Source organism: Dendropsophus ebraccatus, chromosome 1 (assembly GCF_027789765.1).
Source record: "Dendropsophus ebraccatus isolate aDenEbr1 chromosome 1, aDenEbr1.pat, whole genome shotgun sequence".
NCBI lineage: Eukaryota > Metazoa > Chordata > Amphibia > Anura > Hylidae > Dendropsophus > Dendropsophus ebraccatus.
This window is the reverse complement of record NC_091454.1, coordinates 197929058-197990005: the sequence shown is the minus strand read 5'-3', so window position 1 is coordinate 197990005 and position 60948 is coordinate 197929058. Positions and strand designations below refer to the sequence as shown.

At 43.9% G+C, this 60948-nt stretch overlaps 2 protein-coding genes across 4 annotated transcripts; one reads left to right on the top strand and one right to left on the bottom strand.

Annotated features, from left to right (window-relative positions):
* Positions 1-248: 248 nt before the first annotated feature.
* On the bottom strand, positions 249-24791 carry GCK (glucokinase). Of its 3 annotated transcripts, none has more exons than XM_069960439.1 (10): positions 24764-24791; positions 10104-10266; positions 6916-7070; positions 5260-5379; positions 5043-5138; positions 4207-4306; positions 3818-4001; positions 2974-3129; positions 2199-2432; positions 249-2122 (listed from the first exon to the last, which is right to left on the bottom strand). In XM_069960439.1, exons 1-10 carry the CDS (start codon positions 24785-24787, stop codon positions 1978-1980), a joined length of 1377 nt encoding a protein of 458 aa, XP_069816540.1. In that variant the 5' UTR covers positions 24788-24791; the 3' UTR covers positions 249-1977. The 3 variants fall into 3 exon arrangements, with proteins under 3 accessions (XP_069816540.1, XP_069816469.1, XP_069816610.1); XM_069960368.1 differs by lacking the exon at positions 24764-24791 and adding an exon at positions 13331-13757; XM_069960509.1 differs by lacking the exons at positions 4207-4306; positions 5260-5379; positions 6916-7070; positions 10104-10266; positions 24764-24791 and having other exon boundaries at positions 5043-5116.
* An 11831-nt stretch (positions 24792-36622) lies between these two features.
* YKT6 (YKT6 v-SNARE homolog) lies at positions 36623-51165 on the top strand. The gene is made up of 8 exons (XM_069944173.1): positions 36623-36754; positions 36835-36949; positions 40149-40231; positions 41098-41198; positions 42611-42715; positions 48112-48177; positions 48581-48682; positions 50969-51165. The coding sequence occupies exons 2-8, from the start codon at positions 36846-36848 to the stop codon at positions 51002-51004; spliced, it is 597 nt and encodes a 198-aa protein (XP_069800274.1). The 5' UTR covers positions 36623-36754; positions 36835-36845; the 3' UTR covers positions 51005-51165.
* The last annotated feature ends 9783 nt before the right edge of the window (positions 51166-60948 follow it).

Here is a 60948-nt window from a genome sequence, read left to right as displayed (position 1 = left end):
GACATCAATCATAGGGAACATTCGGCTCTCCAGCTGTTAGAAAACTACAACTCCCATCATGCCTGGACAGCTAAAGCTAAGCCACTAATGTAATACCATGGCTAGACTTGACCAGTCAGAGTGTGAGCTGCCCTCTTTTAGTGGTAGCCACTCACGGTAATTTGGCGGCCCCTGATGTGATATCCAAATGCCATAAAGGGCTTCTTGAAATAACCACTTCACGACTTTAGTTTTTTAATGTCATTCAACTTTATGAATATTTACGTGTATATATACTGTATACATCAGGAAAAAAAATGCATATGTATCACAGAAACATATTTCACACAAGTACAGGTGTCCGTATTTCTGGTTATATACCTTACATAAAAGGGGTTATCCAGGATTAGGAAAAGCAGTTGCTTTCTTGCCAAAACAGCACTACCCCTGTCCTCAGGTTGTGTATGGTATTACAATTCACCTTCATACACTTTAATGGAACTGAGGCACACAACTACACCCAAACTGAGGACAAAAGAGGTGCTGTTTCTAAAAGAGAGTAGCCATGTTTCTTGAAACCTGGATAATCCCTTTAAGCAGCATAATCTAAAAGAGGTATAGCATGAAGTCTATAAATAATAACTGGACCCCATCCTGTATTATTCAAAGGGACAATCATTAGTAGCCTGTGATATCCTAAGCTTTGTAGTAGTTTGCCCTAAAGAAAAAAAATCTATGTATTTTGGACTAAATAAATTGATGACCTATCTTCAGGATCAACCCTTAAACATAGTAGTTTTCTATTACAATAGAGCAAAAGTAGCTGTACATGTCCTTAACCTTAGAAAATTGAGGCGAATCCCAGTTGTACTGGCCTCCAACCAGCTGTTACTTCACCATCTTCTAATATCATTGCCTACATTGTAGAAATAGAATTCCTGAGAAATAGTAATAAGTAACCACGAATAAAGTTGATTTCAATTAACATTTTATAAAAGAAGCTCCTAATGATGCTATAAAACTTGAGCATTTAGATGTCCAGCTTTGGTTGACCTCATCTCGATTCCTCGTGGGTGTGGTTATCCTCAGTGAAGAGCATGGGAGGGACAGCCAGCCCTTCTTTCCTAATATGGAAGAGCAGACTCGGAGCCTTGAATACTGCTGCTTTTGGATGAGTTGGGGTGTCGTGTTGATGTTTTAGAGCTACTTGTACACTTTTTTTTTCCAAATGTCTACATGCCATAGATTTTTCTAAGTAAAATCTTATTTATATCCTATAATTTAATGCATTTTCTAACATTAACAACTACTATTAACCACATACCTATGTACGTATAAGACACTAATAACACAAAATATTTAGAACATTATACAAATTGTAAGAACTTTAGAGAACACTGAACTCTTTACATTTGCCATGTAGTGTAGATATACACCTTAAGTTCTAAATAAGACCAGACCGAGGCGCCATTTTTCTCTCTCGAAGTCAAATGGTGACCATTGGTTTGGCTGGGCTGTCATAGTGTCATAGTCTCTCTGTTTATGTCCACACATAGCATATTACCTGAGAATTCATGTGCAAGTCTACAACCTAAGAGCATGAGCATGTAACATCACCAGGGAATGACCATCTTGAAACCTCTTCCCTTGTCATTGCTTGGTGGCTAGCTTCTTAGAGCACTGCCTTAGGCACACTTTAATACAGAGAAGCAGCAACAAATGTACTGAGTTGGGAATGTCACTTAAGATACCCAACAATGCACACGTCTTTTTGGATACCTTTCTAGAAGGACCACATACTCAATATTCTGCAGAATGGACGCTGGAGCTTCGGCAAGATGTCATCAACCTCCTACATATCAAGATGGAGCCGTATAATGGTCCATTATTGTGATGGGGCTCTGCAGGTTGCTTGGACTTTAGTATGGGTCTTCAGAAACTCTGCAGATCTCACAAGGTAGGAAAAATATATTTCCAAGGAGTATATTGCATCAATTGCTAGTGACCAATAAGACAAGCCATCTTGTATGCTACGGCTGAGATCAGGGCAGCCCCTCGCCCACTGCCTTCTTCTGATTGGATGAAAGTGATGTCACTTCCTGGTGCCAGCTTGCGGACTGTGGCATGGAATTTGTCCTTGAAGCTGGAAGTGGAAGGAAATGATGTTATAATGTTATAGTATTATCACTTTTCACTGTAGTATTAAAAACTTTACTTACTAAGGGTGGAGTTTGTAGACAGATCCGTCCACTCCAACCGTGATCTTGAGGATATCATCTCCCCGATTCTTATGCATACGGTTGAGGACGGCAGCAAGGCCAGCACCACACATGCCAGCGGCTCGTGTAGACACACTTTCACATGCCATACGCACTGCATGACAGTCCCCCAATGTGGGCTGCAGACCCAGTGTCCGCAGAATATTGTAGGTTTGCTTAAAATCCGAGGAGTCTCTGGAAATGAGAATCGGGGCTACAATTAGAAATTTGATGGAGATATCAGTACAAAAAGTATTACTAAAGACATTGATTCAGTTGAGTTTCTCATACAGGATTACCATCAATTAATCATAAAGTGTCTCTCTCGACAGGATCCTGACTGTACGTGCATTTTATTGATTTTATTGGGCACCACTCAATGCTTAATTTCTCCTGTAGTTGGACTGTAGGGAAATTAAAGGGGTTACCGATTTAAAATTAGAGTATAAAGTATGAGATCGTGGTGGGTCCGACATCCTTGCCTCCAGGGATCTCTAGACTGGTGCCCCAACTCCTTTGTTATGAATGGAGCCACAGGTCGGCATGTGACCCGCAGCTCCATTCATTCTCTCATTCTCTATGGAGTTGCCAGAAAGAGCTGAGTGCTGTACTTGTCTCTCTCTGGCGGCTTCATAGAAAATGAATGGAGCTGCGGGTCTTTTAATTTTTAAAAAGATGTATCCTTCTTTAAGAGTGAGGCTTCATTAGTAGAGATATCAGGTTTTTCTTTATTTACCCTTCTATTTGTGACACAAATTGTGTTTCGAAACTCCCTCTTATCTTCAGCTTTTCGGAAGCTTCTCCTCCAAATACTAAATCCTCATTCACCATCTTCATCAGGACCAGTCTGACAAGTTCCCCCATGTACTTTCCTCCGATCATCTTCTCGTAGCTTTTCCATGGAAGAAGTAGACAAGCATTAAAATCGGATCTCATGGCTAAGGATGGCAAAACATCTAAGCTTAAGTGTGCCTGTTGTTATAACTTTCAAAATCTAAACCAAAAGTAGATGTGATATAAAGCAAGTTTGCAATTTACATTCTTTTTTTTTTTAGTTATCATAGAGGACACGTCACTTCCTGTTTTTTTTCCCTCAAACAGAAAACAGGAAGTCCTGTGTATCCCAGGCCATCTGAGCGCCCACAGACTGACGGACACATTGAGCTGTGACTAGTCTGTTTTTTTCAACCAGCACAAGTCAGAAAATCTGCCTTACTCGACTGGATCTGGATTTCTGGTAAGTTCAGCTTTGTTTTACAGCATGATAACAACAACAAAAATAATGAATGTATATCACAAACTTGCTTTATTTCACATCTACTGTTGATTTAGATTTTGAAAGTTATAACGACAGGTACATTTTAAATCCCATCTTTTTGGGTTGAATTTACTGATAATGAGCATTTATTACAATAAACTGCTAAAAATATGGTAATAAAGTATATACTCCAATTAAAATCTATTACGTTTCGCACAAATGATATATCAGTAGGAAATGTCATCAATGTCCAAGTCTTATGACCACTACCAACCACGACATGATCATTTTGACAGACTGGGATAATCCTGCTTGCCCTTACAGTTGTTGGCCAGGATTTAGGGAGCCCTCGTCCACTACTCGATCATACTCCAGACGGAAGTCTTCTAGTTCGCCTGTGTCCCCAAACGCACCCCACTCTGTGTTGACACACATACGACCTTCCTCTCCTTCCACCAGCTCCACATTGCACATCTCTTCCATGTAACAGGCATTGCATCCAGTGCCTGGGGGATAAAAGGAAAATAGATGACAGGTCAGTTTTATAAGGTTCTGTTCACATCTCCTTCCTTGCCTCTGTCATGGGTGCAGTATTTGTAAGTATATATTTCAGTCATTAACTCCCATTGTCAAACGAAGGAAAGTTTTAGGGAGCAAATATATTCATTCTAAAAAGGTGACTGGTCCATTGTCTTGTGAGTGCACACTTACCTACTATCATACCGACTTCACAGCGGTGGTCTTCATAGTAACAAGAGATCATTGTGGCAACAGTGTCATTTACCATAGCTACAACATCCATCTCAAAATCCTGGAGCGGACAGAGATAAAAATGACCATAAACTCGGGGGAGCGTAAAATAACATAAGAGAGCTAAAATATTGCACAGTTGCATAATTAAAAGGGTCATTCACAATTTTTTTTTTTCTTTCAAATCAACTGGTGTCAGAAAGTGCCAGAGATTTGTAATTTACTTCTATTAAAAAATCTCAAGTCTTGCAGTACTGATCAGCTGCTGTATGTTCTGCAGAAAGTAGTATTCTTTCCAGTCTGGAAAGCAAGAGAGTTTTTTTTTTATGGGGGTTTGCTGCTTCTCTGTACAGTTCCTGTCACAAACAGAGGTGGCAGCAGAGAGCACTGTGTCAGACTGGAGAGAATACACCCCTTCCTGCAAGACATACCACAGCTGATAAGTACTGGAAGATGAGTTTTTTTTAAATAGAAGTAAATTACAAATCTCTGGCACTATCTAGCACCAGTTGATTTGAAAGAAAAACATTTTGGGGAACAACTCCTTTAAATATGTGCCCGTTACCATATTCATCTTCCATATATGTTAGTGTGGATATGCATCTAGGTTGTAAAATCTTAGAGATATACCTTATGGCTTGAATTAGCATGTCATAGTATTAGGATTCTGATAGAAAGGGTGTCTGAAGATAAATACCCATCCTGACAGGGACCTTCACTGATCACAAAAACCTGAGTCACACGTACCCTTCGTTACTATCCCCCCCCCAAGTTCATTACAAGTACCAATAGCTCACCCCTCGTCTCTTGATGGCATCTCTAAGCAGTCCAACAATATTGTTCCCCTCAGCTCCAGAAGCTTTGAAACCTTTGGTCCAGTTCAAGAGGATCCCCTATAGAGATAATATAGCTATCTATAGACATTCACTATTAGCCATTCTATCGACATCATATATGCTAGTGATGTCCTTAGGGACCATATGCCCACATCTCATGCACAGTTATATGCTTCACCTTATCAATGTCCTCATGTCGGACTGGGAAGGAGAAGGTAAATCCAAGGGGCAGTTTCTTGTGTTTCATGTTCTGCTGGTCCAGATAATCCGAGATACATTCAGCAATGTAGTCAAATAGCTAGAAAGGAGGCAACCGGAAAATGACATAAAAAACCTCCACATATAAAATCACTAGCGTTCAAACCAATGATATCAATCAAACCAATTATATCCATCAATCAATTAAGATGCCTCATCTATCTGTCAGGAGTATGGATGAGGGATTGTTTCTGTGGTGTGTAAGGCTAGATGGTATTTGCCTGTCAGCTCAGCCAGATATGCTAATGTTGTGATGCTAGTGCTTGTCCAGCACACAGGTGTGTTGTTGGTACCTGCTTTGTTTATGTCGCTGGCTGTATTCCCCAATGGTCGGTGACCTGCCGGCTTGTGATGCAGTGTAGCAATGTACTCTGCCGGAACTTTGGAGAAATACTTAAGAATGAGAAGTTTACTTGTACCTGTGTTTAGACTATGACTGACCACCTTCTGCCCTACAATGTCGAGTTACCCATTCTAATAGGGTGATACAAGCCCCAGTGGTGGTTATCTGGGTGTAGCTAAGCTTCCGGGCCTTCCTAGTTACCTGCTTTGCGGGATAGAATACGTACACCTCTTTTGGTAGCTTTGTCCTATCCAGACTAGTTCCTCTTGTGTTTCAGGATACTGCCCTGCACTTTCTAGATGTGTTCTTGGCGTGGGCTAGGGTGTTCCTGGACTCTTCTCCCTTTAAAGTGCTTAGCACTGCATAGTAGGTAAAGTAGAAGTAGTAGTAAAATAACTGGTTGTCTCTAGCTGCATCTGTACACACTTGCGTCTAGACTAGACTGAACTTTGTCCCTGTCAGGAGTTCTGGCAGCAGCCAGGCCCTGGCTTAACTACAGCAGGAACAGTAGGTTTTTGCTTCCTCTCTTTCTGAGAATCTGGTAAGAACCGACTGTGCACTTCCTCCACCAGTGTCTCCTCCTACAGGGGCCTAAATAGATCTTTCCTGTGAGTGGTGGGGATGAGAGTGTGAAAAAGAAAGAAGAAAAGAGATTGGTTAGAAGTAGTGAGCACCTCCTATTGGTTAATAACAACATACGGTATACATGAAACATTAACCCATGACACTTCAGCTGTGCAATACATAGAAATACATAGACATATAAGAAATACTGACATCTAGTGGTGAAACTCCAAAGTGCCCTTTATCACCTGAAGGAAGGAGCTTTTTGAGAGGTGCATAGGCCAGATAAAAAACACCCCTGGTGGGACACCACGTTTCCATAATGGTATTTGAGATTTTGACTTCTGCTCTATTTTTTTTTTTTTCTAGATATTCTGACTCTTATCTCTGACTGTGGTCAGATATAAGAGGGAAGCATTGATTTACTTAAGCTCTCTTCTTCTCTCTCTTGCTCTTGTCCCCACTTCTTGGAATTCCCTGACAACAGAGAATGGACAACAGATTGTACAGAAGAGAGACACTTAGTGGCCAAGACTTTAGAGCTATTTTCTTAAGGGAGTAAGGATTAATTTTTAGATAAAGAAGTGATTTACAAATATATTTGGATTCACATAAGCTATCAAAAGGAAGGAAGTTGTTTCAAATGACAGTGACTTTTTAATATCTCACCATCTCTGCAGTTCCTGTCATTGCATCCTCAGGAATTGAATACATCTTATGCTTGGTCTCAACTTTCCACTCTCCATCTAGATCCTCCCCTACTTTAACCAACATTACTCGGAAATTGGTGCCACCGAGATCCAAGGCCAAGAAATCTCCAACTTCTAGAGGGATCAGTTGAAAAGAAGATGTCAGAATTTGTTGAGGTTTGCAGAAGGCATAGTGTTGTGTTGGGTTTTATGTAGGTAAGCAATATATCAGCAGTATCTATCTATCTATCTATCTATCTATCTATCTATCTATCTATCTATCTATCTATCTATCTATCTCTCTATCTATCTATCTATCTATCTCCTATCTATCTATCTATCTATCTATCTTATAATTGATTTTAATCAATTGCCTAGGGCTAGGTAAAAACGAACTCCTCTGTATTATAAAACACTTCTATCCCTTGTATCTCAGCCTTTTACATCTCTACCGCAGTGACCAGGTGACTTTATATAACCTGACATGACTGGCCGCCCTCCTTCTGTATGGCTGTGCACTCTCAGTGTGAGTAAATAAAAGATTTGCTCAGAAGTAATGGACAGAGCGTGGTCCCTGATGCCGCTGTGCTGGGGTTGAAGGACACGGGCACAGCACCGAGCTGCTGTTTGTACAAGGACTATGTTTGCTTTCAGACTGGTGACATACCTGATGCCCAGTGTACAATATACACATCAGATCATCTCCTGGAAGCTAAAGTCCATGAAATGTGGTGACATAGCTGACAGCTGAGGACATTGCCACTGTATATACCCAGCAGGGGCCCCCAGGCATTATATAAGCTGCTTTCTAAAAGTATTATGGACGATACTATTTTACAGGATTGTATTAGGTCCTAAATATTCAGCTTCAGAGCTCTGACCGACTAAGCAAAGATATATTTTGTTTTATGTGCATCATGTTTCCCAGCCCTCTTTTACAGTCATAGGGGGACATTTATAAAGTCCAGAGTTTTTTACCGCACCCCCCATAACGCCCCCTCTCCGCCCCACTGGCGAAGGTGGTGCAGATGGGGCAGATGCAAAAAAATATTCGCAAAAATACCATTTGCGAATATTTTTACACCGATCTGCCCCATCTGCGTCTAAAAAAGGCATTTACTCCTTTTCATACATGTCCCCCATAATGTTTAAACTTCTAGAAGAGGTATCACCGCCAAGTCGTAGAAACAGGCGTCAAAGCTGAGAAATATTAATAAACGCTTCCAGATATTTAGTACATTTGCTTTAAGCAGTGCACATGGATAGAAAGGCGTGGGGAAGCCAGTTCGGCCATCCTTTTTTTGAACCACGGCCCGATTCCCGCATATGACGCTGCTCTATTCCCGGGCACCGGCTGAGGGTGAGGCACTGGAGGAGGGACGGCCTGCCCCCAGTGCTTCAAACCCAGCCAGTGCCTGGGAATAGAGCGGCGCTGTAAGGACCATGGCACCAACTTCCCTGTGCCGGCGTCTTTCTATCCATGTGCAATGCTTAAAGCGAATGTACTGATGGTGCACTCGTTTTAAGAAGTTGGAAAGTTAAGTATAAATCCCCTTACAAATCGGGTGCTGACTATAAATTACAGCTGACACCCGCTGTAAGCCCCCTGGTCTGCCATATACATGATGGCGACCATGGTAAGATACACTGCAGTATAGAGGTAAAGTAGTGTATTATAATTGAAGTGTACCTGTTGTTTCAAAAATTTTGATCTGCCCAGGTCTAAGTGTTCAGAACCTGAGTTATTGTGAGAATCAGCCAGAAGTCCGCTCCCCGCTCTGTGCTAGTAAGAGAAGACGGCCTGATAGACTTATCACGTGACACAACGCTGGGAGAGGACAGCGCTGAGCACAGACTACTCCCGTCTCGTTCTGGGTCAGGGTCAGAACACTCAAACACGGACCAATTTTTTTAAAAAACAACAGTGAAACCTAAGATAACCATAGTTGTCATTAAGATACCATAGTTAGATTACCATTACAATTTAATTACCATAAGTGAAAAAAAAGTTAAAAAAAAGTTCATTAAAAGTTAATATGCAGAATTATATATAGAATTAATAAAGTACAGCTCCATCACTATAAAAATAAAAAAATATGGGTATCAGAATTTGGTGATATAAAGCAGCCCTTTCACAATTTTTCTCTGCACAGCGACCCTCCTGGCAACCGACTGGGCAAGGAATACAACATTATTGCTACAATTGTACACCTAGCGTGCATCATCTAATTGACTAACAGCAAGTGATTGGACTGTAAGCTGGATCTGTGTAGCCCATTACTCTCTGAGCCAGTCTGACCCTAGGAAACCTCACAAAAATGGAAGAAAGAGCAGCCCAGGGTAACTCATCTAATAAGGGTGCATGCCCTCCAAGGTCTGATCCAAGGTCCTAAAACTTAGCACAATACAAGGCAGCACATTAAGGCAGTGACAAAAATTCTTCTTTAAGGCTATGTTCACACAACGTATCTTTTCATAAAAGTACGTTCATTGTTGCAATCGAAAAGATAAGTTGCCTAGTCTTCTATGGAATCCCGGTCGGAGAGTGTACACGTGGTATATGCTTCGGGCAGGATCTCTTGCGGCGAAATCAGTTTTCTGCGCCGCTATTTACTGAACCCTGTCAGTGCATACTATGGAGCGAGTGGCTCCGGCCACTCGCTCCATAGTGTGCAGTAGAGAGTTCCGATGCGGGCACGTATGGATGTGCCCGCATCAGAACCCTGCAGCTGCAAAGATCATCCGGCGGGTCACGGAATGGCCGGTCTCTTACGATGTGTGAACATAGCCTAACTGTGGATGTGCTGTCATGTACTCTTGTACTGACCCTAGGTAAAGGCCTAGTCAGCTCCAAATGGTGTTGTTTTCTGCTAGACCATAAGGGCTCGTAATTGTATTAGAGCCTTAGCCTACCTCTAGTGCTCTGGTGGGCTAGTCTGGCCCTGAATCTGGCCCCTCTAGCCGTTGCAAAACTACAATTCCCATCATGCCTGGATAAGCCAAAGCTTTTTTTGTGACAGCTAAGTATAAGGTATAAAGAGATCATTTAGTTCATTTATAAATCATGTGCCATGTGTTTGGAAAAGTGTTTATTAATGGTGCCTACCTTATCCATACTTCCTAGGTTGTTTGTGGCTATATTGTCTTACACTGTTCTATGCCTCTTACCAGAACCATCAGGTGTGGAGCGCACATAGGTCGGTAGCATTTTTACACTGGCTTCTTGATTCGTGTCCAGGTGAAGACCTCTTTCCATCTCCGCCTGCATTCTGCCCATAAGGACCTGCAAGTCTTCTTCATGAAGCCTGAATTCAGATAGCATCTGCTCCACCTGGCAAAGGAGAAGGTCAAATACCAATACTCAATAAAGGCCTATAAGCATGAGCACTGTCTGCAAAACTGACAGTCCATGATGAAGAATATATTTTGACTAGGAATCTTTACGTGGGACAGCAACATTTATGTTAGGAAGAAAGCTTTAGTTTATCTTCATTTTGTCTTTCTTTTTGTCATGTGGTAACTGGTGTTGGATAGTAGGGTATGAGCATGACGACGCTTGAGAGAGACAAGTCTTACCCATAACATGGCTTGAAGTCTCTGGGACCTAACGTAAAATTGCTAATAGATTATTTTGCCTTAGATTCTTGATGCTAGGGGATACACATCCACAATTCTAAAAAAAGTCCATAGGACCTACATTTAAACACCCTAAAACTTAATGTGAATCTGTCAGATAGAATTCAGACGGACACTGTTATATAGCTGTTAGGTCAGGGAGACACATTGTACCTTTTATATAACCACCTGTGCCTACAGATTGTACAAAAATGCTTTTATTGTCCAGTGCAGAGAGTCGAGGAGGCTTCTCCAAGCTCCTGAAGTGCAGCAAGCTGAAATGCCTCCTCACTTCTCCTCCCATCCCTATCCCTGCTTGATTGACAGTCAGCTGGAAGGTAGGTCCCAAACAGAGTCAGGTATGGGAGGGCAAAGAAGAGGTGTTACAGCCCTCAGCACTTCAGGAGCTTGGAAAAGCCTCTTTGACTCTTTGCCCTGAAAAATAGAAGTATTTTTGTATATTATTGAAGCACAGACAGTTATATGAAAGGTATCATGTGTTTCCTTTTCCTGACAGCTATTAACACTGTCTGCAGTTATAGTGAGTACACAGTGTATATATTCTACATTAGAAGAAGGGGGTAGCAGCAATCCATCCCCAACAACAACTCTGATGAGCCTGGATTCATAGTTCAAAAGCACTACCCGCTGCCCCTACCCCCCTCCCTCACTAAACACACACACCACCATGTTTCCTTCCAACAGTAACATCACCAGGGGTCAGTGACGAATGGCATAGAGAAGGGCACCAACAAGCTACACTGCCTTGGTCAGAGTATTCAGATGCAACGTTAGGGTGAAGTAAAATCTAGGTGTGACTACAGGGTGTTGAAAATAGGCTGGGGCATAGCTAACAGGGTGCAGAGGCAGAAGTTACACTCAACTCCTGGTGTCTATGGAAAGTGGGAGTTGATGCGTATATATATCGAGCTTACCATAGCCCAATGTAGCTAGGACTAGTAACAGTGACCTCTTCTCCTCATCTGACAACTTTACCCAACAACCCAATGCAAGGCTCCACTGTTGTCTTTGGAGGGTAAAATAGCCAGGGGAGAATTGGTAATGTCACCCAACAACCCAATGCTGAGCCCTATTGTTGTCTTTGGAATATAGAATTGACAACTTCACCCACGAACATCACTTATCATGGTTGTCTATGGAATTTAGAATTTACATCTTCATCCAAGAACACTGGGCTTAACCCCATTATTGTCTATGGAGTGTGAACTTGGTTCAGTAGAATTGACAACCCAATGCTAAGCCCCATTATTGGCTATGGTTAGTAGATTAAGCAGGGTAGAGCTGACAGCATCACCCAATGGTCCAACGTTGAGCCCCATTGTTGCCTATAAAGTGTAGAATTACTATGCAGAATTGACAATCTCACCCAAGAGCCCAGCGTTGAGCCCCATTGTTATCTACGGATAGTAGAATTGACAACTTCACCCTAAGAACCCAGTGCTGAGCTCCATTGTTGTCTGTGGAGGATAAGGGTCTTATTAGACAAAGCGATTTGTTAACAATTAGAATTTAATGATTAGCGTTTAGCGAGATTGTTTTTTTCGTTAACTTGAAGTCGTTCACCATATTACACAGAACAATAGTCGATAGTTACAATCGTTACAATGATCGTTACTATGATCGTTTACTCCAAGATTTGATATATTACACTGAACGATTGGTGAACGAATGCGGAATTACAGCCAATGAATCTGGAATTACAGCAAACAATTTGCAAACAATTAATAATTTTAGGGTCAGATCTAAATCAACGACACGCGATCGATTTATCAATCACTGCCAGCAATTACACAGAACGATTATCATTTAAATTGGAATGATATAACGATTTTCCGCACGATAATCGCCCTGTGTAATAGGGCCCAGTCAGAGTAGGATTGGCAATGTCACTCTTGAAGTCATCCGTGAACCCCATTACTGTATATGGAGGGTAGAATAGCCAGGGTAGGATTGACAATGTCACTCTTGAAGTCATCCGTGAACCCCATTACTGTATATGGAGGGTAGAATAGCCAGGGTAGGGTTGACAATGTCACTCTTAAAGTCATCCGTGAACCCCATTACTTAATATGGAGGGTAGAATAGCCAGGGTAGGGTTGACAATGTCACTCTTAAAGTCATCCGTGAACCCTATTACTGAATATGGAGGGTAGAATAGCCAGGGTAGGATTGACAATGTCACTCTTGAAGTCATCCCTGAACCCCATTACTGTATATGGAGGGTAGAATAGCCAGGGGAGGATTGACAATGTCACTCTTAAAGTCATCCTTGAACCCCATTACTTAATATGGAGGGTAGAATAGCCAGGGTAGGGTTGAAAATTTTATTAAATATAGACCTAGCTCAATGGCAGCATTGTATAGGGTGAAATAGACACCTTTACCTAAGTGCTAACTTAACCAATGAGCTCAGTCTTACACCCTGTTACTGCATATGGTAGGTAGAATAGCCAGACTGTTTCTTATGTAAGATCTATCATTGTTGGTTATGAATGGGGGGGAGGGGTGCATATTGACACATCTTATACAACATACCTGGTCACGGAGTGCAAAGCAATATTGTGAAACGTCTGTGATTAATCATTTGCTTCAGGTGATCGTGGACATACATACATAATACTATAGAATCGATAATAAGGCATACTAGTCACCCTACTAAATACTGATAATACATTCATTATATCTGTATGACATAAACATTGCTTATGTAACCCACCATTTACCATTTTCCCAGCACCCATTCATCCCTGTAGACTTACATCAGGATGCACAAACTGATCCATGTCCTCAGGCAGCAGATCTCACGACGTGGGAAGGTGAAGAAGGCTCCAGATACCTGTGCTGTCAGATTCCTCGATGTCTCTATTCCTGATTATGTCTGGTAACTTATAGAAGCTTGTGGGTATTTTGGTCTTACAAGCCCATTGGCTATTCCACTATATATTCTCCAAGACATATCCATTTAGTCCCCATGGTCTGCACTGACCAATGTACTGTGTGAAGGTTCCCTACTGCTACTACCTGCTAAGAGTCATGTCCAGCTTACAGTTCAGCCCGATCAGGGTTGTATGTATGATGTAACTTAAAGGGCAAAAGAGGAGGAGAGTAATGGGAAGGGGTTGTCACATTAAGAGAAGTGTAGACTAAAACATGATGGTGATCAGTAAGAGGGTTGGCCAGGAAAGGCCACTTATTGGCGATGCTTGCACCCTTCACATATGATCTTCATTGAAAGTTGCGGAGTGTGGCGGTGCAGAGGTTAATCAGTAACCCTCTCAGTTAATAGGAGATGTGTCCTTCTCTCTCCGAACTCATTGAGTACACAGTCCAGCCCACACACATACACATTTATGTAACTTGTCCCTCCCTAATGCACTCACATGTGAACTTGTCCCTAAGGATAATACTGACCATTAAGTTTTGTAAGTCTTTCTAGGTTATTTAACACTTAGGGCCCTATTACATGGGGCGATTATCGTGCAGAAAATCGTTATATCGTTCGAATTTACATGATGACAGTCCTGTATAATTGCAGGCAATGATCGAGAAATCGTTTGGGTCTCGTTGATCGTTGATTTAGATCTGATCCTAAAATCATTGTTAATCGTTTGCTAATCGTTCAGTGTAATTGCACACTGTTCCTTCTTTTTCTGGGATCAGATGGAGTAAAGGATCGTAGTAACGATCGTAGTAACGATTGTAATGAACGACTATCGTTCTGTGTAATATGGTGAACGATTTCAGGTTAAGAATAAACAATCTCGTTTGTGATCATTTATCGTTAGTCGTTAATAATCGTTTTGTCTAATAGGACCTTTAGTTTGGACTAAGCGCCGTATTACATGGCCCCATGAGCAGTGTAAGGGAGCACCGATCTGCTGTGTAATACTGAGCCTATTACACGGCTTGATAATCGTGCAGCAGATAATCATTTAGCTGTGTATTTATTGTTAGTGATGTCCGTGCATCCCTTGCCTTAAGTGTAAAATAATAAACTTTATACTTACCTGTCCACACTCCCCGGTGTTCTTCTTGCTTCTGCCCTCAGCCACGGCTGAAACTTCTGAGTCCGTCTCTGTAGAGACAGGCCTCTCAGCCAATCACTAGCTGCAGCTCTGTCCTGTCTCAGCCACAGGTTGGCTGAGCGGCCTGTCACTTTAGAGACTGGCTCAGTAGTTCCAGTGGCGGCCGAGGGCAGCAGACAGAAGCAAGAAGAACCCCCGGGAGCATGGACAGGTAAGTATAAAGTTATTTTTTTACACAGTCATCAGCCATCGGCCACGCATCGCTATTACATGTAGCAATGTGTACTCAATTGGCCGATGATTTTTAGGCAGGATTAAATGAAACGATCAGCCAATAAACGTTTTTTATCAGCTGAACATTGCCTTTATTGCTTGGAGTAATAATCTGCTGACCGATTATCGCTCAGTGTAATAGGGCCTGGTCTCCTTTGGAGAGGGAAGTGCTGCACATATTCCAACCACCTATATGCAGATGGGATAGTATGAACAAGGTGGGGCCTTCTCTGTCTAAGGGCTTCATAACTGTTTGAGGGCCCCTATCAGTGTCAGACTGGGGTCCCTGGGCCCACCAGGGAAATTGATTCTAGGGGCCCACCCTACATACATATACTGTACATAACCGATGACAAACCTTTCATGTTAGTACAGTGTACTATTTTTGTACATCTGATAGTACATTCGGAATAAGGAATAATCTGACATTGTACACATGCACACATACTGAGATACACACAGATAAACACCTTACATACATACATCTAATCATACAAACACTACACACACAGATACACACCTTACATACATACATCTAATCATACACACACAGACACACACTTCAAGGGGGCTACATACAGTCTATACGCTTATCTGTACAGTCTATATGCACTCTATGGAAAACTTCTAGAGAGCCGGCCATTTCTGTCTCTTTATAAACATCCATAGAACTACATTATATAATATACACTATATACATAATAGATGTGCACACACACACATATAGCCACACTACACAGACACACATATATAGCCACACTACACAGACACACACACACACACACACACACACAGATAGACACACTACACACACACACAAATAGCCACACTACACACACACACACACACACACACACAGATGGCCACACTACACAGCCACACTACACAGACACACACAGATAGCCACACTACACACAGACACACACAGATAGCCACACTACACAGACACACACAGATAGCCACACTACACAGCCACACTACACACACACACAGAAAGCCACACTACACAGACACACACAGATAGCCACACTACATACACACAGATAGCCACACTACACAGACACACACAGATAGCCACACTACACAGACACACAGATAGCCACACTACATACACACAGATAGCCACACTACACAGACACACTACACACAGACACACACAGATAACCACACTACACAGACACACACAGATAGCCACACTACATACACACAGATGACAAGGATACACAAATATACAGAAACTCACACTGACTATATGCAGGAAGCTCCAGGGCCTCCATTAGTCTCCATCTCCACCTTTTCTTCTGTGCAGCCTGCAGCCTCTCCCCCTTCTCCCTGGCACCGATAGTACACAGAGCAACAGGAATGGGGAGACATGACTGCAGGAGGGATGGAGGGGCCCTGCTGCTGCTTCCCTGTGCAGCTTTCTGCCTCTTCCTGCTGCCACATGTGAGGGTTTGTTTACAGTGAGGACAGAGGGAGCCTCTAGTGACAGGCAGGAAGAGAGCCAAACCGGGAGCAGATTAGGACCGAACCATACCACTTACAGTGCAGGGGGAGGGGGGGCCCATGACTTTACAGTAGTGGAGTGAAAGAAGGGGCCCTGCTGCCGTTCTTTTATCACTAGAGGACCATGGAAGGCAGCTGAGGGCCCCCTGATCTCCTGACTATAGGGAGAGGCTTTACAGGAGGCCCACCTCCAGCACAGGGCCCTTCAAAGGGGGGCGGGCCCACCGGGGGATCCCCCGGCCCCCCGGTGGTCCAGTCCGAGCCTGGCCCCTATAGATCATACATTCCAGCTTGAACTAAGTGTGTTGCATAACTTTAGTATATCTAACAGAAACCTCACTCCTTGTACAATTTATCTGATATATCTTAGCGCAGGAGCCAGAAGGGCCCATAAGGTCTCCCTGTCCTATAAAAGTAGAATGTTGCTATAAATGAAGAATCATAGTAGGGGGCCCTGCTACAGATTATGCATTGGGGCCCAACATCTTTAAATTCAGCCTCTGTATCTAAATATTCATAACTACATGCAAAGAAGCGAACAAGGGAAGTTATATCTGCTATACAATAAACAGTCTCTTCAGTATACACAGTCTCCTTTGGGTTCTGCAGGGCCCCCGTGAATAGGGCATAAGTTATTTCAGCTGAGAATACCCCTAAATGCTTTAAGGGAATCCGTCAGCTCCCGGGCACTACCTAAGGTGTTGACAGTGTGCTGTAGCTGGCAGTGAGCATGGTGGCTTTTTGGTAATTTTCCGTGCAGTGGATTATGTACAATCTTATGTCTCCTACTGTCACAGAGCTGTTGTTCGTGCCACACTTGTCATGCATCCTCCTCCCTCTTCATGAATAATCAATGCTGCCCGGCCTCCTGCTCGCTCAGCTGTCAGATTGCAGATCAGTCCTCTGTAGGCAGGTTATCTCTGAAAGAATCTCTCCTCCTTAATGTGTTGGAGCTGTGGTCTAGAGGTAACTCACCTGTCTAGAGACCTGCCAGAAGTTTATTCTCTGGTTCAAAACCCCTGATGGAAATTAAATAGATGTCTTTTTTTTTCTCATTATTGTATCATTTTTAAGGCTATGTTCACACACAGTATTTTTGCTCAGTATTTTGGTCAGTATTTTGCAACCAAAACCAGGAGTGGATTGAGAACACAGAAAGGCTATGTTCTCACACAGGTGAAATTGAGCAGATGGCCGTCATTTAATGGCAAATATCGGACGTTGTTTTAAAAAAACAGTAATTATTTGCCATTAAATGACAGCCATCCACTCAATTTCAACAGTGTGTGAACATAGCCTTTCAGTGTTTTCAATCCACTTCTGGTTTTGGTTGCAAAATACTGACCAAAATACTGAGCAAAAATACTTTATGTGTGAACATAGCCTTAAACATGATACAATAATGAGGAAAAAAAAAACATCTATTTAATTTCCATCAGGGGATTCAAACCAGAGAATGAACTGCTGGCAGGTCTCTAGACAGGTGAGTTACACCTAGACCACAGCTCCAACACATTACAGAGGAAAGATTCTTTCTGAGATAACCTGCCTACAGAGGACTGATCTGCAATCTAACAGCTGAGCGAGCAGGAGGCCGGGCAGCATTGATTATTCATGAAGAGGGAGGAGGATGCATGCCAGAGTGTGGCACGAACAACTGCTCTGTGACTCTTTAGTACAGTAGGAGACATAAGACTGTACATAATCCACTGCACGGAAAATTACCAAAAAGACACCATGCTCACTGGGGGCTGCCAGCTACAGCACACTGTCAACACCTTAGGTAGTGCCCGAGAGCTGACGGATTCCCTTTAACATAAGACCAGGGCCATATTTACCACTAGGCACCCGTGGTCCAGTGCCTAGGGCAGCACCTTGCAGGGGGCAGCACCAGGAAGCAGAGGGTAGAAAACAACTTTTATTTTGTAAAATTTTTCGTTAGTCTTCCACCTCCCGTTCAGACCTGCCAGTAAATATGGTGTCTTTTCAAGGGAAGGGTGTGTGTGTGTGTGTGTGTGTGTGAATGGTATTCCCTAGTAGTCATGTGCTGTTACCAGGATTATTGGCCATACGCCTATTGGTTACCGTATGAGTTTGGTTTCGGCTGCATGTGGTGACGTACAGTAAATGTGGGAACGTGGCGTAAGACTGATCAGATATAAATGTGATGTTCAGAAACTAGAAAATCCTGATGCTAATTGGTGAGTGAAGATGGGGCGTCTGCAGGTTTAGTGCCTAGGGCAGCAGCGGCTGGTAATACTGCCATGCATAAGACATAAGTGAATGTCTAACCTCCAACATATTAAAGAAAACCATTACAACTGGGAAGCTCTGCTGGAAAAATCTGGTTTATGGTGAACTTTACACAAATGCTTTGCTGTCTGCAAATATATATCTGCTTAGATTAAAGGACATATCTATCTCTAGAGAGTAGAGGTCACGTCAGATAAATTAGATTTTACTATAGCGGAACTAGGAGACAACGATCACAAATACATAAGTCTGTAGACAGAACAAGAGATTACTCATACGAAGTTATAAATCATATAATAATCGAAAATAACAGAAATGTAAAGAGATAGGGGAGGATTTATCAAGCATGGTGTAAAATCAGATTCCATCTTTCATTCCTCACAGATTCTTTGGAAAATGAAAGGTGGAATCTGACTGGTTGCTAGGGGCAACTGAGCCAGTTTCACTTTACACCATGTTTGATAAATCTCCCCCATTGTCTTATTGTAAAGAATCCATTTATCACATCGGCTGACAGTGTGATGAATATGGTGCATATGTTGTGGTAGGAATGCTTGCTCCTATCTGATGACATATAAAACCTTTAGGATGGGTTCACACTGAGGAATCCACACAGAGAAGTTCAGGCGGATTCCGTCGCTCGGCCCCGCTCGGGCCAAGCACATTTCTGCCTGTCCTATAGACCCCATTCTATGATCGGGCGAATTACGCCGTCCGTCTGTGCATGGAATGAAGTCTCTGGCACAGGCGGAGATGCATGCGGCCACAAGCGGGGTCGATCGATGGAATCTGCCGGAACTTCTCTGCGCGGATTCCTCAATGTGAGCCCACCCTTACAGAGTATCTAAACTAAAGGAGAATAGATTTCCATTGGGCTGGGTTCACACTGACAGCGTTTTTTTGGCCAAAATAATGTCTTGGAATTGGAGAATCCTGGTGGCGGAGTGGTTTGGCACACTGGGTCCTCCATATCCATGAAGCCTATAGATCTGTAAGATCCAGTGTCCCGATGTAAAGCTTGGAGTAGTGGATCCACTGGACCGTCACTAGCGATGGCACTAACCTCACCAGGGAGCGGAGTCTAAGGGGCCGCTGGTTTTCACCAGAGCCCGCCACAAGGCGGGATGGACTTGCTGCGGCAGGCGACCCCCAGGTCGCTACCCCTGGCTTGGTTGCTAGTGACGGCAGGCGAGGCGTGGCAGGAGCAGGAGATGGTGCTGTTACTATTTATTATTTACCTTTTGCACTTTTTTGCCTCTGTGGGTCGATTGATATACCATCAATGATTTAGTATATAGTAGTTATATTATTTATCCATTTGCTCTGCCCCGTATACCATCTGATGTATGTATTGTATGGGTTTCTGCTCCCTTTTTAATATGTGTTTTTAAACAACAAAAATTTCTTTGTATGTAATAAATAAAGTATTTTCTGATATATGTAGAATACTGTCCAGCATTGTTTATTTGTAGGTAGGAGATGGTGCTGGCAGAGGTCTGTAGGCGTAACCGCAGGTGACAGGCTGAACACAGGAGCAATAGTGTAACAGAGGAGCAGGAACCAGGAACGAGGACTAGGGACCAGGTAGCGGACAGGAATCAGGAACAAGGACTAGGGACCAGGTAGCGGACGGGAATCAGGAACAAGGACTAGGTACCAGGTAGCGGACAGGAATCAGGAACAAGGACTAGGTACCAGGTAGCGGACGGGAATCAGGAACAACAGGGAGCTGGGCCAAACACTAAGGGATGCATGTAGAGGCTCCAACACCTGGAAGGGGGCAGGGCTGGAACTTATAGGGGAGTGATTGACATACAGGCCAATTAGGAGCGCACTGCCCCTTTAAATCTGAGACAGCCGGCGCGCGCGCCCTAGGAGGCGGGGACGCGTGCGCCGGCCGGCACAGCGGGTGACAGGAGCTGGGCGAGGTAAGGCGCCCCCCCGAGGCTGAATTAGTAGCAGCGCCGGGTCCCTGCACATGGACCCCGGCGGTTGCATGGAGAGGTCGCGGCGGCAGTATGGAGCACGGGACGCCGCCGCGGCCGTGACACCCGAACCATTTCCCACCCATCAACTTCAAGAAAACATAGAAGATACTATCTGAAATTTATTGTTTGCCCCAACCTGTGGCTCGCCTGCTTTTGTAAATCTACAACTGCCATTATGTAGATTACTGGATTAGTTTTGGCAACAGTCATGGTCGCAGTTTGTCCTTTTGGGCTACCAGTGACAGGTCACCAACATCTTGGCTTTGTTAATCCAACAAACAGTATGAACGCTGCAAATGCTTTGTGTGTTTAATAGCATTCTTGTGGTCTGTGCATAATCCCGGGACTGTTACTAACTATATTGAATCCAGTTTCTAGGAGTCCATCAATACTGAATAATATCTGTGCATCTTACTGCGAAATCTATATGTGCAATATCAGATGCACATATGCTGAGCTGAATTATCTGGCATCTGCTATTGATACATGATTCTTTGTTCCCTGATGAACCTGCTTTATATGATGGGGAAACACATTGGAACTTTTTGAAATCTATGCATTTTTGTCAGTTGTTATTTTGATGGGATTAGTTCCTATCTGAAATGCTATCTTTAATATCTTTTTAATCAATCCTCCCCCATTGGGAATTCATTGTGTCAACAATTTACTTTATGTTGTTTGTTATTTTATCCCTGCACAGAGCGAAGGAAGGGACCATCACCACCATGGTTGGGGTCACCCTGTTAAGGAGGTGGTTCACCCAAAAAGGCAGGCACCTATCTTTAGCTTAGGGCCGTATTAGACAACCTGAAATTTTCTGTTGGTGAGGGCCCATCTGCTAGATCAGAACTTGCTTTCTGAGCCTATACACAGCTCCATAATCATGCAGCAAGGTCTGTATATATATATATATATATATATATATATATATATATATATATATATATATATACCGTTAGCAATGTCCATGAAGCCCTTGCTGCGTATATAGAAAATAATAAAGGTATACTTACCCCAACAGGTTCCCAGGTGTCCCCCTGGCTTTTCATTGCTCACCGCAGCTGCCAATGACACATCTTTACACTGGCTGGCTGCTCAGCCAATCATTGATGGAGGCGGGACATCAATGCGGCCAGTGATTGGCTTAGCAGTCTGTCACTTCAGAGACAGCTTGTGAAGCTTTAGTGGTGTCTGCGGTGAGCGGAGAAAAGGCAGCAGGACACAGGGGAGTAAGGACAGGTAAGTAATAGCATTATCATTTTTTATGTACTTTCATCACCCGCCAACTGCACACCTCCTTTTACACATAGCGATGCACGCTCGGCAGCCAATGATTTTTTTGCATCGTTTTGTCCTATTGTGGTTAAAGAGTCTGCGATTCCTTGTAAATGTATTAATGGCATGAACCTCTCCTCACATGACCAATGAGGAATGATCACAGACAAGCAGGGATTAGGCACAGATGATGTCAGATAACTGGGGCACTCATCACCTGCCCCAACCCCAGGCCTATTACACTAAAAAGTCAATAAACAAGGCGAGTGACCAAATGTACCCTCACTGGCTATGACAGTGCCCCCTCCACTATTCCCGTACACAGAAGTTTATGAATGGGTGAGTGCTTGTGCGTATATGTTGACGTCTCCCTAGAGCAGATGGCCGTTTTGCCTGTTATCTCCTCTAATAGTCCCCTTGGTTGTAGGATGATCCTATTAATCATCATGTTATGGCAGTACAGAGGTGTTTACCTGATATAATATGCACATGCTGGGATCAGGGGTCAAGCAGGACGATAATGTGCATGACTGCGCTAAGACCTACATGTTACATATACAGATCTTATGGGCTGGTGTGGGCATTGGACGCAGTATATCTTCTCTGTCCGTGGACAAACATAATACATGAGGCTCAAAGTAATAAACTAAGATTCAAAGAGGAGCCAGAAATTGAATAGAATCGTAAATGGCAACATGATAGGCCCCACTGCTCAATACAACAGTGTGATTGATGTATAAGGGGGAATAAACCCAGGCCCTGCCATAAGAGAATGGGAAGGTTATAAAAGGAGAGGATGTTGGAAGTGTGCAGAGTGTGGCTGTGTCCATGTGTGCAGTCAGAAAGAGACCCTCAGTCAGAGAGAGACCTGCAGTCAGAGAGAGACCCTCAGTCAGAGAGAGACCTGCAGTCAGAGAGAGACCCTCAGTCAGAGAGAGACCTGCAGTCAGAGAGGCCTTAGTAGCAATGGACCTGATTCAGCCAGACTGTATGGAGGGTTGGGGTAGAAGAGAATCATGGAGCAAAGTAAATAACAGAAGGAATGTCAAAATTTTGGGTGTTCTCAGAGGAATCAATTCTGTTTACATAAAATTATATAACATGGTGTATGAAAAAGTGATTTCTAAACCAGAAAACCCATTTAAGGACTACCCATTGTGCAGCCCCGCCATTGTTTCCATACAACAGTGACATCATTGAGGGCTCGGGAATCCTTTAATACTATAACTTATAAGTTACACTTGGGTAGATGATTATTGTGGGTAGTGGCTGACATCCAATGTTGGCAGCGTTCCATGCGATATTCCCTTCCATAAGACTGCACTGAATAGTAACACTGTCCATCAGCCATCATTATTCTGTCAATCCTTCCCTCCTTTATTTTCCTAAAAAATAGCCTATTTCCTGTACAAGAAAACTCAGGACAACAATGGCCGGGCTATTCTGCACCTCTTCTCCTTGGAATAAACCTTGTACCTCTGTCTTTTCCCTTTTAACTTCTATTTCGCACTTGTAACATTATCTTACTATGTCGATGTTACCTAAATGTCAAAAAACAACTCAGGTATTGGATGTAGGCATTGAGTATAACTTTATAATATGTATTCGATTTTGAAGAGGCTGAATATATAACCTCCCTGGCTAAAGGCAGATAATAAGGGAGAGGCGAGCGCCAACTTGTCACTTCGGTGCTCGCTTCCCCCTCACTACCTGCTCGCTGCCTGTGCTATTACACAGAGAGAAAGCAGGGAGCAGCAGGAGGGGCTGCCCAGACGATCCTTAGATTGTCCGGTCTGCCTATTGAAGGCAACGGCATGAAGGGTAAATGATTGATATGAAATAGATGATTGATTGACAGATAAACAAACAAACACAGATATAGGATAGATAGATAGATAGATAGATAGATAGATAGATAGATAGATAGATAGGAGATAGATAGATAGATAATAGATAGATAGATAGATAGATAGATAGATAGATAGATAGATAGCTCTTTTACATCTGTACCAGTTCATCATTTGTACCTGCAATGACAATTGTGTTATACCTCACATCACCAGTGGAGGGAGCTATAGAGAGATGTTCCCTTTTGTGCAAGAAATAAACGACGATGTACCAATACTTGATTATAATTGACATTATGAAGTAGTATTACAGTACAGTAGGACCTATAAAATAAGGATGTAATATATTGCTTCTATAAGGTTTCTGGGCAGACAGAGAACCTTTGATAATGTCTGTGTGTCCGAGCAGCTTGGTTAATGGTTACCTGAAGCACTCACAGTAGGTTAGCCGCCATCCTGTGCTGCTGTACTGTAACTCTTATCAAGACCAGACATTAGGCAGCATGCGCTCAGAACATAGGGTTCTTATGGTCACTGCCTGCATACTACCTGTAGCACTAGTAGCTGGCATCAGCATTATACCCACTGGACATAGAAAAACAGAGCAGCTGGCGGCAGGGTACCTGAGGTTACGCCAGGCTCCTGGCAGAAAGCCATATAAGCTCTCCATGAATGTCTGTACTAAGCAGTGGGACTTCATACTGCCCTATTCTGCTTTTACTGTTAGTGGGAGCAATTATACTATTATAAGGTTATTATAGAGTACTGCTGTTTATGTGAAGGTCACATCTGCATGAAGTCTGTATGTTCTCCATGTGTTAGCGCTGCTGTTTTTTTTCCTATGACATTGTCCCTAATCTGTATATGGAAATAGGAAAATAAGATTGTTAAAGGGATAATGTGACCATGATATAAAAACATAAAGTAATTTAGGGGAACGCTATGTAATATGCAGTGTATTGTATTGTAGAAAATAAGACTGTACGGCTACAATAAAGAAGTGGGTAATACCCCAGTGGTCTTACCTTCTGCATCTGGGTGACCTCCATTCTGCCCTTGTTATCCAGCATGAGGACCAGGTAGTTCTATAGCACAGGTCTTGATGTCTCTGTCCCTGGTGCTGATAGCTGTGCACTGTCCTAGTCTTCTGCCGACCTGTGGGGTTAATGGAGGATGCTGCCAGGTGTCTGCCCAGCACCCAATGCTTCCTTCCTCTGATACCTGTTGCCTCCTACTGCCTAAGCCACACCTCACTGTACAACAGACTTATTCCCATATAGGATAAAGAGGCAACAAAAGCTTGGTAGAGACAGTCCGAGTGCCCTATCCTGCTCATACAACCTGCCGGCCTGCGGGGTGGCCTCTCTATATATAAAGACTCAAGAATCATTGAACCTTGAAATGTGTTTCTTCACCTTATAACCCATTCAGCTTTACGCTCCGCAGCTCTAACCTATAGGTACACAGTAGAGGTGGCACAATCCTGTTGCCAGGTTGGAGGAGCACAGCTGATGTGCAGGCTCAATAGAGGAGATCATTTCAAGAATATTTGCAATTCTCTAATATAATGTTGTTATTGGACTTGTTCCATATGAGTACAAGGGTTACTATAATAGAGCAATGACGCACGCCAGGCTTCCTGTTTGGCCAATTGGAAGGAATTCCCCAAGCTTGTTCTGCTCTATTATATTCTTGGAAAGCAATTAAAGGGGTACTCCAACTTCATATTGCGTTGTTTACCTGTCTGCCCCAGGTCTAAAACAGTCAAAAATCTATTTGTTTCGTTGGTATGCAATCCTCCCCCCTACCATGTACTACAATTCCCAGAATGCACTGCTTTCCCTCAGCTCTCTATGGCAGCCCTCCTACCCTATCTAATCCCTGACCACAGCACTCCTGTCAATTCCCCAGACTATTGCTCTGCAGTCAGTAAATCTACAGCACCTACCCTCCCTGCCAGTATGAGAGAAGCCCTTATCGTAGTGCTTCCTAAACCAGGGAAAGATCAGTCACTTACAGACTCCTACCGTCCCATATTACTCCTAAACTCTGACATTAAGGTTCTGGCCAAAATTTTCTCTAACAGACTACATAGCGTTATATCCTCCTTGATCCAACAGGTTTTACACCCGGTAAGGCTACGGACATTGATGTCAGATGTCTATTTCTTAACATTAATGCCTGTAGGCTGGGTCACCAGTCTGGATTTGTACTCTCTTTAGATACTTGAAAGGCATTAATGGCCTTACTTTTGGGAAGTGCTACGTAGGTGTAATATTGGGCCAATTTTTTTTTTTTATCTTATGTCCATTCACTGTACTGGGACCCCACTGTTTTTTTTTTATCTTATGTCCAGTCACTGTACTGGGACCCCACTGTTTTTTTTAGCAGTTGGGGGGGCTGCTTTTAACTATTTTCATATCTGTAGTGGGTCTGTATCTTACCATTGCGGTGAGCTGTTGCATTTTTCTGTGTTTTTGTGTGTTTGCAACTTCAGCCATAGCAACATGCTCCTGCCTAGTGTGAATGGTGTTCTAGGAGAGCTGACCAAATTTGTATATTTTTTTTTTCTGTGTTCCAGATGGGAGAGTGGCTGCCTCTACTTGGTCGTGCACTCCACCTGTCCCACCCAGGTGGTGTAATTACTCTTGCTGGTATTAGACGGATCTTGCATGCCCAGAGCATAGGCGTATTTCATGCCATGGAGAGTCCATAGTACAGTGTAGGACTGTCCCGGTATGAGGCCATCGTAACGTGGTGGGGTAGTTTACACCATTTGCAATTGGTAACCAAGAGCCTCATTATTTTTGTGGAAGTTTTTTTTAGCAGTTGGGGGGGCTGCTTTTAATTATTTTCATGTCTGTAGTGGGTCTGTATTTTGCCATTGCAGTGAGCTGTTGCATTTTTTTTTGTGTTTTTGTGTGCTTGAATATGGTACCCTGCTGCAGATATACACTATAATGATTCTGTATTCTCCCATATGCTCTGTATGGTACTCAAATGACTGGCTTTCTATTATATGACTTGATGCCGGTGTAAGGCGTATCGTTTGTTATGTTTCTTTTTGTTGGTTGTTTCTTATTGAAAAAATTGCATAAATAAAACCTTTAAAAAAAAAATCTACAGTACCTGCTGCATCATTTCCTGTCTGCTCTTTCTGTGGCATTGTTCTGCAAAATGCAGCATGCTGTAAACACACCTCATTCTATCCCAAATGCCCCAGTGAAGATAATATATATGGTGTAGGCTGTAGGCATAGACAGAGGTGGTGATATCACCCAGGGGGAGGAGGCATAGTTTGAGTCAAGCCTCCTGTAACATCAGAAGATGATGCGTTGTCTTGGGAGTAAAGCAGAGGCTGGGGAGCTGGAGACAATACCACATTGAAGAAAAAAGGACTACACAACTTTCTGTCAGGGGTATTTCTAACAAAACAGAGATGAAGCCACCACAATTACTGATAACAGTATAAATAAAAAATTTTGATACTTGAACACCCTTTAAGGTCCTAAGAATAATTGTTAAAAGCAGTAATAACCCCTTAAAAAAAAAAAGAATTCAGGACTTCCAGACTGCTTCCTGAACCCTGCTTGAGCACTACAGTCTCTCAGGCAAAGCTGTCTTCATTACAGAGAAGCCAGTGAAGACGGGTTCTGCTGTGTCCATTATATGCTATGGAGGGGGGAGGGAGGCAGGAAGTGGAGACATGAAGGTTAGCTGTTTGTAGACTGCCTGGGTACCTAAAACGCTGGATTCAGGGGTCAGAAAGGTCAGTGCTTATCTAGGAACTTGCTGAGAAAAGATTGCAGGGTGTTGTGCTGTGCAGGACTGCTCCGTGCTCACTCACTCCTCTCAGCCCCTCCCCTCTCCATAGAGCATAACGGATGCAGAAATCCTGCTTCAACGGAAGTGAGGGGGGAGCTAGGAAAACAGCTTTTTCAGTACTATAGATATTAGTTAGATATTAATTGAGTGTTCCTCAATAGGATATATGAATTAGATTTTCTGAACTGAACAAATCCTTTAAGTGCTTGAGTCTCATGTAGTACCAGGTACTGCTGCTACAAACTGTATAGAGCTTTGTCTGGAAATGAAGCGTCGACCTATAGATGAATTCGTTGAGTATTTTAAACTGATCGGTAACCCCCCAAATTTTTTTTTTTTTAAAGTTCTTAAAAATTTGTAAAACCTTTTAGTGTCTTTTTTTCATGCAGAAGATTTAAAGAGAACCTGTCAGCAGGCATGAAGCTAATTAACTCTATACTGGTATAATATACAGCATAGAATAAGTGCATTTGGGCATGCCTCTAGGCTTCACCTCCCTGCCCTGACTGTCTATCATGTAGAGAAGGGTCAAGGAGGTGGAGCCTAAAGGAGGTGGAGCCTAGAGGGGTGCCAAATTGCAGAACTTAACACTGCAGTTGTTGATAACTGAAAATTTGCAAAAACTTCTATAAATTAAACAAACTTAAACAACATCCCTTCACCGGTAAACACTCTGAAGGTAAGCCTTTTATTAGCTATGAGAAGGGGCCTGGCTATAATATTTGCAGTGAACTACTGACATCACTAAGCCATGACTCCCAGCACAGTGTATAAGTGACAGGCACTGCTGGAATAACATGTCATCGGATGAGTAATGGAGCTTTACTGTATGCGGCTGCTGACTTCTCAGAAGGGGCAGGAGCCTGTGTCCACACAGCAATGTCTTCATGTCTTCAGAAATGACCACTCCATTAGAGTACATGCTATTTGCACTGTTCGCAGGACAATAAGTGTCCCAGCAGCAGACGTCACTAGTTGCATAGAGCGGCAATCTGCCATCTGTGACTGCAGGGATCTTGTGGATTTTCCAGCATTGCCTACACTTACATGTGCAAACAGCTGATTGTCACCACTCCAGCTTCTGTAATCCCCAGCCATTCCTGGTTATTTTAATGGAACTTTCTGTTTTACTGGCTTTGAATTGTATGAGTGTACTATATAACAGGACTGACTAGAGGTAGGCAGCGAAACCTCCGCAAGGGGAAGAACATGACTGTGTACTCCTTGCGGAAGAATGGCACAGCAGTCTGCAGTCACATCCCTTGCTCAAACTCACTATTCTTCAAGGGAAAGTTTTCTTCTACCCACCCTGGTAGCCCGTGGATACCTCACAGTTCTCTCTACATCGGACAACAACAATATGGTGGTAGATGTTTTAGATGTATATTGTCTTTTCCCTTCATATGAAGGTGAGAACATGCCACATCCCAGGCACAGTGTCATTACAGGGTTCCCTAGTTTAGCCCCTGAAACTCACAGTCAGCAGCATTGAGCCCCAGGCCAAAACTCACTGCCTCCAACTATGCAACTCGTTCGGCTTTGAGCCATGGTCTGGAGTCTTTATACCCTCTAGGTATTCATCCTTTAACCTACTAAAGGATCTGGAAGCTAGACTGCTAGAAAATCCAATGTTGCTATCCTAAAGTGGCCATGGTGTGAGTAGCAGCTGGTCCAGTGGATCAGAAGACACTGGTGCTTGACCGTAGCACCAAAGGGTAAGGCAAGACAGGTCAAGGTGCAGTCGTAGGTTGTGGGCATGAAGCAAAGTAGCATAGTCAGATACAGCCAAGGCAGAGGGCACAAGTTCTGGGTCAGTAATCCAGATCAGATACAGGAGAATTGGGTCGGGCTGAGCATCACGAATATAGCACACCTTTGCTATAGACAACAAGAATTACAATACTGCTCAAGCACAGGCAGACAGGAATAGCAGCCTTAAATTGGCAGGGAAAGATGAGGGAGTGTGCTCGCTGGCCCTTTAAGAAGCAGGGACAGATGGTATGCATACCCTGTGGGCCAGACGAGGAACTGGTAGAGCCAGAGAGAGAACAGGACGTGGACTAAGAGACAGTGGTGCTGAGTAACAGTGCATAGGTGGGAGCAGACCACCAGCATTATACTGCTATACTGTGCAACCACATTGTGTCAGCTATCAACCAGTGTCGTCAGAGGATTCAGGATAGCATGCCTCTTGATATACGAATCGGAGAGGTGGCTATTGACTTAAAGGGGTTATCCAGTGCTACAAAAACATAGCCACTTTCTTCCAGAGACAGCCCCACACTCGTCTCCAGCTTGGGCGGGGTTTTGCTGCTCAGTTCCATTGAAGTGAATGGAGCTTAATTGCAAACCAAACCTGAACTGGAGACAAAAGTCATGTTGTCTCTGAAAGAAAGTGACCATGTTTTTGTAGCACTGGATAACCCCTTTAACCATAGTTTAGCTGACAGCTATCTCTGATCACAGTAGGGCCAGGAATTGATATTGATGGCTTACCATGAGGATAGGCTATCATACTATGATACTTTACAGACTGGATAACCTTTAATAATTTCTCCTTTGATTTGTGACTTTTTGATCTTCCCCAAATATCCTTGCAGTCTGCAGAAACTGCTGCCATTGTTTGCAGAAAATTGTGCTGTACACTTACTGCACCGATCAGGCAAGATGTAAGACTAAGGGCCCTATTCCACCGGACGATTATCGTTTGCATAATCGTTAACGATTAACGATCTCAAACGACCGCTATTGCGAAAGACCTGAAAACGTTCGGTCATTTCCATGGAACGATAATCCTTACTTATGATCGTAATTGCGATCGTTTCTCTTCGCTATTTATTCGCTATTGCGTTCGTATCTATTGCGAACGACCGAACGATGTCTTATTCAATGCGAACGATTTGCGAACGAGCAACGATAAAAATAGGTCCAGGTCTTATAAAGCGATCAACGATTTCTCGTTCGGTCGTTAATCGTTAACTGCATTTCAACCGAACGATTATCGTTCAGATTCGAACGATTTAACGATAATCTGAACGATAATCGTCCGGTGGAATAGGGCCCTAAGGGTACTATTAGATGGGCCGATAGGGGCCTGATAACAAGTTTACTGGGCCTATTACATGGCCCGATAATCGTTTAACAAGGGCTGCAAGGACATCGTTACCAATGTCCTTGCAGCCCTTGCTTAAACTGTATACTTTACCTATCCAGCTGATAGGCCTCTCAGCCAATCGCAGGCTGCGGCGGTCCCGGCCAGTAATTGGCTGAACGGCCTGTCAGCTGACAGGCCGCACTGAAGCTAGAGCGCGCAGGACCTGGGGAGAAGCAGACTGCAGGAGCAGCCCTGGAGCGTGGATAGGTTATGTATATCGTCAGTCGCCGGCTGTGCACCGCTATTACATGTTACTACGTGTAATAGCGGTGCACGGCCGGCGCCCGACAATTATAGGTTCTAACCTATATCAACGATCAGTCGATGATCGTTGTCATCGGCTGATCGTTGTATTTATTACACGGGAAGATTATCGTGCGAAAAATTGTTATATCGTTCGAATGTAAACGATAATCGTCCTCTGTAATTGTAGGCAACGATCGAAAAATGGTTCGTATGTCGTTGATTTAGATCTGAACTTAAAATTATAGTTAATCGTTCGCTGTAATTCCACATTCGTTAGCTCAAGTTCTGCATTTTTTCACTAATTGTTCAGTGTAATTGCAAATTGTTCATTGTTTTGCTGGGATCAGAAGGAGTAAACGATCATAGTAACGATCGTAGTAACAATCGTAACTAACGACCATCATTCTGTGTAATATGGTGAACGATTTTAGGTTAACGATAAACAATCTTGTTTGCGAGTGTTTATCGTTAGTCATTAATAGTCGCTCCGTGTAATAGGACCCTAATGCTCTACTGCCTGAAGCAACGTGCATATCCTGAGTCCTCCTCCGCAGCCTCCTGCTTTTTGGTGCCTCAGAGGATCTGCTCAAGTCAAGCAGCAAAACACTAAAGTTTCTCCTGGAGGTTGGCTGGCAATATGTATGTTACTTGGGCACAGGCCCTGGATCTGAATGCCTAGCCACTGGGATTAGTTCTTCTGTTATGACCTTTGGCTCCACAAATCTCAGCAGCTCCATTAACGCCAATTGGCCCTGTATTATTGGTAGGTCATGCAGAATCACGTCACTCAGGTAATGAACCATCATCTCCAGCAAACACTTCATCACCAGGATCACATAGCAACCTCCACTCTGCCAGACACATTTATTCTTCCTTCCCCCCACCATCCAGAGGGAGGCGCTGACGTCAGGGTGGGGGGATGTTGTGTAGAGACTTATCGATACAGGTAAAACGCTGATAGCGGTTTTCGTTACATAATCCTTAATGTAGTGGTGGAAACAGTGACCATATTATGTAACTGTGCAGAATTCATGCTGAGATAACCCAAAAGCAACTGCGGACCTTTGGTGAATGGGACATATTTCCAGATCTAGGCTGGGTTCACACACAGTATATTTCAGTCAGTATGTGATCTTCATATTCAGGGCTGGCGTCAGCACAGGGCTTACCTGGGCAAGTGCCGGGGCCCCAGCACCTCCAGGGGCCCAGAGAGGGAGAAGGGCCTGATGTTCAGCCCCCTCACTGTAGTGCAGGGTGAGCGTTGAACATCAAAAGACACAGGAGAAAGAGCAGGACTTGCCAGCGTCCTGCAGAGAGAGGGATAAAGGACCTGATCACATGATTGAAAGGTCCTCAACCTAATTATACAGTGTGGAGACCAGTCTGGTAGAGAGGAAGAGGGAGAAGACTTAGCTCTAATTACTGTGTGTGATTCGGTCAGTCATCCAGTGTCCATGTCAGTCAGTAACGTGTGTGTCAGTCAGTGTCTGTGCCAGTAATGTGTGTTTGTGTATGTTAGTCTTGTCTCACGTGATTGTGTATAGTGTGTGGATGGATGAGGGGCCCGCTGAGGCTCTGTCGCCCAAGGGCCCGTAAAAACCTGGCAGCTGGCAGGCCTTGCTCATATTGCAACCAAAACCATGTTTTCAATCCACTCCTGGTTGAGGTTGCAATATGAGGACCACAATACTGACTGAAATATACGTAGTGTGAACCCAGCCCTAAGGTGCGAGGATCATATATTTCTCACTAAAAACTAGAAGAGACATGACTAACAGTGGTGCAGCTATAAGTTAGTATTCCCCAACCTGTGGTCCTCCGACTACAACTCCCATAATTTTTAACCCAATAGTGATACTGCCTACCTTGTTGCTTAAAGCGGCACTTACTAGCATAAGAGCATTTAGGGCATAGTTCTGGTCCAGAGAGCCACACCCCACCCAGCCCGCCCCTCCCTTCCCGCTTCAAAAAACTGTCACTGGGAGACAGGCTGACCCTCGAACCGCATGAGGACCTGTACAATGTGGTACCAGCGGTTTGGGGGTGGCTTCATGCCGGTATAGAGTCGCTTTAAAGTGATTGCTGATTGGTTATTTGTATTATATCAACTGGACCCCTAGCTAAGGTTTGGACCAATTACACCAAGGCAGACATTGCTATTCTGTTCATTCAGCACTGCGCTCCTTTATGATATACCTGAAAGGTTACTGCATAAGGAACAGCTGGCACCTGACAGAGTATGACCAATACTATGTAGTAGGAGATCACCATCAGATGATGTGTTGTCCTCTCCTTTGCACAGCAGAAGGCAGTATTTACCAGTCCTGGGTAAACATGATGTGAGTGTGTTTGCCACTGGCAGATTGTTAGGGTCCAAAACCATCATTGGCTGTTCCCAAACCATGATATCACCAAGACTTGGGGAACCATGGACAAAAATCCCACAGATGATCACACATTAACAGGCAACGCGTGGTTATCCAAGCAGTATAATTTACGTCGACAGAGGATCAATGGATGAGAACTGGAGATGAGCAAACCTTGAGCACACTCAGGTTCGTCCCAACCCAGAACTCTTGGCATTTGATTGCCAATGTTTTCCAGGACGCCCTAGGGCTGCATCCAACTTTCTGCAGCCACTGGTAATCAAATGCACAGCGTTCCAGGTTCAGATCAACCCAAGCGTGCTCGAGGTTCACTCGTCTCAACAAGGGTGCTCTTGATGACCTTGCATGATCGCAAATAATGTTTCATGCTGGAAAGGCATCAACAGACCTTGGATGCATGGCAGAAGGTCACCTGGAGTGATAAATCCCATTTCCTACTAAACTATTTGAATGGCCAGGTCTGCATCTGGTGTAAACATCATGTAGCTGTGGGTGCACCATTTGGTTTAAAAGACCAGTGGTGGTGGTGACAAGGTCTGGGGTGTATTTTTCTAGGACCATTGGTCATTGTTCCACAATTCTCGAGTGTTGAACACTATAGGGACTTGATAGCTAAACATCTGCAATTCTGTGCCAACTTGCAACAGAATAATGCTCTGTGTCATCAGGCTCAGATCATTAGGGAGTGGCTGGGGGAACACAATGAATTCTTTACACTCCCTTGGTCCCCAAACCCACCAAACTGTAACTACATTGAATATATTTGGGATATACTGGAAGAGGATGTGAGATCTGTCTTTACGACTCCTGTACATCTGCATAGGATGGAGCTGTCTGCTTTGAACACCTGCTGGAGACGCCAAACAGAGATAGGAACGTTAGTACACATATGGTCGACCTGTCAACTAATCACACCCTTCTGGGCATTGGTGGAACGCAAGATAATCAAGTCTGCTCTAGTTCTATTAACCTTACTCTGGAGTTGGTTGCCTTATTGCTTATCCCTCTCCACTGATTGAGTCAGACAGCCCCTTCCATAGCACAATGGACCAGTAAGGTCAACCAATTTTGTAGGCTGGAAGAATTAACTGGTCTCTTGAACTATTCGGTCCCTGCTTTCCGCTTTCCAAAGGACAGGGCCTTCCTGGCTATCCCGAAGAGACACCACCACACCTCGAACTTCAGCAACTGGTAGAAACCTACCCTACAACTAGCCCTCTCTGACTAGCCTACACCCCAGTTAGGACCTGCTCCCGATACTCATGACCTGTGCTTATCCCAGCACCCCCCCTCCCCAAATTTTCTATCCCTGGCTTTACCCCTTAACCCCCCCCCCCCCCCAAAAAAAAAAAAAAATCTCTTGTTTGTCTTTTCTGTTAGGTTTCTGTTGTTTGTCTGCTGTCTGTTTCCTAGTCTTTTTGGTATATGCAGAAGGTCATCAAAGAGATTAGTGTTGGTTTGTAACTGCTACTCTCTAAGGTATTCTTGTCCCTGCCATAAATGAGTGACTCATCCATGGTAAGCTGATTACCTCTGTCTTGAAGCTGGTTCTCCCTGGATCCCGTAACCATTTCTACTGGAGAAACCACCCTAAAGGGACATTGTGGAGCACTGTTACCAGGGCAATTCTCTCTACACTGTGTTTGGGACTTTACTCTCCTGATGCTCATTTGTATTTACACAGAGTATATCCATGATCTTGATGTATCCTCTTACGTTTACCTTTGGTGTGTATTGCCTAGGACATGCTTATCTGTGCTTTGTTCTTTTTCATTGTTATTAAAAAAAAATAAAGAATTGATAAAAAAAAGAATAATGGGCAGTAACTAACAGAGCTGCTGAAGTGAGCACTGGTATAGATTGAATGACACCACTGTGTAGAGTAAGTGGGCACAATGATGCCTGGAGAGCACTACAATGGCTGGAGGGCACATATGTGCAAATGTTGGAGGATACAGTAATAGATAAGGGGAAATATGTGTATAGGATGGAGGGTACTATGAGGGAAGGCAGACTAATAGTTGAAGGGCAAAATGATGGAGGGCACAAAATAGGATGGAGAGAAGGGCTGGATGTAGGGGAACTATGATGGAGCATGGGTGGGATGGCACAATAAAGTGGGACACAGAATTGTATAGCTTGGAGGACACAATTATGGTTGGGATGGCACAGATGTGTATAGATCCAAAGCACAATAAGGCTGGGGCAACCATAAACCACTATGTCATGCTGCAGTCATGGTGGGACAATTTTTTGCAGCTTGCATGAGTGGCGATGGTGCATGATGAGTGCAACCTTCACAGTGGATTCACAAAGGCTGGATGGCACAAATGTGTACCATTAAAGGGGAACTCCAGTGAGGGTGCCTTCACACACACCGCATCCGCAGCAGATTTGATGGCGCAGATTTGATACTGTGTTTAGTTATTTAGGTCAAATCTGCTACGGATCCGCAGCAGAAAATCTGCTGCGATACGGTGTGTGTGAAGTTACCCTGAAAATGTTTTTCTCCTAAATCAATGGGTGTCGGAAAGTTATACAGATCTGTAAATTACTTGTATTTAAAAATCTCAGTACCTGACATGACAGTACCTGACATGGACAGAGGTGGCAGCAGAGAGCACTGTCAGACTGGTAAGAATGCACCACTTCCTGCAGGACATACAGCAGCTGATTAGAACTGGAGATTTTTTATTTTAAGAAATAGAATAGATGATGGGGAGAGGGGCAGTGCTGTGTGGAGGGCACAGCTATATACACATTAGAGGACACAGCTATATACACATTAGAGGGCAGAGTGCTGGGTAGAGGGCACAGCTATATACACATCAGAGGACACAGCTATATACACATTAGAGGGCAGAGTGCTGGGTAGAGGGCACAGCTATATACACATTAGAGGGCAGAGTGCTGGGTAGAGGGCACAGCTATATACACATTAGAGGCACAGCTATATACACATTAGAGGGCAGAGTGCTGGGTAGAGGACACAGCTATATACACATTAGAGGACACAGCTATATACACATTAGAGGGCACAGTACTGGGTAGAGGGCACAGCTATGGATGTCTATAGGGCAGGTGTTGGCTGAGGCTCGGTGTACAGAGGGCACATAGCTGTCGTAGGGCACTGTCCTGGCACTACCTTCTCTAGCCATTACTAGCATAGACTGGCACCGGTGCCCCCTACATATTACCTCCCTGCGCCCAGTCGCTACTCGCCTAGGAACCTTCCCCTCACAGCCTCTTTTCCGGGCGGAAACAATTTAGCCGCGGACGCATTTCCGGTTTGTGACGTGTAACGGGAAGGGCCGCTTCCGTGGCCGGGAGCGAAACCGATAGCAGGGACCGAGCAGAGGAGGGCAGGAACGCCGGAGGGAGCGGGGGAGGAGAGCCGAGCCCAGGTGAGGAGGCCGCGCTGTAACGGCACCGGCTCAGTATATACAATGCCTGTGAGTGTAACCAGTTATTGTGCCCCCTGCAGGAGAAGGAACCATGAAGCTGTACAGCCTGAGCATCCTCTATAAGGGAGAATACAAGGTCCATCTGCTGAAAAGTGCCTACGATGTGTCCTCGTTCAGCTTCTTCCAGAGGTCCAGGTGAGCGGACACGTGTGTGAGGGGATCCCGGGCGCCGGCCGCCGCTATGGAAACCGGCTTATCAATACTAACCAATCACAGCGCAGCTTTCGTTTGTCAAAAATGAAAGCTGCCTTGTGATTGGTTGCTATGGGCAACATATCTCCTCTATTGAGCCCTGCCATTGTATTCTATGTTAATCCTTTCTACTGATATAGTGGGAGATTTATCAAACATGGTGTAAAGTGAAACTGACTCAGTTGCCCCTAGTAACCAATCAGATTCCACCTTTCATTTTCCAAAGAGTCTGTGAGGAATGAAAAGTGGAATCTGATTGGTTGCTAGGGGCAACTGGGCTAGTTTCACTTTTCACCATGTTTGATAAATCTCCCCCATGGCCCCTGGATGGCTCTCAGTGCAGGAGCATCCTGGGGGCATTATCTGCTTAGTATTGCCTCAGTATGGGGTATAACTTATATTTATAGGCAGATTTGTAGTTCAGCACTTCATAGAGCTGAGTGACCACCTCTAAGACCTATAGGGGGCTATAATGCCTGATGGCAATGGCCACTACATTCTACTTTTCAGCAGTTAGACCCTCTCGGGACAACCTGCTGGGGAATAAACCACTAGTGCTAGCTAGACAATCCCTTTAAGTAGTTGGTTTGGTATGGAGTCCCTCCAAAAATGTAATGGTGAGTAGGGAAGTGAAATAGGCCACTGCCAGACTTCCAGGGAACAAAAGGATTGTGCAGTAGAAATCTAACATGCCTGATCCTTCTCTACCCCTACGTCATTTGCAGGGGGAGAGTTGGGAGGCCCCCATACCCGTTAGACTGAGGCATCCACCAAAATCAGTGTAGTGTGGATCCGCTTCCCAGTAGATCAGGGATGGGGAACCTCCAGCTGTTGCAAAACTACAATTCCCATCATGACTGGACAGCCAAAGCGAAGCTTTGGCTGTCCAAACATGATGGGAATTGTAGTTTTGCAAAAGCTGGAGGGCTGGAGTAGATTATTGCAGAGCTGCTGCTGGCAGATGGGCACAATGGCCCAAATTTATCAGTCTATACAAAACCTGGTGCAATTAGCCCATTTGCTGAGTAGTTAAACAAAGCTATGGGACTATATATTCTCGAAGAGGAATATATTGGCTGTGAGAATGGTACCTGTGAAGGCACCCTAAGGATGCCCTCACACGTAACGGATCCACAGCAGATTTCTTGCTGCGAATCCCTGCCCTGTACACTCTATGGGCAGACAAACTTACAGCAGGATGGACATCCTGCTGTGAGTATGTTAACCCCCCCCGTCGCCGGAGCGACATTATCCATGCACCAACTTCCTTCGGGGCTCCCGGTTTCTTCCCGTCCCGCTCAGCCAATCAGGGCGCTGCAGCGGGGCAGAGCACTGATTGGCCGAGCGGGATGTGCCGGGAACCCCCGAAGCTAGCCGGAGCGGGGAGAAGGTGATGTATACGCTCCGGTGACGGGGTGTTAACAGGGCGGGCTGCTGACATACAGCGGGATGTCCATCCTGCTGCGAGTTTGTCTGCCCATAGAGTGTACAGGGCAGGGATCCGAAGCAGATCCGTTACGTGTGAAGGCACTCTAAAAGTGAATCTATTGGCTGCATTTCATGTTCAAAACTGTTGATACTGTTATAGCTGTTAGGTCAAGGAGACACATGGTACCTTTCATATATCCAGCTGTGTTTTCATAATGTAGAAAATAGTTTTATCTCTCTCTCCTCCAATTCCTGACTCTGCTTCCAGCGTATTATCTATCAAGCAGAAACAGGGATAGAAGGAGGAGCAAGGAGCCCTTGCAGCCTGCAGCACTTCATTGGTTTGGAAAAGACTCTTTAAACTATGGGAAAAAAAAAGCATTTTTTTATGTTCTGGAAGCACTGACGGATATATGAAAGGTACAATGTGTCTCCTTGGTCTAACAGCTATCTAACAATGTCAACAGTTTGGAACATGAATTGCATTAAAAAAAATCACTTTAAGGGTGCCTTCACACATACCTACTCGCAGCAAAAAAACTCGCTGCGAGTTTCTGCTACGAGCCTAGGTCCTGGAAGGCTTCTATCACTACATACAAGCATTGGTCTGAAAGACCGCTGCGTGTATGTAATGCAGCCGCCCCCTTAACCCCTTCGGCTCCCGTACCGGTCCCGCACCGCTGTCTCCATACATTACCTGGCTCTGGCTGCACGGGGTCTCGGCGTCTTGCTCTTCCGCCCAGCATGATTGGCTGGGCGGCAGAGCGGGACCCCGTGCAGCCAGAGCCAGGTAATGTATGGAGACAGCGGTGTGGGAGCCGAAGGGGTTAAGGGGGCGGTTGCATTACATACACGCAGCGGTCTTTCAGACCACTGCCTGTATGTAGTGATAGGGGCCTTCTTGGACCTCGGCTCGTAGCAGAAACTCGCTGCGAGTCGGTATGTGTGAAGGCACCCTAAGGATGCAGACAATAATAATATAATCATAATAAATATATGTATACAATGTTCTCTTGAGGCGACCATATTGGAGAGAAATTAGCTTTTTGTGTTTCCTACAGAGATAGTACAGCAGGGTGTGTGTGCGTTATGGCAGCTAAAAGGAATGGGGGGATCGACTGACAGAAAATCTCAGATTACAGACTTCAGCTAGTCTTTCAGGCACCAGGGGAGATATATACAGAGCCCTTTCTGTCTATGGTGTTGCTGTCCTGCCTTAACTTCAAGCAGTACAATAACGCTGTCCTCATTGAGCTACTGAGTGAGCGACTGCTCGACCGGCCAGTGTGATAACTGAAATATTTGAGGATTTACACATTTATCTCGCTTCTATATGTCTCCCTTTGCCTTCCTTACATACATGTTTTTAGGAAATAGAAGGCATATAAATACAGGGTCTGACAACACAGGGTTGGCTTGTTGTCTGTTATTATGGAGATTCGTAAGCCTACATAGGAGCTGTAGACACTCAACTAGTAGTGTAGCCTTCTGTGTCTTTAGGCAGCAATATATCGTCATATATGTATATGTTTGTATGATTTTGAGGGTTGTTTCTGATAATACAGGTCTCCTTGTATGTTTCGCCGTGACACCCGCTAGTGCTGCCATTCCTTTGTTCATTCCATAAAGATAAGTGTAATGTACTAGCTGTATGCCAGGGGACACGGTACACTCTGATAAAATTTTCTCCACCTCCTTTTTTTAATGTTTGCAGTGTACAAGAGTTTATGACATTCACCAGCCAGCTGATTGTGGAGCGATCAGACAAGGGGAGCCGCTCATCCGTGAAGGAGCAAGGTAGGCATGGAGTTTTAGTGATATTCAGATGCAAAGATCCTAACGGGGTCACTTGGAGTCAACTAGTTCCAAACAAATTTTAGATGTAAAAGAATCTTGGATGTTGCTGTATAATCCTATGAATAGCAGTTCAACAATGGCTTTTAAAAGGGTACTCTGACAAAAAAATATAAAGGGAGGGCAGAGGGTTGTGGGACCATACCAATCAAGTTATACATAGGGCCCTATTCCACCGGGCGATTATCCATTAGATTAAGCGTTAAATCGTTCGAATGTAAACGATAATCGTTCGGTTGAGATGCAATTAACGACCGAACGAGAAATCTTTGATCGCTTTATAAGACCTGGACCTATTTTTATCGTTGCTCGTTCGCAAAACATTCCCAAATCGTTTGCATTGAATAAGACGTCGTTCGCAGTAGATACGAACGCAATAGCAAAGAAAAAAAGATCGCAAATACGATCATAAGTAACGATTATCGCTCCATGGAAATGAGTGAACGTTTTCAGGTCTTTCGCAATAGCGGTCGTTTGAGATTGTTAATCGTTAACGATTATGCGAGCGATAATCGTCCGGTGGAATAGGGCCCTTACCTGTCCGGGTGCCTCCACTGTGCAGTGCCACTATTCAAGGTCACTTGCCAGTTTCTTGTATTTCTTGGCTCATGTGACATCACAGATTCGCTCAGAAAAGACCGCTCAGCCCGTCAGGGACTGAAACAAGGGAGCGGTGGCACTACACTGTTGGCACCGGGAAGGGTAAGTATACCTTTATCTTATGGTTCCACCACCCTCTGCCCTCCATGACTTTTTATTTTTGTCCAGCATGTCTCCTTTGATACCTACAGTATTGTATCTTTACACAGAGTACCTTTGTCACGTATATGTGCGGAATGACTCCCTGGCGGGGGTAGTGATTGCTGATGCCGAGTACCCACAGAGAGTCTGCTTTACTCTTCTGGATAAGGTAAGATACAAGATAGTATTTAATCTTCTTAAGAAGATGTGTTGCCTTACCTGACCTTTTTTTTTTTTTTTTTTTTTTTTTTTAAATAAATACTGTAGCATATCTTTTCTCAGAACTTTGCATTGTGGTGTTCCTCTGTTATTCCTCCTGGAAATGTATGAATAATATGAAAACTGGATATTACCTATTCCTCTGTCAATGGGATGATTCCCTACACAGTTCAGACACTGGTTTAATAGTCAAAAATGGAAAAGTGCAACTGTAACCTGCAAGTGCCAAGACTTACCGTATACACTCCCACCATCACACACACTCACATAAAAAATTAGGTTCTTAGCAAAACCATTTGATCATATAGAGTGTACCATCCCACCACATTAGGGTGACCTCCGTGAGATGCCAGGTACATCGCGTTTTTTTTACGCCGGTTCCCACTTTCTGTGTTGTTCTTTTGCTGTGCACCAGCCTGGACAGGTCTGCAGCACCCCTATGTGACCATATCCCCTTCCCTCTCTGTTGCTGCTCCATTGGTTTTAAAGGGGCACTCCAGCGGGGGGGGCATTTTTTTCCTGGGACCAGGGAGGAGGTGGCTGAGGGAGACGACGTCCACTCACCTCCCCGGTCCCAGCGACGGGTCCCGCATCGCGGCGCTCCGGTTCCCGGCCGCTTCCTGGTACGATACGTCTCAGCCAGTCAGTGACAGAGGCGGGATCTAAGCGGACTTGAAACGGATCCCGCCTCTGTCACTGACAGGCTAAGCGGACTTGAGACGTCACGTCTCCGGCCCGCGCCAGACACCAGGAAGCGTCCGGGGACCGGAGCACAGCGATGCGGGACCCGCCACTGGAACCGGGGAGGTGAGTGGACGTCGTTTCCCTCAGCCACCTCCTCCCCGATCCCAGGAAAACAATGCCCCCCCGCTGGAGTACCCCCTTAATGTAGCCATTTCACAGAGGGGAGGCGATATTGTCACACTGGGGGGGGGGGCCTTCCCCCAATGCCCCGAGCCACCTGGTGCTCAGCAAAAGAACAGTGACAAGCACAAGAACCAGGCGGTGTTTCAAAAAAAGGACCACCCCATCAGGATCACCTCGCTGGCGCCAATCGCCAGATGTATTAAGAAAAATAGTGATGTACCGGATGTTATATAAATTTTAAGCCTACATGAGGGGCCCTTCCTCTGGATAAGGAGAATGGTAACACTCATCATACACATCCAGGATTTATGACTTGACTTGGTTGAATTATTTCTTTAGTCCATACTGACTGCTCTAAGACCAGTACAGGAGACAGTATGAACATACCACATGTAAAGGCTGGATCTACAATGTTTATAGAAATATTCTACTTCTTTTTCTGTTGGCAACATATTGATTTGTCACTTATGATTCTCACCTCCTACGTTCCTTTAGGTTCTTGAGGAGTTCGCCACCCAGGTGGATAGAATAGACTGGCCATCTGGCTCTCCGGCTACCATTCAATACAATGCATTGGACTCTTACCTTGCCAAGTACCAAGTAAGAGAGTCTTGTAACCTATCCGAGCACCTTAAAGGAGTACTTCACTTTAGAAAGGTTTAACCCTGTTCAATCCCCCACCCATAATCTGAGCTTGTTTCTAATAGGTTTCTGTTACATGAATTGGGCAGTTTGTCTGCAGCACATCCTGACTTACACACTGAAGCTGCTGAAAATCTTCACTTTATGGTCCTCTCTGTCTCCACTCCTCTGTCCTCCCCCTCCCTTCCGAGACCAAAGTCACATGATCTGTGTCGCTTCTGTTGCCAGGCAAGCTGTAATGCCTCATTTCTAACCCCGCCCACCACTGACATCACACCAGTCAGTGAGCACCTGGCCAAAGCTGGAGAAACGGCAGAACAGTGATAGCCCCCTGAGTAGTATAGGGGAAAGGAAGTACAGTTTTTTTTTTTTCCTCTATATTTTCATCCGTCAACATAGATATTTTGTTTTCAGTGTAAAGCAGAAGCATATTGAGCCAGTGATGGGCAGATACAACAAGTTAAGGCTGATACTTGGGAACTGACTGAGGTGCAATGCATGCTGGGAAGTGCATGCTAGCCAACACCATCTTGGATATAGAACAATAGCTTTTAGCAATTAGGTTTTGGAGAAATTAATTTTTTAGCTCTTGGATGGAATACCCCTTTAATATCACTGAACTGAGAGTCTAATATCTGCAGAGAGTTTGGACAAACTTGAACTTACTGTAAGTGTGCTCATATCTTTAAAGGACTAGAAAGTTTGAGGAGTACCAGAGTGGTTAACCTTGTCAATGGAGCAAACTGTCGAGCAGGCCACTTCATTCATTCACCCACTAGCGAACTGGTGACTATAGCTAAATGCTGTACTTAATCCTGTAGGGGATATGGAGCAGCAGCATGTATGCTTGACTAGTGTTCTATTCACACAGAGGGTCAAATTCGTTTGATCATTGCCTGCATACACACAGAAAGGTTATTGCTTACATTCAAACTTTCCATGTAAAAGGGCTTGTAGACTACCACTCATCAGATGCGTATCTTGTATCCTATTAGTAGCTGAAACATTTTAATTTTGGTGTTTCCCCATTAAAGGTCCCTTTACCCAGGCTGATTATTGGCTGGCAGGAACACTCATTGCCAATTACCAATTTGTGTCAAAGGGCCAATGAACTAAACGCTTGTTCACCAGCTGACCGCATCCTTTCTGCAGCCATTAAAATAATCGCCAGTTGGCTGCACATCTTCCCATGTAAATAGGAACGTCTGGCCAACTATGATGAAATCAATCCAGAGATGATTCGTGTGGCCCAGCTGCACCATTGATTGAACCTTGTAAGGATGTGTTCACACAGTCAGGTTTTTAATTGCAATTATTGAAGTCAAAGCCAGGAACAGAAAAATGAAGAACAGGTCATAAAGGAAAGACTGGGATTTCTCTTGTTTTCATTAATTCCAATGAACCTGAATGTATGAACATACCCTGAAGGCTCTGCAAACAATGGCCTATCTCACTGATCGGTGCCCGTTTCAGGGTAAGCTGAAGGGGCCTTAAAGGGGTTATTCAGGTTCAGAAAAAAAGCACCTCTCCTGTCCTTAGTTTGGGTGTGGGGTTTTACATCTAACTTCCAATGAAGTGAATGCAGCTGAATTGTAATACCATACACAACCTGAGGACAGAGGTGGCTCTGATTTTCCAGATAGTAGCTGTGGTTTATCTAATTCTGGATAACCCCTTAGTGACCCATGACGTACCTGGTACATCAAGGTGCCGCGGGGGGTGTTCAGAGCGGGGTCCCGCCGGGACCCCACTCTGAATGGCGCTGCTCCTGGCTGATATGTGCAGCCGGGCAGTGCCTCTATCAGCCGGCACGGGTCCCGTTGCCGCGCCGGCTAATTAAGCACTTCAATGCAGCTGTCAAACCTGACAGCTGCATTGAAGGGCTTTAAATTTCATATCCCTGGTGTCTAGTGGGTCGGATCAGTTCTTCTGCCCGTTCCGGGCCTCAGCGTCGCAATGACGCTGATCCCGGCTTGGCAATAGATTGCTGTGGCCTGCGACCGATCTAATCGATCTTTACTGTGTGTATACACAGCATTGATCTCTATGAGAGATCTGTGCTGTCTATATACAAGTCCCCCAGGGGGACTTCTAGTTCATGTAAAAAAAAAAAAAAGGAAAAAGGGTTTTTATTAATAAAAAAAATCCCCTCCCCTAATAAAAGTCCAAATCACCCCCCTTTTCCCATTTTATAAATATAAATTAATAAATAAACAAACATGTTTGGCATCGCCCCGCGCGTAATCGCCCATAGTATTAATTGATCACATTCCTGATCTCGCACGGTAAACGGCGTAAGCGCCCAAAAAATTCCAAGTGCAAAATTTAGCATTTTTGGTTGCATCAAATCCAGAAAAAATGTAATAAAAAGCGATCAAAAAGTCGTATATGCGCAATCAAGGTACCGATAGAAAGAACACATCATGGCGCAAAAAATGACACCTGACACAGCCCCATAGACCAAAGGATAAAAGTGTTATAAGCCTGGGAATAGAGCGATTTTAAGGAACATATATTTGTTAACAATGGTTTGAATTTTTTAAAAGCCATCAGATACAAGAAAAGTTATACATGTTTTACCATAGGGCGAACGGCGTAAATGCAAAACTCCCCGAAATCAAAACAAATTCCTTTTTTTTTTTTTTTTTCAATTTGACAGTGCAAATGATTTTTTTTCAGTTTTGCCGCATATTTTATGGAAAAATAATGCCTGTCATTGCAAGAAATAAGCGCTTCTATACGTCTCTAGGTGAAAAAATGCAAGCGCTATGGCCTTTTAAACAAAAAATGGAAGAAGCAAAAGCGCGAAAACGAAAATTGGCTTTGACCTTAAGGGGTTAAAGCAGTATTAATCTAGACCGACTCTGCTACATTGATATCTGTGTGTTAGCTAATGTGATCGGGTTATTTAGCATTACTCTTGTTATGGGTCTGTAGATTGCAGATAGTGTGCAGCCTCCAAGAGGTAAGGCCAGGCTTCTGTCTGTGAGTGTGTGTATGCTTGACTGAGGGTGGGTGGGATGGTGGTCGTAGATGTACTGCAGCTGACAGGTATGATCAGTCATATCTTTGAGGAAAAAATTGTTCCTGGGATCTATAATACTTTTAAAGCACACCATCACCACCTTATTATCTTGTCATGTTTCGTTCCAACCTTTGGTTCTCATTTAGATCTAATGATAAAATTCAGACATTGACATCAGTAGGAAACAAACTAAAACCCCTTTTACTCAGGCCGGGTACCAGCAATGAGAGTTGCTAGAAACACCCGTTCAGTCAATGGTCGGCCCTTGTAAAAGTGTCATTGAGGAGCGGTATAATGCCCACTTCTTGGATAATCGCATCTTTTATACAACCCTAAAAATCATTGTCTATCACCCCCACATCCCCCAATAACACTGCACAATCAATACAGTGATTGTTTGTGCAGCCCAGATTCTCGACTAATTGTGCCATGTAAAGGCACTTGATCTAGCTACTCGGTGCTTGTTTGTTTCCATAGATGGCCCCAAATCCCCCCTGACCATGAACTCTTGGGGTCTGAATATATGTTTGTATTGATACGGGTAGCTATATGCTAGTGCCACACAAATTTGTTGTATTGGTAGGGTGCAGAGCGTAGTGCAGTCAGTGTTGTCATAGTCCCACTAATATGCTGTACTGGAAGTATTCATGTACACCCAGACAGTGTGGCCTTTTATTCCCGTCTCCAGTGCTTTATATACCAGGATCTTATTGGTAGAATGAGTTTCTGCCCCATGAAATCTGATTTTCTCTCTAAATGAGTGTTTAGTGCAACCAGCCCTCTTCACTTCATAGAAGATATAGCGTGACCTATTATCTACAGGCATTTCTGACATGTAACCCTTTCATCACTTCAGTTCTTACTGCTAAGCAATCCTGAATGCTATTGTACATTGGATGGTTGGGGGCCTTCACCATTATCGTGTACCCTTAGGGTACGTCCACACTCTAATTCCGAATTCCGAGCTGGAATTCCGAGCGGAGCCAGTGGGGGGGGGGGGTCCAAATGTTTTACTCAGTGTGAACGTACCCTTAAGTAGGGACCTAGAGAGAAGGCAGGAAGTTGTATGGAAGTGTTATGTTAACTTTCTGTCTTATACCTGTGATAAGCTATGCATGATGCCACTTTCGGTGGGCACCCTTATACCCAGTCAGTGTATGTAGGGTATCTGTACCAGTGGTCCTACTACTCATCTGCTGTCATTAACAGTGTCCCCCAACCTGTGGCTCCTCAGCTACTGTAAAAGCTGCAACTATCAGGGCATGATGGGTGTAGTAGTTGTGCATCCGCTGGAGTGCCAGAGGTTGGGGGACCCTGGTGTAGAGAATGCGTTTTCTTTGGAGGGAGAGGAGACGTGATGTTGTCTTTGGCAGCTGCTGCTTCGGATTCCCCTGAGCGTCTTGTTTTGATCTTATTGGGGCAGAAGATCAGAGCGGTTATTAAACTCTTAGGAGGCGGATAAGCAGAGCAGTAAACAGCGGCCTCACATGTAGGGAAACGTGCCAATTGTTTTCTTTTTGTCACTTTCTAGTGGTGATGAATTAAACTATTAAAGGGACAGTATTGTCTGGGGGCTGGAGGACACACTTTATCGTACGTGTTATTAGCTGCTTGGGCTGACACCAGATGCTGGCGTCAGTGCCGACTGGGTAAACTGCTTGTGGAGGTGGGTAAACGGGGGGGCTTCACTGTGCCTGTCACACCGTGCCCCACATAAGCCTTGCCTGTTAAAGGGGTCTTTCTGGGGAAAAATACTGATGAGCTATCCAAAAGATGGCCACTGGTCGGTGATCAAGTGTTTGGCACCTGCACTACTTAATGAATGGAGCTGGAAGAGTTTCTCTGTTCATTGTGTAAGGCTGAAGCTGGTTACTTAAAGGGGAACTCCGATTAAGAAAGATTTAACCCTGTTCAGTCCCCGCCCATAGTCTTAAGCCTGTTTGTAATTACATGAATTGGTTTCTATTACATGAATTGGTCTGTTTTTCTGTAGCAAATGCTCACTTCCTGGTCCACTCCATGCCTCTATTCTCCCGCTCCCTTCCGAGACAGATCACATGATTTCTCTCTCTTCTGTTGGCAGCCAAGCTGTAATGTCTCATCTATAACCCCGCTCACTACTGACATCACACTGTGATCACCTGGCCAAGGGCGAAAAAACAACAGCCTCTCCTGAGTAATATAGGGGAAGGAACACACTGTTTCATCTTTCTCTCATCTACCTATGTAGATGAATAGACAGACAGACAGACACTGTATTTACTGTGCAAAGCAGAAGCAGATCAAGCCAGTGGTGGGCGGAAAGTTAAAACTACTTTTATATTCTCAGAACCCCCGAGATGCTGATCCAATGAGTAAAGTACAAGCTGAGCTGGACGAAACCAAAATCATCCTGGTGAGTAAAGCTTATATATCCCATATAAATATGCATTCCCGGGACGGATAGTACTAGCGCCACCCACAGGGTTTTCTTCATACTAAACCATCCCCTCACCTAATTCAGCTAGATGGTAGAAGCACCCTCAAAATCAGATGGGGACAGACATTCAGGTGTATGGAAAGGAGCTGTTCAGATAATATACTAATAATAGCCATGAATGTGATGCTTTACTGTAATATGCAGACACATTGTGCCTGTAGACACGTCAATGGGATGTTTTACGGAATTATATAGTATATATCTAACCACAACATGAGAAGGGCAAGAAGTTTAAGATCAGCACATTACAGGGAGCGGCAGTGATGAAGGTTGCAGTATCTGCTATGTATGTATCTAACACCATTCTTGTCATTATCAGCACAATACCATGGAGTCCTTACTGCAACGTGGAGAGAAACTGGATGACTTAGTCAGTAAATCAGAAGTGCTAGGAACCCAGTCCAAGGCCTTCTATAAAACGGTGAGTAACAGATATCATGCGTTAAAGAGGCTTTCGGCTTTGCACTGCCTCTACTTATTAAAGGGACCCCTGACCATAACCTGATCACCTGCTGAAGCCTGGGTTCACTCTGTGTTCCCTGCACTTTGGGTGGCCTTGGAAAACCACTGTGTAGGTTAAAATGGTTCAGGGGATTCAATGTTAAGCCAGCATTCGGGTTTGTGGTGGTCCCAGAGGTTGAACCACTTTTAGCCTTAAAATGGTGGTAAATGCTAGCTATGCGACATGGGGAAAAAAAAAACACTTTAACCCCTTAACGACAAAGGGCGTATAGGTACGCCCTATTGCCGGTAAGGGCGTTCAGAGCGGGACCGCACGGCGACCCCGCTCTGAACCGCGGCGGTTCTGGTTGCCGCTTGTAGCCCGGGACCGTAGGTATTAGCGGGCACGGTCCGTTCGCCGTCCCCGCTAATACAGTAATCAGATGCAGCTGTCACACATGACAGCTGCATCCGATTACCGGATCCAGCGTCTCCCTGGTGTCTAGTGGCGGAGATCGCTCCTCCGGGATGTTATCCCGGAGGAGCGATCTCCGTTTCTGAAGCCGGCCGGGGACCGCTCCAAGATGGCGCCGTCCCCGGCTCGGCACTCGTTTACTTCCGGCTGCAGCAGCCGGAAGTAAACGAGTGCCTATCTCATGGATCTCTGCAGCATATCTATGCTGCAGAGATCTCAATGAGAGATCAAAGTGTATATACTAGAAGTCCCCTAGGGGGGCTTCTAGTATATGTGTAAAAAAAAAAATATATAGTGTTGTTGTCAATAAAAAGCCCCCTCCCCTAATAAAAGTCTGAATCACCCCCCTTTTCCCAGGTTATAAATAAAAGTAAACCAATAAATAAACAAACAAACATGTTTGCTATCGCCGCGTGCGTAATCGCCCGAACTATTAATTAATCACATTCCTGATCTTGTACGGTGAACGGCGTAAGCGCCAAAAAATCCCAAAGTGCAAAATTGCGCATTTTTGGTCGCATCAAATCCAGAAAAATTGTAATAAAAAGCGATCAAAAAGTCGTATATGCGCAATCAAGGTACCGATAGAAAGAACACATCAAACCTGACAGCTGCATTGAAGGGCTTTAAATTTCATATCCCTGGTGTCTAGTGGGTCGGATCAGTTCTTGAGGACTTGAGGAACATATATAACAAGTCAATTTTACCCCAGGGCGTATGGCGTAAAAACACATTTCCCTCAAATAAACAAAATGCGGTTTTTTTTTTTCAATTTCACCACACTTTGAATTTTTTTCTGGTTTCGCAGTGTACTTTATGCAAAAATTCAGCCTGTCATTGCAAAGTACAATTGGTGACGCAAAAAATAAGGGCTCATGTGGGTCTCTAGGTGGAAAAATGCAAGTGTTATGGCCTTTGATGCACAAGGAGGAAAAAACGAAAACACAAAAATCGAAATTGGCCCGGTCCTTAAGGGGTTAAGGCTATGTTCACACTGTTTTTCAACAGCTGTTAATTGATATTTAAAATAGCCGTTATTTAGCATGTTACAGTGGCCGCCATTGCAAGCACATCCTTTAAAACGTGATTCTAGTTCAAAGATTGCCCTTTTGGATGTGTCTTTAATTAAAACCTCCATTGATTTTAATACAAAGGACGTGAAAAAAAAATTACTACGTGTGAACAACTTACAATGACTGCTGCTGCTGTTTTTGGAGATAATCTTTGTAGCCACTCTGGGCAAGAAGTCAAGATCTTTAAACAGGACGCCCTAGAGTGATGTAGGATTACCTAATCGGGTGTATGGAAATGGATTCTGTGAACTGGACAGGTCCTATTAATATTACTGAAATGTGAAACACCTGAAAAGTCGTACTTGTGTTTAAAGCGTACCTGTTTTTGTGTTTTTTTAAAAAAATCTCCTTGTTATGTAACAATTTAGTTAGTATAATGTCACTGTGTGGTTATATAAGTTTTGATGCTGTGTGACAGGAGAGCTGACCATACAATGCAAGCTCCCCCAAGATTCTCTGCTACTGAACTATGTTACTCAGCTGAACACATGCGCAGTGAAGTGTGACACCTAGTGGCCATATGCATAATAGCAATTAAAGCATAGAAAACCTAAAAAAAAAGAAAAAAAAAAAGGAAATTTCAGAACTGCTTGCAATCACAACAGTTTTCTTTTTGACAGTGCCTCTTTTATGGAAATGATGATGTCTTCATTTAATCATGTGACGACTTAGACGCAGTATTGTTCATTTTATGACATGTCCGTCTTCTACCTTCTAGGCTCGGAAGCAGAATTCATGCTGCGGAATCATGTGATGTGGGCACGTCAGTGGAGACTGGATCAAAGACGATGAACAAACACTATATAATATGAGGGCTGACACCAAATCAGCTACCAGTCAGCCCTTCCTATCCCCAGCAGGGGGCAGTATTGGTGGTTACTGCCCCCAGGTCAATTATTTTCTTCTCTCAATTTTTTTTTTTTTTTGGAGGGGGGGGGGGGATTTTTTTTTAACATTATCTATTGATGTGTGTTCACTTTATACTGCAAGACTTGCGTTTCTCAGTCTGTGGCCCCCCAGTATGAAGTGACACCCCCCCCCCCAGGGGATTGTGCTGACCATTTACTGTTCAAGTGCAAACATTCCTGTGATATTTAAAGTGATACCAAATATCACCATGCGTTCTGTGTGTTCTAACCCGTCACCAAGCTGCAGAGTGATGTAGAGTGACCCGGTAACTTGTAATGTAGTGACCCTATACTAACCGAACCGCAATGGGTTAAGTGTCCGTCTGCTTCTTCCTGTACCACTCCTGCACTTGTTTAGTGGCATTTTAACACCTTTTCTCCATTATCCCGGACATATCTTAACTGTGGATAACCTTGTACGTGCAAAATAGTTAATTTTATTTTTTTTTTTACTCCTGGAGAACCCATTCTGCTGTAAAAGCCCGAACCTGAAGCCTAATCCTGCACAACCATAGCAAACCTGCACAACCATAGCAAACCTATCAGCTGCACTCCGCAAATGCCGAAGATATTACTACTCTATAACCACCTTGTCTTATCCAAAAAAAACCCCAACCGATGGATGTAGTTCCACCGAGGAGCCGTCGTGGCGCGGACGGTTATATTCTCATGCTGTATAGATAAGTTATTAACGTATTTCAGTGTTTTTTTTTCTGATCTCCAGTGATTTTTTTTTTTTTTCCTTCCAATTTATTTCTGATAAACTTGTATTTTAATAAAGATTGGCCGAACCTTTCTGTACCAAATACTCAAGATGATAAGACGTTTGTAGATGTTTGAAAGCCAAGCTGTCAATGTCTTATTCCGAATGTGGGCGAAGCACCAACGTAGCCAGACATTCCGGTTTATACGTGAGGGATCGGGTTGGATATCTGATTTATTATACCTAAGATTAGATCTTTAGGTTTTTGTTTTTTTTTTGTTTCCTTGGGTGGATTCACATTTACATGTTTACGCCACGGACAGGGAACCTTGGGCCTTTCAGCGTTTGCAAAACTACAATTTCCATTGTGCCTGGACAGCCAAAGCGAAGCGAAGGTTCCCCACCCTTGTTTTAAACCATGGACAGATCGGCTGTAAAATCTGCATGTCTTACATGTAGATTATGTTTTGGGTTTGGATGTGGATTCATCACAGACCTACTGCTTAACTAGGGTTATAGGAGTTCTCCAGGCTGCTTTCCTACAGAAACAGCAGCTCTCCTGCCCTTAGCTTAGGTGTGGGGTTTTGCAGCTCAGTGTTATTGAAGTGAATGGAGCTGAATTGTAATATCACACACAACCTAAGGACAGGGGTGGCGCTGTTTCTGCATAAAAGTAGCTGTGGTTTTTTTTCTGATTCTAAATAAACCCTATAAATGGGTTGTTATTATAGGGGGACTTCATCCAGTTTTTGGACATATGTCTGGCTCGCGATTTGTATCACCTTTTTTGTCTTGGAGGGTATTCTTAAAGGGGTTGTTGATGATCAAAAAACGTTATTCTAGTTCAAAGATTGCCCTTTTGGGTGTGTCTCTAATTAAAAACTCCATTGATTTTAATACAAAGGACGTGAAAAAAAAAATGACTACGTGTGAACAACTTACGATGATGGCCGCTGTTATTGGAGATAATCTTTGTAGCCACTCTGGGCAAGAAGTCAAGATCTTGAACACAGGACGCCCTAGAGTGATGTAGAATTACCTAATCGGGTGTATGGAAATGGGTTCTGTGAACTGGACAGGTCCTATTAATATCACTGAAATGTGAAACACCTAGAAAGTCGTACTTGTGTTTAAAGCGTACCTGATGTTTAAATCAAAGTTATAGATACGGCCAAACTGTGCTCCATGCCCCCTCTTTGCCAATATTTGGTCTTTTTTAAAAACAGAAACCAAATACAGTCCTAGTCCTTTGCGCACTCGCATAAGGAAAGACCTGTTTATCATGTAGGTTTTATGTCAACTGAAGGCAATTAACTTAGGTTAATTCTATTATTAACTTTAGCTAATTCTATTATCAGCTCTGCAGCTTACCAGATGACAATGCTCCTTGTTATGTAACAATTCAGTTAGTATAATGTCACTGTGTGGTTATAGAAGTTTTGATGCTGTGTGACAGGAGAGCTGACCATACAATGCAAGCTCCCCCAGGATTCTCTGCTACTGAACTATGTTACTCAGCTGAACACATGCGCAGTGAAGTGAGACACCTAGTGGCCATATGTATAATAGCGATTAAAGCATAGAAAACCTAAAAAAAAAAGGAAATTTCAGAACTGCTTGCAATCACAACCCATTTTCTTTGCGACAGTGCCTCTTTTATGGAAATGATGATGTCTTCATTCAATCATGTGACAACTTAGACGCAGTATTGTTCATTTTATGACATGTCCGTCTTCTACCTTCTAGGCTCGGAAGCATTTTATGGAAATGTCAGGAGCTCAGTGTTATTGAAGTGAATGGAGCTGAATTGTAATATCACACACAACCTAAGGACAGGGGTGGCACTGTTTCTGCATAAAAGTAGCTGTGTTTTTTTCTGATTCTAAATAAGCCCTATAAATGGGTTGTTATTATAGGGGGATTCATTCAGTTATTGGACATTTGTCCGGTCGTGATTTGTATCCCCTTTTTGGTCTTGGAGGGTATTCTAAAAGGGGTTGTTGACCAAAAAAAAATGATTTAAATTAACTGATTTGTAATTTACTTCTTTTAAAAAAATCTCAAGTCTTCCAGTACTTTTCAGCTGCTGTATGTCCTACAGGAAGCGGTGGATTCTTACCCGTCTGGAGAGCAGGAGAGGTTTTCTATGGGGATTTCCTACTGCTCTGGACAGTTCCTAACATGGACAGAGGTGGCAGCAAGGAGCACTGTGTCAGACTGGAAAGAATACACCACTTCCTGCTGGACATACAGCAGCTGATAAGTATTGAAAGACTTGAGATTTTTTTTTAATAGAAGTAAATTACAAATCTCTGGCATTTTCTGGCACCAGTTGATTTAATAGAAAAAAAATTGGTGAACAATCCCTTTAAGAGACAGGATGAAAGTTAAGCTCTGCATTCATTTTTAGGTGATTATACATGTACCTGTCTAATTTTCTACTTGTGTGTTTAGTCACAAAGATCCCCTATCTTATGGGTACTGTTAGGGTATGTGCACACTACAGCATACGCATGGAGATTGCTAGAAGTTCTGCCTGTCCCATAGACTCAATGCTATTCGCCAGCGAATAACATTAAGTCTGTGGGACAGGTGGAAGTTCAAGCAGAGGCCATGTGGCGGAAGCCACTTGACTACTCTTATTCCGTAGTGTGCACAAACCCTTACTGAGTACTGATTGAATACTGTTACACACACTCTTTACCCAGAGAAACTAATCCCAGCTCAGGTTTCACTTTACCTGAGCTCATGAGAATATGAAAGCTGAGCTGTGATTGGTCGCTGTGTGCAAAATACACCAGTCTTTGTTTCGCACAGGTTGATGAATTAGGCCTATGAGTTTTCAGAATTTATGCTGCTGTTTCTATTAGATATGTGTTTCCTGGCATTTTTAAGTCCTTTACAGAAGACTAGACAAAATGGCAGATAAAAATTTACATGGACCCTACAGTCGACTTCACTGTATTTTTCTAAAATAAAAAAAGACTAATAAAACCGCTGTCTGACACTGGTCCTAAGCCATAAATGGGGTATGCTCTTATAGATCACCTGCTTCCCGCAGCTCTGCATCACCGTCTCCCACTGACACTGAGGTTATACATGTCTCCAGGAACATTCTACAAACCGTGGGGACAACTGCTTAAGGATCCCGGCCACTGCTCTGAGTGGAGAGTGGTGGTCGGGATCCTATTCAAGGAGAGAGAGGGGCAAAAAAGCAAAACAAAGCATTTGTATTATCTAACGCCAAAATATAGTCCTGTATGGCTCTACTAGGCATTTCTCCCACCTAGCCAGAATCCTACCCCACACTGATGAGGGGCAACACCCCGAAACAGCTGTCTGTGGATGGATGCCTGGCTTTGGTTTTTCCCTTGAAACTTGTAGAGCCACTTAATATGGTGGTTTCAATACAGGAGCCACCCCTTGGCTGGGTCCTTCCCGGAAGTTAGGTGATGAGAATGCCCCTTAAACTGGTGGAATATTTATTAAGGTTAGTTGCAGTCCTTTAGTGTCTCCACTAGGGGGCTTCTATATAACAGTAGTTCCCTTGAAGTACGCCTGTATCCTTTTACAGCACATGAAGTGTTTTTCATTCACTTTCCGCTCAGCCTTTGCTCCCTGCTTCCTTCTGGCTATAATCTTGTTACGGCGATGTACGTGCAGATATATATCTCAGATTACAATGGTTTTTTCTAAAGTAAGCCGGCTCCTTACCAATATTTTATACACACCTGCTCCCAATTCCTTGGTCTTTTTGGACTCGTGTCGCCGTAGACGTGTATCCGATGTAATAGGAGATCAGTAAGTTATAGTAATCCATTAGTATCATACTGTTTGTGACACGTTGGGGGTTGTCATCTCTACTTTTAACCACCTTGACGGCACAGTCTCTATTGACCATTGATCTATTTACTATTAAAGAAGCAGTTCACTTTTTATTTTTTTCTCCCCCCCCCCCCCCCCCCCGGTAGCCGCTGTCAAGTATACTTACAGAAGATGATCGGTGTCCCGTTCCCGTCGGTCAGTTCCGTCCCGCGGTGCCGTTCACATCGGGCGCGCGCTCACTTCCGCCGGCGCTGTGACTCCTCTTCTCTCCCTTGTCATTTGAACGCCGGAAGTCACGAGCTTCCATAGAGAATGCATGGAAGCGAGTGACTTCAGGCGTATAATCACTGGTCAGAGAAGAGGACTCGCAGCAGCCGGCGGAAGTGAGCGCGCGCCCCATGTGAACGGCACCGCGGGACGGAACTGACCGACGGGTATGGGACACCGATCATCTTCTGTAAGTATACATGACAGCGGCTACCCGGGGGGGCGAAAAAAATCAAAAGTTAACATCTCTCAAGGATTAAAGAAGCAGTTAACTAATGGTGCCTTTAAACAGAGAGATTTATCTGACAGATTTCTGAAGCCAAAGCCAGGGATGGATTTGAAAAGAGAAATCTCAGTCTTTCCTTTATGACCTGTTTTCTGTTTATAGTCTGTTCCTGGCTTTGGCTTCAAAGACCTGTCAGATAAATCTGTCTGTGTAAACGCACCCTAACTTAGTCAGCACACGCCCTCAATGTATGGCGTGGGCTCACTCCACTTATCCCTAATACAGCCATGACATAGATTGGAAGGGTTAAATGATAACTTTTGTTGCTTGAAGAGAGTGAATTGCTTACATAGAAAACTTAAACCAGGCAAACCAGTTATTGAATACTGCTAAGAGATATTAGGGACAGGGGTGTAACTATAGGAGGTGCAGGGGATGGAAGTGCATCTGAGCCCTGGTACCTTAAAGGGCCCAGCAGTAATAAGAGTATTTTCTAGCTGTTTCCCCTATACTGCATTAGGACCCAGGAGAGTCTTGCGCGGATCCTCTTCCCATTCAGTATATACTGGCTGTTCTCAGGGGCAGGTAATGCATTAAGCACATTAGACGTTCTCAGGAATAGTGACAGTGTGAGACTGTGCAGGACAGGATATGTAAGACAAGGCAAACAGGAGAATAGTAACAAATGACATCCGTAAAGTGGGCTGTCGGTGACGTGCGACTGTGCCGGGGACTGGCTGTCAACTACAGATCTCAGACTTCATAGTGAATGTAGTTTCTGCTCCATCCACCTTATATATTATTTTCTTTATCCTTTATCAGCATATAACCATTCAGAAGTGTGCTCATGAGACTAGCCATACCTTTATAGTTTGAGGCTACCGTCTCCTAAATAAATTCTTTATATTGCTGCTCTGAAGTGTCATATGGGTGTGGCCTGGTCACTACAGCGCTTTAAAGGGCCCTAGGCACACCTCTATGACACTTTAGAGCGGCAATAAAAAGCAGGCTTGGAAAACTGCAATTAAGGTATGGATCGCCTCAGTGCTTACATGTACTATAAGCAGTTTCGGATGTTGTTTCTAGCTGATAATGTGAAAGGAGGCTTTTTACCCTGGCCACATTGTGTTCTCTGGTTGCCCAGTCCTATGGCAATAGGGCCACCTTGCAGAAACTATAGCAGGGCAGGCCAAATAGTAGTACTAGATAGCAATAACATCCTCTCTGCATTCTACCTAGAATTTTGGGATTTGGGTAAGTGTATGCGGGCACCTCTCCCATGTACAGACATCCCTGTCTCTGGGATGACCAGAGGAAAACAAGAGGCTGAGGTATAAATAGACGGCATTCATGTGTATGAGGAGCACCGTGACTATACACAAAGCATTAATCCTACCATCTGGGGCCCAATGATGTAAGACTCTACATGGAAACATACATCTAGGAGCATGGGGGAGATGTCAGTGTGGTTGTGAGGGGTGTACATAATAAAGAGAGAAATACATTTCACAATAGGAAATAAATTAAATCTGGCAATGGCCTCAGTTTGACTACAGTTAAATACCATAGCAGAGCTGGGAGCAGGTTCGTTCTCATAGGCCACTTCAGGCCTAAGGCCTACACTGTGATACTGTAATGCCATTAGGCTTAAAGTGGAACCTTAGTGAAATCCGGTTAGGCAGGGCAAAAGAGTTTCTTTATAGAGAGAGGTAAACGAGTGATCGGCGCTCACTTACTGAGCCCATACACTGCCCGATATTCGGGCAGCAAGAGCTGCACAGACATCGTTATCATTGTCTGTGCAGCCCTTGTAAAAAAAAATAAACTTCATACCTTTCCATGCTCTCTGATGTCCTGCTAGCTTCGGCCCGCTCCTGGGTGAAGTCACAGGCCATTCAGCCAATCACCAGGACAGTGCCAGGTGCCGGCCAAAGCTAGCAGGACGTCAGAGAGCATGGAAAAGTATGTAGTTTTTTTTTTCTTTTTTAAACAGTCGACCACGCATTGCTATTACATGTAATGATTTAGGTCTGGACTTAAAGAAACGATCAGCCGTTGTTACACGGAATGATGATCTGCCGAAACGGCCTAATTCGGCCGATTATTGCTCCGTGTAATAGAGCCCTTATCTTCAACAATATCATCCGTTGGTGGACACTCGGGAAGCTACCATACACCTTAATAGCACCAGAATAGCACAGCATGCAGCACCATTTTGTCCATATAAGTGACAGACACCATGCTGAAAACCAGTTGGACTCTATAGTCTATGGTGCCACCAATATGGTGGGCAGAGGCTGTGTAGAGCTGGTATCTATCTCCTATACAGGAGAAATATGGGTCTTTGTATTGTGGTTTTTATGTAGAAACCGTACGGTGGTATTATCTAATCACTATGGGCCACATGTATCAGACGGCGAACGGATGATTTTCGGCGGAAAGTGACGATTTGCGTATTTTTTTATATGCAAATGGCCGATCTGCGAATAAAATATTCGCAAATCAGCACTTTCCGCCGAGTACGCCAGGGGGGCGTGGAGGGGGCGGACTCAGAGTCCGCACGATTTACCATCCGTTCCACCCAAATGTATGCCTACTCCAGTCCTCAGCTGGCGTAGGTTTTCGGCGGTGCGCACCGGCGCGCACGGGATTTATGTAGAGGCAATCCGCCTCTACATAAATCCCTGTAGCGCCGGAGCTGCGGGGGCATTTATAAGTCCGGTGTAAAAAACGCCGGACTTAATAAATGCCCCCCTATGTGTTGGTAATTTTGTGGCGGTATTATTTGGTTATTGAACAATATGGTGGTATTGTATGGTATTTATACGACTGTATTTTTTTGAGGTATAGGAACATCAATGAATAGATAGTTATTATCCCATTTATTTTGGGACGGGTCTTCTATGAATACAGGATCTGGTCCCCACAGAGCTGATGTCCATTAATAATAGGTAATAGTCAGGGCCAGTTTACTGCCGAGCAGGTGAAGGACAGAATTAATATTCAATAATGCTCAATCCTATTGATGTGGAGTACTTGTACTCCACTGGGGTAGATAGAGCAAAACATGCTTGGTTTTTTACATTGATATCGTTTTATTTGTTAATAACCGGCTTAAACCTGTTTATGTAAGTTTTTTTCTGCAAGAACATGTAGACTAGAAATTATACAATTCTTTATCACTGTCACTACTAATATATCCAGATGGTTCCTTTGCATATATACACCCACAGAATATTGTGCAAACTAGATAGCTGCGCATTAGAGAATAGGATAGGAAGATAGATAGATAGATAGATAGATAGGAGATAGATAGATAGATAAGAGATAGATAAGAGATAGATGGATAGATAGATAGATAGATAGATAGATAGATAGATAGATAGATAGATAGATAGATAGATAGATAGATAGATAGATAGATAGGAGATAGATAGATAGATAGATAGATAGATAGATAGATAGATAGATAGGAGATGATAGATAGATAGATAGATAGATAGATAGATAGATAGATAGATAGATAGATAGAAAATAGATAGGGGATAGATAGATAGATAGATAGATAGATAGATAGATAGATAGATAGATAGATAGATAGGAGATAGATAGGAGATAGATAGATGACAATGGTCAGCCTTCTCTAAGGAACAAACTATTTTTGGTTTCTTAGAGAAGGCTGACCATTGTCTCTCTGCTTAATCTTGTGTTTCTTATTCTAACTACAGATAATAGTAATACAGTATTTGCAGCTCAAACACTATACAGGAGAGCTGCTACTGATGAAAGCTCTTTACCCCATGGAAGAGGTCTTGGTAACTGGGTATAAGATCACCCATCCCATATTGATGAGCTGGCATTCTCCTGGAGGGCAGCTGAAGCCAGTGACTCTGTGCCCAGCATTATAAGCGGTGGCTCTGGCTCTCACTGGCTTATGCAGGAGCTGGCACCTACCATGTGTAGCCTGATCCCAGCAATCTCCCCAGCTCTCCTTGGAATTCAGGCCTCATTACAAAGAACTCCAGTTTATCTCAAAGGAGCTTTAGATCCCACAGAGCCTTTTCTTTTAGAGCTAAGAAATCTTTAGTAAATACGTTTTTGAGATACTTTCACACATTGCAGAAGGATTAACATGAAGCCGGCGGGCGGGCGTCAGTGCAAAACCTGTACCTTGGCCCCCATCTACCTTATACAATATACAGTATAATTGTCAGAGAGGTCACTGGGCAGTGTTGCCTCTGTTACCTCTGGATCCCCTTCTACCTATAGAAGTTATAGAGGTTGCACTTGCACCCAGGTCTCGGTGCTAAAGTATTTTAAAGGGGAAAAATCTTTTTCTTTCAAATCAACTGATTTTAGAAAGTTATATAGACTTGTAATTTACTTCTATTTAAAAATGCCATGCCATGAATTGTCCAGAGCAGAAGCAAATCCCCATAGAAAACCTTCCCTGCTCTGGATAGTTCCTGTCATGGACAGAGGTGGCAGCAGAGAGCACTGTGTCAGAATGGAAAGAATACACCACTTCCTTTAAAGACTAAAACTGTGCAGATAGGGGGGGGGGGGCCGAGCTAGCGCGCCTTGTGAACAGACATGCTTGGTGTGAGCTCCGTCCATGCAGCCCTGAACTGGCCTAATTATTAGGGTCCCCGCCACCGGAACCCCTCCGCAGCACATGGGGAAGCAGACAGGGGGATGCTCACATACCCCGACACCGACGGCACCCCGAAAGAGCCGCCTGCAGACCCTTGAACACTTCTTCCCCCACA

Bases quoted from the DNA above. Each gene is read 5' to 3' on its own strand.
- GCK (XM_069960439.1), bottom strand. From the start codon at position 24,787: ATGGAGGTCACCCAGATGCAGAAG. The intron at 5,380-6,915 runs GTGAGATATTAA...CCTCCTTTCTAG, and splicing joins TGACAGGAACTGCAGAGATG to CTATTTGACTACATTGCTGA. The intron at 4,307-5,042 runs GTGAGCTATTGG...TGTCCGCTCCAG, and splicing joins ATGCCATCAAGAGACGAGGG to GATTTTGAGATGGATGTTGT.
- YKT6 (XM_069944173.1), top strand. From the start codon at position 36,846: ATGAAGCTGTACAGCCTGAGCATCCTCTATAAGGGAGAATACAAGGTC. The intron at 40,232-41,097 runs GTAGGCATGGAG...ATCTTTACACAG, and splicing joins CTCATCCGTGAAGGAGCAAG to AGTACCTTTGTCACGTATAT. The intron at 42,716-48,111 runs GTAAGAGAGTCT...TTATATTCTCAG, and splicing joins CTTACCTTGCCAAGTACCAA to AACCCCCGAGATGCTGATCC.